Here is a 72,089-nt window from a genome sequence, read left to right as displayed (position 1 = left end):
GTGGAGGATTATTGCCCCACTTGGAAGCATCATTCGATTGGACATCGACTCATTGAGTACAGAAAAAGATGAGACCGGCTGCCAGGACGTCCTACACGTTTATCGAGGGCTTGGTGAAAATAAAGTTCTACTAGGTGAGATATTTAGCACATAAAACTGACTGTCGAAACCTTTTCTAAGAATAATATCGAATACTGGTGGTGGACTGAGTGGGTGGGTGGGTTGTGGCCGGGGTCCTGGCAGTTGAGGTATCTCGCAGCTTCTGTGAATATCATGGACTCCAGTGGTGGATCCCAACCTGACGCTACAATTGGAACTTGTCTCTCGATGGATAATTTTATTCTCAGCCGGTTGATAGTATGTTTGAATATGTTTTATTTCAGACTCTCTTTGTGGGAACATGTCGGACTATGCCGTAAAGATCAGTGGCCCGGAGATGTCTTTAGTGTTTATTTCAGACTCCAGAGTGTCCATGGAAGGGTTTTCTTCTAGATATTCCTTCTGGAAGCAGCAGACAGGTGCGAGAGCTGTTCTGATGGTAATTTCCACTTTCACCAATGTCGCATACTGAGTAAGGCCAAGCTCATTAGTTTACTTGTTTTTTGTTAAAATCCGGATGTGATTGATCAGGATGGCGTTTTGGCTTGATCGGCCAGTTGTAGGGTGGTGTTATAGGTACATATATATTCGCAAAGAGAAGTTTCCAAAGAAGCATTAAGTATCATGCAAGGTAAAAAAATGTTATATTAAAGTTTCAAAATTGGAAATTTTGGCAAATTCTATTAAACTCCTGGCCATATTTCCCGGTCCTTTCGATTTAAAATATAGAACATAACTCTCTTCTTACATTTTTGGTTGTTTATGAGGTAGTCAAGCTCTCCTGGGTAGTTACTGAAGCCATCATTTGAATTAAAAAAAAATATACAAAAGGATCCATAAACAGCAGCCAACCTACTTGATGGTGGTTTCCATGTGGCAGCCATTAATGTTTTCTTCACCACGTAAAAACAAATACATTTTGTGAAGTCAACAAAAAACGGTGCTAGAGATTTATATCAAAGATGTTAGTGACACCACAGACGGAACTTCAATAACTAGTAACCTAAGTTTTTAGTTTTTTTTTTTGGTTCCTTTCAGATTCTGTAAAAAGAGGAGAGGATTTGTCTATTTCCCGTAAGTATAATTTCAACAATTAAAATATGAATTTTTTGTCACAAAATTAATTCAACTCTTTGTGGTGGGGGTCTAAACCTTGGTAGGGCACACCTAATAGTGGAAAATCTAGGCAGAGTTTAGCCCTAGGCACAGTGTAGCGCCCGTGGCCACGGACCGTCGGGATTACTCACCCCCCCCCCCGGCGGCCGCGGCCATGGATCTGTGAGCGCTGGCCCACATCTCCTTCTGCTCCGGTCCGCTGTGTCCTGTAGGGTGCTTGCGCACGCTCGTGCACAGCCTTTAAGGACAAGCGCGTGCACCTGGGAATTATCATTTATTAGCCCATGATCATCCTGGACTACAAGGGTATGTTCACGCGCTTAGCAAAATACGTCTGAAAATCCAAAGCTGTTTTCAAGCGAAAATAGCTCCTGATTTTCAGACGTTTTTGTAACAACTCGCGTTTTTCACGGCGTATTTTACGGCCGTTATTGGAGCTGTTTTTCAATGGAGTCAATGAAAAACGCCTCCAAAAACGTCCCAAGAAGTGACATGCACTTCTTTTTCACAGGCGTCTTTTTACGCGCCGTAATTTAACAGCGACGCGTAAAATTATGCCTCGTGGGAACAGAACATCGTAAATCCCATTGCAAGCAATTGGCAGATGTTTGGAGGCGTAATGGTGCAGTTTTTTCAGGCGTAATTGGAGGCGTAAACTGCCCGAATTACGTCTGAAACCACTGCGTGTGAACATACCCTAAGAAGGGCCCTGCCCCTTTGCTCATTGCCTGAGCGTTGTTGTGTTTTCCTATGTTAGTCTTGCAAACGGTCTCTTAGTGTTATCCTCTTCCCGTGCCCTGCTACCTGTACCCTGTATCCCATGCTATTTGTTCCTGTGCCTTAAACCTGTTGGAGTCGTGTTATGCCACCAGTTCCGCCTGATGTGTTACACCATGCCTGGTGTCTGCTGTCAAGGTCCCATCTGTGCTGAGCCCCCATTACTGTCTGAACCACTACAGGTACCCTTGTGCTTGGACTATTTATATATTGATTCGGTACTCTGTTGGCCATCTGCTATCCCGCTACAGCGGTACAGCCCAGTGGGTCCACATACCCACAGATCGTGACACACACTACATCCAAGGACTGCCCTCGTCACTCCAGATACACACGATTACCGAAGAATACTACAACTTTTTTAGTAAAACCCCCAACTTCCCATTAGTGTCTGAGAATCGGGTCATTCCACTGACTTTGGGACAGTTTGAAGGGTAGGCTATTAAGTAGGATATTTTTTGCCTTTTCTTTCTTCCCAGGCTGCCCCATACTGATTTTTTTAAGAGGTGCTTCATCAGATTTAAAATCACCTGGCTATCCCGGCACTTACCTCAGTGGACTGGATTGTTGGTGGATCATTTCTTCAGAATCTGGAAACGAGCTTGAGTTAAACATTGTAGATTTAGATATGGAGGACTCTCCAAATTGCACATGGGACTTTTTGAATATTTACGATGGAGCCAGTAATGAGACCAAGTTGTTGGGTAAGTTCCTAAATCATATTTTTTTTTACATCTTTACCCTCTTTGTTTTATTTTTCATGTATTTTCAGGGGTTAAAACCTTTAACGTGAATGTCCATTTTTTAACACACTCATATTTAGGCCCACATGTCTTAACATATCTTTCCATTTTTGTGATTCAGAGCTCAAAATCCTCTGTATAGTTAGAGATAAATTATACAATTCTCGCTACCTCAAGGCACCACTAGGGGGAGTTATGGAGCTTACTGTATACTGGTTTGTTATTGAGTTCAATGTAAAAACAGTATGCAGCAAGCTCCCCCTAGTGGTGGCTGCAAGCAGACATCATTTTATATGTTATCTCCGACTATACAGAGGATTTGGTGCTCTGTATCAGAAAAACAGAGCTCTGACTGCTATAAAGATATAATAAAAAATTATTCAGCACCGAATTTTGAACCTTTTTAGAGTATAAAAAGAAAATAGCAAAAAGTATAACTATCATAGGATTAATTTTTGTGAACGATTAAAAAGCCTATGCCCTTACCTCTTGTGAGATCTCATCTGTCTTACTTTTATCTCCTAGTGACGCTTTGTGGAATCATGTCCAATCGTATGTTCAGCTCCAACACCGGTTTTTTAACACTTCACTTCCACACCGATGTCACTGTGGGCAGCCATGGTTTCCATATTCGCTACAGTGAAAAAAACAGTTCTTCAATAATGACCTGGAAGTCTGTGGAGGATTATGGTAATTCGAAATATTGTACATCGTCCCATATTTCAGGGACCTTTGTAATGTTGGCAGCTGTGGCGGTGCACGGGACACGCTATTAATAAGGTTATTTGTGAATCAACCCATAAGAAATATACCGCAGTGGCAAGTGATTGACTCCATAGTCGGCACCATATGGGGGTTGTCATCTGCCAGACATTTTGGGCCCTGTTGTATAAGGGGTCTGTTATTGAGTCCGAGTCTGGGCACACTGGAGGCTTCTCTGGTGGATCAGTCCAATCGTGATTATGTGACATGAAGGGGGTCCAGGGTACTCCGAGATGTTTAGAAAATGGCAACTACCAACTGGGGTTGAGGGGGCAGTTGGCCGTGCTCAAGGGCCTGGCATCTAACCCCCCTTTCTTATGACTAATATGACCGGCACCGTTGTTAACCCACCACTTGAAGCGATCAGAGGAGTAGATCACTTTCCTCTCTAATGGTGGTTGACATGTTAGTTAACTTTGTTGCGGTAGGCATGGTGCCATACATGGGTTCCAACCGAGGTTTCTAGGCGGTCTCATTCTGCCACCGCTACTAACGTTGCTTAACACCAATCTAGGTAAAATGCCAACGATGCCCCCTAGTCTATGGTCACATTTTCAGTAAGATAATCCCACCTTCCAATAAACCGAAGAACTTTATTTGTGTGTTTGTAATAGATTTTTTATTTTTTTCAGAAAACTGTGGGAACTCTTATGTAGATCCCATGCCACAAACAAAGTCCACCTTCATGGCAGGAATTGTTATAGATGAAAAAGGGACCCCTCGAGTTGTGGGGGGTCAAGCTGCAGCATTAAAGTCCTGGCCTTGGATTGTCAACCTTCAGGACCAGTTGGGAAAATCTTTCTGTGGGGCGGCAATCATCCATAAGAAGTGGCTACTGACCGCAGCGCACTGCAACTTTGTGTAAACGTTCTTATCTTAATTGTGTCGCTTTATTGTAAAGAAATAGAATGTCAAGTACGATGTATGTTCTGTCCCACACCGCACCATTTAGGTGAATTGGGTCTATATGTGTGCCAAAAATTTAGCTTTGGAAAGGATCTCTAAAAAATCCCCCCCCCCCCTTAGTATCGCACTATAGAAAATATATTGTATTGTGATGGAAGCGCAGTCAGTGCTGTATGGCAATGGGGGCCCGCAGTCTTGGGGGTGCGGTCACAACTGCGACTGTTGCGACCCCTATAGCTACACCACTGCAGAGATGTGTACCAACAATATGCAAACCTTTATGGGGACGAGCAATCATATTGATGATCATTTGTCACATGCCCCAAATCACTGCTCCATGTAAATGGAGCAAACAAGCACCGAAACAAAACGTGCTGTAATTGTCAATTGGTGCTCGATACTAGGCAGAAAATCTGTCCGTGTAAAACCACCCAAACTTCTCTATATGTATGAAAAATCCAATGAGACTACAAGTTAATTTTTTAAATTGTCAACGTAACCCGGATCCCACGCTCGGCATCCGAAACTATGGAGAGGCAGCTGCACAGGATGATTGGGCAGTTTTGTTTAGGAAACGGATTGGCGTTGTTAATTGGGCGCAGTATGGTATGGTTATATGTAGACTGTATAATAGTATCTTTTCAGCATTTATATAGTACATGGGGAGGCATCAGTAGAAGGTTCTCTTCACGGCACCATTCATCCTAAGGCTTGCCCTGAATAATATCCCTGTATTTGCAGTGTTGGGTCGGACAGAGTGATCATTGGACACACAGACCGGTCTCTTGCCAACAGAACAGAAGCCGTAGTTAGGAACTCGTATGTTCATGAACTGTACAGCGACGATCTGGTTCCTCCGGATTACGACATCTGCCTCCTAGAGCTTGAGCTTCCTGTCCTCCTAGGTAAGAGTATTTCCTACAGAAGAGATCAAGTCCTAGTCTACCATACTCAATACACCGATTATCATTAGAGACCCTAAATATTTACGTTTTGTGTACAGTACCCCATTCTATATGTCAGTGGTGGGCAAATATGAGTCATTGGGTCCCCACAGAGAGAGCCGGGGGTAGCCGACTGCCGCTGTATGTAAAGGCCATCGATTAGGGGCACAAAGTGGTGGGACCCAGGGATTATTTTACGTCCGACCTACCGGAAGTAACATGGAAAATATTCTTTACAAGTCATTCCAATCACCATCCACATCAATATGTACATCTTCTTTGGCTTGACTAGTAGCTGTAATGAATATGTGTGAACACTGATGTAAATGGTGATTTGGATAAACACCGAGTTTCTCTGACAACGCAACCAAAAAAAAATTCCCAGTAAATATAATCTCCTTTCCTATTAAAGCTAAGAAACTGTTGAATGGCACGTGGAAAAATGATCTGGTTTAGGAAATGTTGGATGAGCACCAATGTGGCCACCATTACATCCCCCAGAGGAGTTGTCCGTTTGCAGATTTTGTAATGCAGGAATATGGGAGCTCAAGATGTATCGTTGCATTGCTGGGTATCCCTATAAACTGGATGACGGACATATTTGTGGTTGCCCAACTATCCCAGAATTCGATACAACTAAGTAATGACTGAATGGAATCTCAAGTAAGACTTGTCCTCGGACTGTAGAAGGTCTGAAGACGTCTTGTGAAATTGTATCCTTGTCTCTTTTAGGTGATTCTATTGCTGTAATATGTTTACCACAAGAAACCGAAGAGTTTGAACGTGACGGCTGTCTGGCGGCAGGATGGGGGGCTACCAAAGGAAGAAGTAAGACCTCTAATTTTACCACTTATCCTCACATTCTGCTTTCTGTGAAACATATTAAGACTTTGTATTATCAGAAATTCCCTAAAATATAGAAATCACTCCCTGAGGCATTCCCTACCACTGCTTGCTTGAAGGTTGCTATCCGCTGAATACAGCGCTATTTATGGTGGCCTGTAGTCCGTTGTTGGACTGCTCACATAGACTATTGCATTCCATGCCCGTACCAGATGTGCCCCGTAGCAAATTCAGGAAAGTGTGCCACTTCGATCCCGGCCGTTTAACACCTTAGATGCCATGGTCAGTAGAGATAACAGAACCAGTGGTTTGACCAGGGGAAGGGGCTCAGTCTGTCACGCCATCGACCCCTCTGACACTTGTTTGTGTAACACTGATTAACAGGCATAACACATTAGTATTCCTAGTATATGGGATCACTTTCTGATTGGTGGGGATCCGAATGCCGGGACCCACGCCAATAATGAGAACGGAAGGGCCGCAGCTTGCTTCAAAGTTTGTCTGCACAGCGACACCCCGGCCACCCGCTGCGCAGGGAAATTATTCCGATCAGTCATAGGAATAAACCTTTAAGGGGTTAAAGTGGTTCCAAAATGACGATTCAGTTTTAAAGTTTGGCGCGTATATATTTTCTGTTTTCTATTGAATGTCCCACCATCTCACTGTAGTTAAAAATTACGCTCGTCTCTTTCATGTTTTAGTGAAAGTTGGATGATAATAAATGTAACCACCAATTACACCCCCCCCCCCCACCCCTACAGCTGTCTCCGAGCTTTCCCAGAGTCTTGAATGGTTAATCTACCTAGCCATCTTATATATATTTTCGAAAGTTTGTTTGTTTGAAGCCCGATTTTTCATTGGTTTAAAATGAAGTGACGTCACGCCCCATCCTCCACAGCGTAGCCACGCCTTGTCGTCAGAAGAACGCCACACACAAAATGGCGCTCCTTGATTTGAGCAGGCGGCTGCGCAGCGCGGTGCACGCTGGGAGGGAGGTCAGAGGATACTCGGAGCGCAGTGTCGGGCGCTGGCTTTGTCTGCTCACAGCCTCCCCGGGACGGACGGGCAGACACAGCCGTTATGGTGAGTATCGTTGGCGGAGGGAGCTAGATCTGTGCTTTGAGGGCGCGGTGGAGAGCGAGCTCCGTGAGGTTACGTGTGCTGTATGGCAGGCCTAGGCCACACCGCTCCCATACTGACCTTCCCAACATGGCGGAATGTTCCCAACCACAAGACACCAAGCTGGTGGGCTTCTCCGCCGTCCGGTGTGAGACCCCCGGGCCCGACCGACAACTGTCACCCACAACAGCCTCCCCGTGACGGACGGGCAGACAAACTCTCTCTATACCGTAAGTCAACCTCCCGAGCAACGCCGGGTATAAAAGCTAGTGCCGCAATAAAGCAGAGGTGGCAATACAGCATAACCAGGGTGCTTTACCATACAGGAATCTGGGAAAGTTGGGTGACCAGTCTTTGTGGGTTCTGTAATAACGACCACATTGATTAACAACCAGCTTTCCCAGGAGCAGATATAGGGGAATCTTTTAACGACTTTAAATGACCGAAACCCCTCCAATGGCCGATCCATGAGGCGTCCTCAATGCTTATTTTTCCATGTTTACCTTGTCCTGGTGAATCGAGGCGTTTCCCATACTGCTCCTGTACTGAACTGTGACCAACCTCTATAGACTCTGTCGACCCCACGTTAAGTTGTGAGAAATTGTTCTCTCTTTTAGGCCTCTATTTTCCTACATTACTTCGGCAAGCAAAGATCCCGCTCCTGAGCAGAGAAGCCTGCAAGAGCTACTGGGGAGCAGATATAACTGAGAGAAACCTGTGTGCGGGGGCTGCGGGGGCTTCTTCTTGTCTGGTATGTAAGATTCTTACTGACAGTTACATAGTAGGGTTCAAAAAGACGTACACCATATGGACAAAAGTATTGGGACACGTACACTTTACACTTACCGCAGCTTTTATGATGTCACATTCTAAATCCATCAATATGGCATTTGTCTCTTAGTTGCTGTAAAACGTCTCCCACTCTTCTGGGGGTTTCTACAAGATTTTGGAGGGTTTGTGGGAATTTTTCCCATTCATCCAGAAGATCCTGTGTGAGGTCAGACACTGATATTGGGGGAGGGGGTCGGCCTCGTAATCTCTGTTCTAGTTCATCCCAAAGGTGTTGGATGGGTTTGAGGTCGGGGCTCTGTGTGGGCCAGTCTAATTCTTCCAGACGAAACTCACCCGACCTTGTGCACTGGGGTACAGTCATGCTGGAACAGAAAAGGGACGAACCCCCCCCCCCAAACTGTTTCCACAAAGTTGGAAACGGCAATTGTCCAAAATGTCTTGGTATACTGAAGAATTAACCCGTCACTGGTACGAAGAGACCGACCTTTGAACAACAACCTCATAGTATTACCCCTCCTCCACCAAACTTTACAGCGGCACAATGTAGTCAGGCGGGTAACGATCTCCTGGCATTCACCAAACCCAGACTCGTACATCAGACCGCCAGATAGAGAAGCGTCACTCCACAGAACACGTCACATAGAGAAGCGTCACTCCGCAGAACACGTCACATAGAGAAGCGTCACATAGAGAAGCGTCACTCCACAGAACACGCCAGATAGAGAAGCGTCACTCCACAGAACACGTTACATAGAGAAGCGTCACTCCACAGAACACGTTACATAGAGAAGCGTCACTCCACAGAACACGTCACATAGAGAAGCGTCACTCCACAGATCACGTCATATAGAGAAGCGTCACTCCACAGAACACGTCATATAGAGAAGCGTCACTCCACAGAACACGTCATATAGAGAAGCGTCACTCCACAGAACACGTCATATAGAGAAGCGTCACTCCACAGAACACGTCATATAGAGAAGCGTCACTCCACAGAACACGTCATATAGAGAAGCGTCACTCCGCAGAACACGTCATATAGAGAAGCGTCACTCCGCAGAACACGTCATATAGAGAAGCGTCACTCCACAGAACACGTCATATAGAGAAGCGTCACTCCACAGAACACGTCACATAGAGAAGCGTCACTCCACAGAACACGTCACATAGAGAAGCGTCACTCCACAGAACACGTCATAGAGAAGCGTCACTCCACAGAACACGTCATAGAGAAGCGTCACTCCACAGAACACGTCATATAGAGAAGCGTCACTCCACAGAACACGTCACCTAGAGAAGCGTCACTCCACAGAACACGTCACATAGAGAAGCGTCACTCCACAGAACACGCCAGATAGAGAAGCGTCACTCCACAGAACACGTTACATAGAGAAGCGTCACTCCACAGAACACGTCACATAGAGAAGCGTCACTCCACAGAACACGTTACATAGAGAAGCGTCACTCCACAGAACACGTCACATAGAGAAGCGTCACTCCACAGAACACGTCATATAGAGAAGCGTCACTCCACAGAACACGTCACATAGAGAAGCGTCACTCCACAGAACACGTCACATAGAGAAGCGTCACTCCACAGAACACGTCATAGAGAAGCGTCACTCCACAGAACACGTCATAGAGAAGCGTCACTCCACAGAACACGTCATAGAGAAGCGTCACTCCACAGAACACGTCATAGAGAAGCGTCACTCCACAGAACACGTCATATAGAGAAGCGTCACTCCACAGAACACGTCATATAGAGAAGCGTCACTCCACAGAACACGTCACCTAGAGAAGCGTCACTCCACAGAACACGCCTGATAGAGAAGCGTCACTCCACAGAACACGTTACATAGAGAAGCGTCACTCCACAGAACACGTTACATAGAGAAGCGTCACTCCACAGAACACGTCACATAGAGAAGCGTCACTCCACAGAACACGTTACATAGAGAAGCGTCACTCCACAGAACACGTCACATAGAGAAGCGTCACTCCACAGAACATGTCACATAGAGAAGCGTCACTCCACAGAACACGTCACATAGAGAAGCGTCATTCCACAGAACACGTCACATAGAGAAGCGTCACTCCACAGAACACGACATATAGAGAAGCGTCACTCCACAGAACACGTCACATAGAGAAGCGTCACTCCACAGAACACGCCATATAGAGAAGCGTCACTCCACAGAACACGTCATATAGAGAAGCGTCACTCCACAGAACACGTCATAGAGAAGCGTCACTCCACAGAACACGTCACATAGAGAAGCGTCACTCCACAGAACACGTTTCCCCTGCTCCAGAGTCCGGTGGCGGCGTGCTTCACCTCTCCATCCGACGCTTGGCATTGTGCTTGGTGATGTTCGGCTGGCATGCAGCTGCTCGGCCTGGATGTCCCGGGCTAGTTTTTGTGCGGATGTTAATACCAGAGGCGGTTTATACTCTGCAGTTATGGAGTCAGCGGAGCGTTGGTGACTTTTCTGCACTTGCTCCTCAGCACTTGGGGCCCCCCCCCTCTGTAACTTTACGTGGTCTGCACTTCGTGGCTGAGTTGCTGCAGTTCCTTCCACTTTACAATAATATCAGTCACCGGTGATGGGGGAATATCGAGGAGGGAGGACATTTCCGGAACTGACGTGTTACACCGGTGGCGTCCTATTACAGGACCGGGCTGGAGGTCACTGATCTCTTTACCACTAATGTCTGTAAAGTGACTGCAGGGCGAGTGCCTGATGTTATACACCGGGGGGGGGGGGGGGGGGGGGACTGAAAGAAATACCAGAACTCAATTAATAAGAGGTGTGTCCCAAAATTTTCCTCCGTATATTATATGTCCATCAAGTCCAACCAAGGCATGGGAGAAAGGGAAGGAATTCGGGTAAACTATAGAACCTATAGATCTGGATTCTATTCTTTGGTCTTAGAGTCAAAAGAACTGAAGTTCAATGACTTATTCAAAAACATATTGGTTAAGATGAACATTTACCTTGATCTCCATCCACGTTAGAGTTTGCTGGGAACTGGTAACCTTCGAGGTTCTCCCCCTAAGCACATTCACCACCTATCCTAGCCACATGTGGTCAGTCCGGTAAGCCATAAGGGGCTGGGAACGTTATACGCAGGTGCCATTTTGAATAGAGCCTCATGTATAATTAGCTTTTCTGCAATCTTACATCTGAATTATATTGAAAAGTTGAATTCGGGCTCTGACCATCACTTGTTCGGTTGGGACTGACACTCTTGTTTTTGCAGGGGGATTCAGGGGGTCCACTGATCTGCCGGTCAAACAACAAGTACAAGTTGGTTGGTATTGTCAGCTGGGGAAGTGAGACGTGTAACCCCAATGCACCAGCTGTTTATGCCGCAGTATCTCATTACAGAGCCTGGATAGAGCGACACACTGGATTTTAAGAACAAAAATAATAAAATAAAATCGACTTTATTCACACGGGTTGTTTTTTTTAAATCCTTTGATATAGTAAAAATACCGTCCAAGAAGCTTTATTTCATTGTTTTGCTACCAACTACCACGGCAATGCTTTGCTTCGCTGTCAATCTCCATCATCTAATTCGCCTCCTATATAACACCCCGGGTGTTGGACCTCTTTGCTAGAGATTGTCTTTACTTGCTCTTGGGCTTCTGTGAGATCTGTTTGTTGTTACCTTGCTGTCTGACCCCGGCTCTCCTGACCATTGTCTTGTCTTCTGATTTTGTACCGCATTTGATTTGTAGTGTTTAGACCTCGGACTGCCTGACATCTTGTGTTTCACTGCGTCGTTCTACGTTACCTCTCTGGTATTACCTCGGCTTGTCTGACTACTCTACCTGTCCACTCTACCTACCGGCAGCTGCCAGGTGAAAGCAAGTTTCCCTTTCACCTGTAGGATCACTCGGGGTCTGTTAGCAGGTTCCAGTTAGCGGAATATCCCCTGCAGGCAGGGCCTTAGTCTGCAGAGACGTTGCAGGGTGACTTCACCATCACTTGCCTAGTCTGACAGCTTGCGCCCAGTCTGGTTGTGGGTGCGCTTCTTGCTGGACTGGTATTCTGTCCATATCATTAGTTTGTCTCCGTTCCGTAAGGTTTTTCGCGAAAACCGTAGCGTAGTCGACTACCATATTTCCTGATTGAACGTACAGATGAAGAGTTGCAGTTTGAGGAGTCCCTGCAATTGCCTTTAGCACCACTGTTGGTTTGTCTAGAAGTAAAACTGCATTCTCAGCATGTATGTTTATGCCCCTTATGATGCATCCAGCGGTGGTGTGGTACAAAACCCCCCCCAGCGACAATTCTCACCTCTCCTGCTGTAGTGTAACATCAGCACTCCACCTCTAGAGGCGGACCGGTGCACTACAGCAGGTAAGTCCTATATGTTTATACTCTGGAGATGTATTTTATCCTACGACATCCCATGATGAAGATGGTTTTGTTGTCATAATGACGTAATGTCCACCAGCTTACATGCTTGCTAATATGATAACCCATTTACCGACAAGGTGATAGGTCTCCCTACTAGTATAATGGATTTCTATTCATTTAATAGCATATAGGATTCATTGATAAACCTGCTGCTTATATCCTGGTCTAACGTCCACTTGCCAATATCGTAGATTTCTACCCGGGTAATAGCGTATACGAATCCAAGTTGCGCTGGTCGGGAAAGACTGTTCTAAGACCTATTTCACACAGCGCAGATTTGGTCAGTATTTAACATCTGTTTTTTGTTTTTTTTAAAGCCAAAAGCAAGAGCTGATGCTAGATACTGAAAAGTCTGCAGGAAACATTTTTGCCGCCTCTTTGCATACACTCCAAAATAAAATCCGCACTGTGTGAAATAGGCCTTAGGACTTGCGTCTCTATGTTTGTACAGTCTTAAGCAATCGCTATAGAGCATCTATAGAAGTGCACGTCGTCTTCTTTTTGCCTTTTTTTTTTTTTTAGGCCTTTTTTATTGTTTAAATGGGTTATCAGAGTTGTTAACCCTTTAGTGACCAGCATATTTTAAGCCTTTTATGATGATGCAATTTTAGTTTACTTTTTCCATAGGCTATGCCTGAGACATGTTGGGGAGTGGGACCGGCAACGTCACATCCTGCCAGAAAAAAACAAACGCGTGAGGAAGCCGGTCTGTAGGGCGAAACACGCGTCAAGGCGCTTGTTTTTTCTGGCAGGACCTGACGTTGCCGGTCCCACTCCCCACCATGTCTCAGGGTATGTGTTAATTTCGGCTTTGCTATATTTTTTCAGTACACCATCGTGTCTGTTTAGCTTGTACTTCTAGTTCATCTATATTCTTTTATGCTACTGTAATGGATTTGCCTGACACAGCTTCTTTGTCGACGCCCGTGGTTAATCAGCCTACATCTGTGCCTAGATCTGTTAGAGTGACTCGATCTGCTACCACTCAGGTTCTCCCACTCCTCAGCCTCCCACAGCCTGGCCAGACAGAGCTAGTTCCCGCCCTCTGTCTATTTATACCTTCATTTCCTGCTCCTCCTTTGCCTGTGATTCTGTCTGTTTCCTGGCTCTGCTGCTCCTGCTTGTACTATTTGTCCTCTGCTTCAAATTGACCCTGGCTTTACTGACTACTCTCCTGCTCTGTGTTTGGTACCTCGTACACTCCTGGTTTGACTCGGCTCGTTCACTACTCTTATTGCTCACGGTGTTGCCGTGGGCAACTGCCCCATTTCCCTTAGCTTCTGTGTACCCTTGTCTGTTTGTCTGTCGTACACATATTGAGCGTAGGGATTGTCACCCAGTTGTACGCCATCACCTAGGACGGGCCGTGCAAGTAGGCAGGGACTGAGTGGCGGGTAGATTAGGGCTCACCTGTCTGTCTCCCTACCCAGTCATTACAGCTACCCATTCTATTTAATATTTACTATGCCCTCAGTCAGCATTACCATACATATATATTTCTATATGTGGGCATCTCGTTACTGTTATTGCTCACTTAATATGTTCTGTTTGTTGTTGGTCATTTGAGTGGTTCTTGGCTACTAAGGGTTGGTTGTTTCTGTAGGCCACTAGATTTTTTCCACATCTGACCTTACTCTGTTCCTATCTCCTTGTATGATCCATCGTTTTACTCTGTATTATGTCATTGTATTTAATAAAAATTTTCTATTTTTTGCATATTTCCTTTTGGGTGCTATGTTCCCTTATGGTTCACGTTTAGGTTGCCTCTCCGTGACAAGCCTGACCTCGCCCTATGTGATAATCATATTAATCACACCTGCAGGTCTCTGAGCATTACACACTTTGACTTTTTCCTTCTGCTGTAGTGATGGTGTCTGCTGGTCTGAGAGAGGAGCTGGAATGTTCCGTCTGTCTGAGCCTTTATACAGATCCTGTAACCCTGAGATGTGGACACAACTTCTGCCAGGTCTGTATTGATCAGGTCCTGAATACACAGGACGGGTCCGGAGTTTATTCCTGTCCTGATTGTAGAGCAAAGTTTCTGGAGCGACCTGCACTGCACAAGAACATAACTCTGTGTAACGTGGTGGAGAATATCCAGTCTACTCGGCAACATCAGGACGAAACCAAGATCTTCTGCACTTACTGTATTCATTCTCCTGTACCTGCTGTTAAATCCTGTCTGCTGTGTGAAGCTTCTCTCTGCGATAATCATCTGAGAGTTCACAGCAAGGCAGCAGAACACGTCCTAACCGAACCCGGCACTTCCCTGGAGAACAAGAAATGCTCCATCCATAAGAAGATCGTGGAATATTACTGCACTGAGGACGCTGCTTGTATCTGTGTGTCCTGTAGTTTGGCCGGAGAACATCGGGGTCATCAGGTAGAGATGCTGGATGAGGCCTCTGAGAAGAAGAAGAAGAAACTGAAAGATGTTCTGCAGAAGCTGAGCACAAAGAGAGAGAAGACGGAGGAAAGAGTCCAGAGTCTGGAGGAGCGCAGGAGAAAAACTCAAGAAAAAGCAGCTGCAGAAGAAGATAGTGACTGCCCTGTTTATAGACATCAGGAGACGGGTGTACGACCTGGAGAAGAGGGTCCGGAGTGAGATCTCCAGGCAAGAAGAGCAGGTGTCACTATCAGTCTCAGATCTGATCCAGAAGCTGGAAATAAAGAAGGACGAGCTGTCCAGGAAGATGAGGGACATTGAGGAACTGTGTAACATAACTGATCCACTGACTGTCCTACAGGGACCAGACACAGGTGACTTGTATGGTCCTGAGGAGGGGGGAGGGGATGAGGACACGGGGGGACATGATGGGGGTGATCGGGGTGTGGAGTGGATCTCGCACATATCACACACATTATCCGATATAATACGAGATATAAATGTAATCTTCTCTGTGGAGGATCCTGTAGACATATCACTGGATGTAAACACAGCTCATAATAATATCTTTATATCAGACGACCTGAAAACAGCAACCTGGACAAATATAATCCAGAATCATCCAGAAACAGCAGAGAGATTCCAGGATTATAATCAGGTGATAAGCGGCAGGAGATTTTCCTCAGGGCGACATTACTGGAATGTGGAGATCGGGGGATCAGGTTGGTGGAGGGTCGGGATGTGTTACCCCAGTATAGACAGGAGGGGGAGTCAGTCATACATTGGAGATAATAACAAGTCCTGGTGTTTGGGTGGAGAGCTGTTGTATAATTATCAGTGTTCAGCGAGACATGACAGTAAAGAGATCCCGTTACCTCACCAGATCTTCAGTAATAGATTCAGGATATATCTGGATTATGAGGCCGGGCAATTGTCCTTTTATGAGCTGTGTGACCCCATCAGACACTTACACACCTTCACTGCCACCTTCACCGAGCCCCTTCATGCCGCATTATGTGTATATGATGGTTGTATAAAGATATCGGGGGAGTAGCTGTGAGGAACCATCATCGAAGGACAAATCTGCCCAGAGACAGGTGACATCACAGGAAGTAGTGGATCATTCAGCCAGTAATAATATTAATAATAATCTTTATTTGTATAGCGCCAACATATTCTGCGGCACTTTTCGGTTCAGTAGTTTGCAGCAGTGGGTGGGGCTACAGATGGGCACCTTGTTTTGTACAGAAAGCTGTGATTGGTTGTTATCTGCCCTATACTTCGTGGCTACAGAGTCCGGGCTTCACTTGTTGGCTGTGATGACGCGCTAAGGACATGCAGACGGCGGTAATATCGCCACGTGTTTGCGGCCTTATTACCATCAGAAGTCCAAACCCGCCTGTGGCTCTTTTATCTTACGTCCTGGGGTTCTAATGCTGGCATTTTCATTAAACCCACGGACGTAATACGGGCGCAGAAATGTGGCCACATTACGGCTGTCTGAATGAGCAATGATTCCATAGTGAACCGCTATCCCAATTCTTACAACCAATCAACCGCTCATATAACACTATAGTAAAATATTAGAGGCCAGGACACAATATAAAGTGTGGGGCCCATATATCTGACAAAATGCACCAATATCTACCTCCTGCCTGGGTTGAACATGTGTGGACATTGATGTTGTGAGATTAATACGTATATAATGTATATTCATTAAGAAAAAAGCTGCAATTAACCATTTAAGAGATATGTACGTTTTTTTAAAATTATAATACATCCCCCCCATCGTCAAAATTCTGTATGAAAGATTGTATTGAAAAGCATAACATCCCCCGACACATGGATGTAGATAACATCATGAGATAGTAGTAAACCTATATGAAGAACACCACAAAGGTTATCCCCGGATACATTTATTCAAGTCACAACTATGACCCAGTACATATTAGTTTATGGGGAATAAGGCATGGTAATAACGGTGAACCCGCTGAATAAATGACAAACCTAAACTTCGGAGTCTGACACACCAAAATATTTAAAACAAAATATCTTTATTAAATACATATTAAAAAATATAACATGAATTAAAAACAGAGATGAATTCCACAGTACAGAAAAGACAACCAGATCACACGTATATATTATATCCAAAAATATGGGTAATGGGCGACACTGTTAAGCTACAGAAATGCAAAGGTACATCAGTAGTATATTACATTTATATGATGTGCATATTCTATTACATAGCCAGCATGAAAGAACAAAAATTATTATTTTAGCAGCAGAAAAGAGAGGTGCTATTCAACAGCAGAACAGCTCAGTATAACTCTCTACACAACCGGTAGAATCAGAATAAATGTGAATTACAGCGTGTATACCAATGTCAGGGCCCCTGATAAGAGCCAGACAAAGGAAACAATGTCCATACTATGCACACAAAATACGCACATAACTGAATGGCTCAGCTGGACCCCATAGGTAAAGGGCACAATAACAAAATCAAAGCTGTGGCTGTGTTATCAGCCATAGATGCAAACAACCTCTACCCATGGTGATAGTCTAAATACAAGACTCATATTGCTGAAGGTGAACACATGCTGGGAACGGAGCTCATACCCATTTGGAACAGGTCACCCTCACTGGCGTCACCCCGACGCGCGTTTCGGCCCGGAAGCCTTCGTCTGGGGGTCTTTTCTGTACTGTGGAATTCATCTCTGTTTTTAATTCATGTTATATTTTTTAATATGTATTTAATAAAGATATTTTGTTTTAAATATTTTGGTGTGTCAGACTCCGAAGTTTAGGTTTGTCAAGATCATGAGATATTCCAGATGTATTTGTAGCTGGGAAGGAAAGAGTTACCAAATGTAGAAGTAACATTGGACGTATGTAATCTACAGTTGTCATTATCTGATTGGTTGTTGTGTATTAATTGAAAGTGTGAAGGTATAAATAAAGGCTCCGTTTGCAGCCTCGCAGATTTCTTGTACTCCTACTTGTGTGGCGTGCAGTTTTCTCCCGGCCGGCGGTGAACTTGTTGGTCCTCTGAATGGTCAATGATGATTACTTCATTTACAGCTTCATTTGTTATTGCTAGTTTTACTGCTATCATTTTTGAGGAATTGTGTCTGTGACTCCGCTGCCATTCTTTGTTCCCCACTAGGGTCCCGTGTAGCTGTGTCGCGGTCGGAAGGTATTTCCTTCTGAGGGCGACACAGCCCACGACCAGTTGTTGAGGGGTTTTGTACTCCGCAAGTAGAGGGGTAGTGCGGTCCCATTGCTCCGGAACTTTGTGTCCCCGTGAAGGGGTCTTTTTCTTTTCCTTTCTCTCCTTCTTCCCTTTTCCCCTCTGTCTTCCTCTACCTCTCCTAATATGTCTGCCATAACCATTGTCTCCCTGAATGCGCAGGGTCTGAATATCCCAGAAAAGAGGTCCTCCAGTCTCCGTCTCCTCTGGAAGAAAAAAGCGCAAGTAGCATTTCTACAGGAGACCCACTTGCGGGCCGACAACATACCGAAACTTACCGACTCCAACTTCACGGAGGGTTATCATAGTACATCCCCGGATTCCAAGACTAAGGGGGTCTCCATCCTGATTTCACGCTCCCTTCCCTGGGAGCATCTGGAGACACGCACTGATGGAGCAGGCATGTATCTCTTCGTGAAAGGTGGACTGGCTAACACCTTGTTCACACTGGCCTCGTACTATATCCCTAACACTGGTCGTGTTGCATTTCTAGAGAGGGTTTTGGTAGCGTTGGATGACTTTCTGGAAGGCACTCTGATATTGGGGGAGATCTGAATGCCCCTTTGGATCCCACGTTAGACTCCTCAAGAGGGCACTCGTCCTTACCCAGAGCGGCTCACCGTCGTTTGCGTTGGCTGTTGCATGAGCACCAATTGGTCGACATATGGCGGCTCATGCATCCCTCAACCAGGGAATACACTTTCTTCTCGGCTCCTCACAACTCATACTCCAGATTAGATTACTTATTTTTACGTCACTCCCACCTTCCTGACCTCGCATCTGCCTCCATAGATAACATCACATTCTCTGACCATGCTCTTATCACTCTCTCCCTTACCTTGCCAACGAACCGCCCTCGCTCCTGGCAGTGGCGTTTCAATGAATCGCTCCTGCAGGACTCGACGGTGGTCTCGGACATCCAAAGAGATCTCGCAGAGTATTTTACTACTAACGCCTCCCCGGCGGTTGACCCGCTTTGCATTTGGGAGGCACATAAATGTGTGGTGCGCGGTTCCTTCATTCGTATTGGTGCCAAATTAAAGAGGGAACGGACGGCTCACCTCAGGGACCTCCTGAACTGCATACACAGGTTGGAACAGTCACATAAGGTTTCCCAGGATCGGGTGGTAGGGGCGGAACTGGGGCAGCTGAGAGAGAAGGTTCGCTCTCTCTGTCTTTCCAAGGATAGGGCCTCCTTAGTTAAATGCAGATGGCACTTCTACGAGTTCAGAAATAAACCTGGTAAGACTCTGGCAAGGGCATTAAGGAAAACACGTATGCGCGCACCTATGTCCCTCAGGTACAAGCCCCACACAATCGGCGTCTGCAGCTTCCAGATGACATCTCGGAGGCCTTCCGTGCCTATTATCATTCTCTTTATAATCTTCCTGGGCCCCCCCCTTCCTCGGGTGGAGGAGGCCACTTGGAGAGGATTGATTCGTATCTCCGGTCCTCAGGGATGAAATGTATTCCCCAGGAGGCTATTGCTGTACTGGAGGCTCCTATTTCCCCGGAGGAGTGGTCCTGGGCACTGAAGGACTCGCCAATGGGGAAGGCACCTGGCCCGGACGGGTTACCGTTACATTATTATAAGGCCTGTTCGGAACTGCTCTCCCCTAATTTCCTACACGCATTCAAGGATCCATCCATGTGCCAGAATTATCGTCCCATATCGTTGTTAAATGTAGATCTGAAGCCGTTTGCTAAGATTCTGGCCCATAGGATGACCCCACTACTACATAATGTGATACATAACGACCAGGTGGGCTTCATGCTGTTAAGGGAAGCTCGAGATAACACTATGCGGGCAATTAACCTGATGTATCAGGCGGCCACCACGGCCCTGCCCACTTGCTTCTTCTCTACGGATGCGGAGAAGGCCTTCGACAGAGTCAACTGGGATTTTATGTTGGCTACATTGCGGCATGTGGGGCTGGGCTCACATATGATGCAGTGGATTTCGAGTCTCTACTCCTCCCCCACGGCACAGGTTAAGGTGAACGGCCACTTCTCCTCCTCGCTCGCTATCTCGAACGGCACGAGGCAAGGTTGTCCCTTGTCCCCCTTAATTTTCATCATGTGTTTGGAGCCCTTTTTGTGCCATATTCGCTCCAACCCAGACATAGCGGGTGTATCTTTGGGAGGACAGTCCCACAAGGTCGCCGCTTATGCGGATGACCTGCTCTTTTTTCTCACCGCCCCTAGAGTCTCCTTGCCCAACCTGATGGCGGAGCTGAGTAGATACTCGAAACTTTCTAACTTCAAGATCAATTACCAGAAATCGGAGGCTCTCAACATCTTGTTGCCACAGTCCCTGGTGGATGACCTGTCGGATTCCTTCTCCTTTAAGTGGGCTAGGGATTCCCTTAAAAACCTAGGGGTCCGGCTGACCGGAGATCTATCTCGCCTTTACGCGGTGAATTACCCTCCGCTTCTTCAATGTGTGAAGAGCGACTTGGATTCCTGGACAACAGGAACAGTCACTTGGTTTGGTAGATGTGCCATATTTAAGATGAACATTCTGCCACGGATTCTGTATCTCTTTCAGGCCTTGCCGGTACACGTCCCACGCCCTTTCTTCCAAGCCCTGTTGTGTCTACTCCACAGATTCATATGGGTGGGGAAACCAGCACTCATTGCTCGGTCCATGCTTTTTCATGCCAAGTGTGACGGTGGCATTGGTCTCCCGGATTTTGTCTCCTATCACCAGGCCTCACATTTGGCACGAATATTGGACTGGTTTAGACACACTGAGGTCAAACAGTGGGTGTCCATGGAACAGACCTTTTTTAAGGTTCTGTTGCAGTCATTGCCCTGGTTGGGCACACACGTCCCCCTCTCGGCACGAACGCATCCGACAATAGGGCCCACGCTGGCAGTCGCGTCCCGGCTCTTCCCTCGGAAAGAGATCTTTCCGTTCCCCTCACCCTTGTTTCCTATCTTGGGCAATCCTGCATTTCCACCGGGACAGGAGGGGGGCCCTTCCGACACTGGCTGAGGGCGGGTAAGGGCTACGCCGCCAATTTTATACAGGATTCGGCATGGATGACCGGCTCACAGCTGGCATCTTTGTCAGAACCCATCTCCTTTACTTCTTGGCAGGTCACCCAGTTAAGACACTTAATTACATCCCTACCTAACCCACAGGCATACTCACAAGATAGCTCCCCTTTCGAACTCTTATGCAGGGGCACGGCCACAGTGCGTTACTCATTGTCCAGACTTTATGCGCTGCTGATCTCTCCATCTACTCTTACCACACCTTTATACTTGAGTAGCTGGGAGAGGGACTTAGGTCTCACATTTACTGCGGAGCAGACGGACCGTCTGTTTACTATGACACATAAATCCTCCATGGCTAGCAGATTTCAGGAAGCGGGATTTAAGGTCCTGTCGCGATGGTATAGGGTGCCTTCCAGAATGCATGCAATGATCCCTGCGGTCTCTCCGTTGTGTTGGAGATGTGGGGGCCAGGTGGGCACAATTTTACACATCTTTTGGGACTGCCCGCAGCTGTCAGATTTCTGGTCTGAGGTGTGGCGCATTTCTTCCAAATTCACGGACTTCTCCCTCCCGCGTTCTCCGGCTCTGTTCCTGCTCCACCTGTGCGATGTCCCCCTGTCTACATACCGACGCTCGGGGGTTCGCCATTTGGTGTTCCCGGGTTGTGGAGGCAAACTGATCCGCCAATAGTGGGCATGTGGTTCGGCAAGATCCAGGAGATTATGAGAATGGAGGACCTCACGGCATCAATGAGAGGGGCCCATGCTAAATTTCTCAAAACATGCCGTAAGTGGATTCGATTTTAATCGTCAGTGGAGTATAGGACCATTATGGCCTCTTGAGCACAATTTCTAGACTTAAGTAAGGGAGGTCAGCTTCCTCCGCTCCCCCTTTCTCTTCCTGCTCCCTCTTCTTTCCTGCTTTTCTATACTTCTATTTGGTTCTCATTTGGGTTTTATACAGGATTGGTTTCAGCTGAATGTTATGGTTTTCTATTGTATCTCTTGCACTGCTTGTACCTACAAATGCTGGCCTGTGAGCCGATGTCAGTGCTGATTATGTCTGCATTTTCTTTTTTGTGTTTGAAAAATGGAAAATAAAAGAATTTATAAAAAAAATAAACATTTTTTAATTTGGATAGATGGCTACAATCTCCTGCTACTGTCTGCTCCCCCAACACTGAATCTCGGACTCGCCCCCGAGCCCTTGATCTGTTGGCGGTCACGAATGTGGCTTATGCTTGACTCATGTCTAGTTGGCCCCTCTTACATTTCATCTATACATTACACATAACACACTTTGGACCTCTACTTTCAACATGGTAGAGCGGTGGGACCTGATTTTCTGTTGAATATTACCTGTCTTACATGTCTATGTTTTTTTTTATGCATCTCTTCACGTGGAAACGGTTTGAGTTTTAGTTAACCGGTTACCCTTTATGTTATACATTGGCAGTGATTGACTCTACATGCTGGGTCTTAAAGGACGGGTGTCGCGAAAAAAAAATTTTTTATATCAATTTGCTTTTACTGTTTTATTAAAAAAAAATTTATTTGTGTGTTTGTGTTTTACTTTTTTTTATTTTTGAACTTTTTCTTGTCTATGGGGGCTGCCATTTTTTTTTTTCATCTTTGTATGTGTCGATTAACGGCACATACAGACATGGAATACGGCACATACAGCCCAATAGTGAATGCGAACGGGAGCCGTTCCATTCACCATGCTGTACGCCGTGTGTGTGGGAACGGTGCATGCGCCGCTCCCATACAGTCCAAATGGAAGGTCTTCGGCCGAGCGACGTCCGGCGCCATTTTCTTGTGGACCGGAAGCCGCGGCCGGACAGTAAGATTACTACTTCCGGTTGCGGCTTCCGGACTTGTGTTCTAATGCAAGCACTTGGAGCGGACAGACCGGAGGGAGCGGCGGCGGCAGGAGCAGGTAAGTTAGGTCTGTGTATGTACGTGTTTTACTGTGTGATTACCACTGTATGTAAACTTACTACACTGTGTGTTAGCTCAAAAAATGGCGACACACCGTGTAGGAGGTTTGACCGTTCAATCCCCTCCTTTCTCCTGGCACTAGCCAGGATAAGGGAAGGGGGATTCTGTGAGCTCACTAGAGCGAGTGTGTTTTCTCAAATTTTGCAGCATAAAGCAATGAGGTTGCTTTACCACATGCCAATGCTGCAATTTTGGGAATTGCTCCATCTAGTGACCAGCACTGGGAAATGTTATAAATTAGAATCTAATTTATAATATTTCCTGACTCGTGAAAAAAATTAAAAAAATTAGAACAATGTTTAATCACCTATACACTAACTGTTTAACTAAAAAAAAATTAAAAAAATTCTAGCGACACATTACCTTTAAATATTAAAGGAGCGCAACTTAGCAGATACCCGGCTCGCTTTACATAGCTTTGTATGCCATAGTTCTGTGTGACATTTCTATACTCAATAACTTTCATTGCCCTAATTGATTGAACGTATATTTTCTGTCACATCGCTGTATTGCACTACGGAGTTCTTCGTACTTGCAGTAGACATGTTGTCTGCACATCAATGTATTTAATTCAGATTTTTTATAATAAACTTTATTTGTGAATTAAAAATAAATAAATAGGTCCGCACCGTGCTTATATCTGAAGGCTGGAGAGATCTGTTAGATTGGGAGAAGTTTTGATAGTTAGATGAATTTAAGCTAGTGTGATATGCGTTCATGTGCCTGTATTTAAAGGGGTTTTCCAGGTCCTGACAACTGATGACCTATCCAGCGGAAGCAGTTAGCTCCGGCGACGGAATAGCGGCCGAGCTGAAGTACTGTATTCAAGTGAATAGGAGCGGACCCGCAGTTCTGCAGAGCGGCCGCTAGGCAATGGTCGGAGCCAACTGCTTCCGGGCTCCGTCCATAGCATTATGCACCACAACATCTGGTGCCCGCAGGCCACCGGAGCGGCTTATTGGTGCGAGGTCCGGGTGTCGGACCCGCACCGATGAGATACTGATGACCCATCTCGTGGATAGGTCATCAGTTGTCAGAAGCTGGACAACCCCTTTAATATATTTATTTTGTATATGGAGACGGTGAATTTATAGGAAAGTGAAAACCAAAAGGATCTTTATCTAATGATGTAAATTGACCTTTTTGTGCTTTCTAATTAGGTAATGCGGGTAATATTCTCTGTGAAAGTTGTATGGTATACAGAATATATGGAAGGTGCGCGGTGTATATGTTTACGCGGAGTGTTTATGGGTAGACTTATTTCTGCTCGTGCTGTGGTTATAGTATACGTGAAATATGGGCTGTATCCTCTTCAAATTGATTAATAGTAAAAGAAAAATCTAATGTTCTAATTTTATTTTCCATTCTACAGTTATTATAGTAGCAAGAAAATGGACATCGAGACGATCTCCTAGTAATTTAACTTTTTCCCAAGTGATTAGTGGGGTATGGAGCCAACAATGTTTATCCCATCCTTGATCCAATTTCATTGTCAACTGTTAGGGTATGTTCACACGCAGTGTTTTCAGACATAATTTGGGCGTTTTACGCCTCGAATTACGCCTGAAAAAACGCCCCTAATACGCCTACAAACATCTGCCTAATGGGTTTTACGATGTTCTGTTCGCACGAGCCTTTATTTTACGCGTCACTGTCAAAATACGGCGCTTTTAAATGTCGGCTCGTCAAAAGAAGTGCAAGACATTTCTTGGGATGTTTTTGGAAGCGTTTTTCATTCACTCCATTGAAAAACAGCTCCAAAAACAGCCGTAAAAAACTCTGCGAAAAACGCGAGTTCCTTAAAAAAAAGTCTGAAAATCAGGAGCCGTTTTCGCTTGAAAACAGCTCCATATTTTCAGACGTTTTTGACTTTGTGTATGAACATACCCTTAAAAGAACTGTTCATCATTCACCTCATGTTCTGTCCATTTACAGAACCGTTTAGTTCAAACGCAGCTTCATCCGAAACACGGGTCCAGTTGAAAATCTGATGATTATCATCAAATCGTGTCCTCATTGTATTGCAAAATTCCACTCTCTGTCATAATCATCTGCGGATCGCTCCTGAACTAGACGGGTGTTATAAGGATGATAATGAGGCCTCGGACTGATGTGGCGCTGATATCATTTTGTTGTGCTCCACTCCAGACAGATGTATGAGGATCGTCATGTATGGTGAGCAGAACATCTGAAGCTTTTTCATCGTTACTCGCATGTTTGGCTCTTCTGGATATTGCTGCGTCTTTAATTGAACCGGTTATTTGGAAACTATGAACGGTTCTGTTAACAGTTGACAATGAAATTTTGATCACGGATGGGATAAGAGGCATTGAATAAAGCCGCTACTTCTACATAGGATCTTATTATTTCTTCGCCGTACCCTCTCATCAATAAAGCCATCCCTTCCGTTTCGGTCAAATGCATTTTGTGATACGACAATAGAAATGTACAAAAATGACAATTACTCTCTGAATTAGCGCTCTCCGAATTTCACAAGAGACGACGACCGAAATGTGTCCATATTAAATTATGTTACAATCGTAGACAAGGTCCATTTGGGCAATGCGAACACCGGCGGTAGCCGATAATGAAGATAGCTTTAAAGTTAACTATCTCAAAATCGTTTGCAGAATTGTTTCCGTATTGAAACAAGCTTTCAAATGAGCCCCTGTAATGTCCGTGGCTGCGGGCTGTCAGCTCCAACCTCCCCCTGACAGCCGCAGCCACGAGTCGGCAAGCGCTGGCCCCAGCCCCCACCTCAGGAGATGCCAGCGCTCGCGTCCACTCACCTCTGCCGGATCCCGTAGGGTGCACGCTCGTGCCCGCTCTTAAAGGGACAGCACAAGCACCGGACCTCATGGATGAACTTTGACCCGTGAGTACCCTGGACTATAAGAGGGGTCCAGCCCCCTAGTTCTATGCCTGAGCGTTGTTGTGTTCCCTAGTTTGTCTATGTGATGGCCTCCTAGTGTGTTTCCTGTTCCAGCCCCTGTCCCTATACCTGTTTCCAGTTCCTGTTCCTAGCAATCCAGACCTTCCTGGTCTAGCACTGAGCTGTGCCACAGTCGTGCCGTGCTGCATCCACGTCTGACCTGCTTCACCTCGCCTGACGTCCGCCTGCTACCGAAGTCCCAGCCGAGCCTGCCCTGCTGCTGTCTGAGCTGCCACAGGTACCTATAGAACTATAGACATTCTCCTGCTCCCTGTTGGCCAGCTGCCTTACCGCCAAGGCGGTACGGCCCAGTGGGTCCACAGACCCTTCGTGACAGCCCCCACTCGACCCCCCCTCGTGCCTTTTAAGATTTTGCTGGCCCGAAACCACCCCACCCCACCTCCGGAACTTTTGGTGGGCACTGTGTGTGTGTATATATATGTGTGTGTGTGTGTGATATATATATATATATAATGTATTGCGACTCCTTCCATTCTGAATGCTATTCTTAATTTTACGCGTAGCAGAAATCGCAAACTTTCAAAGTCAAACACAAGATGATCTATAGTTTTTTGAAGATTTGCAGAAATAACACTCATGTACCAGAATTGTCTCTATGTGGGGTATAAATACGACCCCTATACTGTAGCCATTCTGAGTTCAGCCACAACCTGCCTGGTGTGTAGACAGTTTTTCTATTCCTCTCTGTTCTTGGACCTGTAAGGACTCCCCAGGACGAAATTGGAAGATCACAATCAGCAAAATTAATTCTGTCTGTTGTGCGGACTAGTTGTTTAGCGATTTGATAACCCCTTTTGCTAATCAGCAGTGTGTGTGCATCCTATTGTTCCTTACAATCCAAAATAATCTCATGGTACAACAGGCCTGCTTGGCAAATGAGAAAGTTACGGTCCTCTCACACCGGCCAATTTTGGTTGGCGCAACGAGCGCTGATCAAGAAGACAGCTCGCTGATCGGCGCTCGTTTGTTCCAGTCACAAGGAGCTATTTCTAGGGACGAGTGCTCGTTACTCCGATCGCTCGTCCACATACATTATCATCATGTCGGCAGCGCATCTCTGTTTACACACCAAGACGTGCTGCCGACAACCAGAATATTTTTGTTTTTTCAAAGTCAGCAGATGATCGAGCGTTTGCTCGTTTATCTACTGATCGCTGCCCTGTTTACACAAGGCAATTATTGGGAATGAGCATCCTATGAACGCTTGTTTTCCTGATGATTGGCCCGTGTAAAAAGGCCTTTACCCTCAACAGTCTGTGGTGACGTCATCCTCCTGCTTGCTCACAGGCACGTAGGCCATGTTCTTCTATCAGCACAGCCCGGGCAGCCCCAGTAGGCCATCATGAGACTAGCTTAACAGGAGCAGTACTGACTCATCAGCGATAATCCTTGTATTTATAGGATCAAAAACGATTGGTTACGCGTTTCGTTCCTGCTTCAAAAAAGTTCTCAGTTGTTCGAGAGAAGCTTCTATGTTTGTAGCATTTAACACTATCATCCTAGAAAAATATATGTGAAGCAATGTGAGGATATACGCCACCATATGGGTGTATTCACACGGTGCGGTTTTGGCACGTGGCCAAATACCGCATGGAAAAAATGTGTGCATCTTTACTGCGATTTGAATAATCATGGCAAAAACGCAAGCGTTGTTTTGTTGCAGTTTTTGGATGAGTGGCCAAAAAAATTTACCAAACCGCAAATGATTTACTCCCTACAAATGATTTTCCTAGGAATTTTTTTTTCGAGTGTGCCTCCTGACGAACGTCCTGTTGTATTATGACCACGTCTTTGGCCGACCTCACACCGGAGACGGAGGGGCTGCCGGCTGCTTATTCAGTCTCTCTCTCCTCCCCGGTCACTGTCAGTCTATGACTGAGCATCTTCTGAGCCGCAAGGTTCCTTGGATCCTACGGGTGTTTTGTTCATTATTTTTAGATTGCATTTTCTCCCCACTTCTTCCTCCGACCCCTTTCTGCGTTTCCGTATCGAATGGTCCCTGCCAGCCACGACCACGCTACTGACTTACGATCACGCTTCAGAATATGCCTGCTAACTGCTGCTATTGGAGGCTACTCAGCAATGTTCCCTCTAAGCCTTGGCAGCTCCCGAGCAGGGCAGTCAGGGAGCAGGACGAGTCTCCATCTGATGACCAAAAGTAATACCCCCAACCCCCAGTAAACGATAATATAGCGACTAAATAAGAAAACTTATTTTAAATTCGTTTTAATTACTTTTTGAAATGCTATAATATTACAAGTCCAGCAGTAAAATAGACGACACCAATTATAGGCATCAATGAAAGAATCCCCCATTACACCTATAGATAGCGCCACACAACCCCCCAGTAGATAGCGCCACACAGACCCCCTGTAGATAGCGCCACACAGACCCCCCCGTAGATAGCGCCACACAGACCCCCTGTAGATAGCGCCACACAGACCCCCTGTAGATAGCTCCACACACAGCTCCCTGTAGATAGCACCACACACAGACCCCCTGTAGAGAGCACCACACACAGCTCCCTGTAGGTAGCGCCACACAGACCCCCTTTAGATAGCGCCACACAGACCCCCTTTAGATAGCGCCACACAGACCCCCTGTAGATAGCACCACACACAGCTCCCTGTAGATAGCGCCACACAGACCCCCTGTAGAGAGCACCACACACAGCTCCCTGTAGGTAGCGCCACAGACCCCCTTTAGATAGCGCCACACAGACCCCCTTTAGATAGCGCCACACAGACCCCCTGTAGATAGCGCCACACAGACCCCCTGTAGATAGCGCCACACAGACCCCCTGTAGATAGCGCCACACAGACCCCTGTACATAGCGTCACACAGACCCCTGTACATAGCGTCACACAGACCCCTGTACATAGCGTCACACAGACCCCTGTACATAGCGCTAGATACAGCCCCCCGAAGATAGCGCCACACCGACCCCTGTACATAGCGCCAGATACAGCCCCCCTGTAGATAGCACCACACACAGCCCCCCCTGTACATAGCGCCAGATACAGCCCCCCTGTAGATAGCACCACACACAGCTCCCTGTAGATAGTGCCAGATACAGCCCCCCTGTAGATAGCACCACACACAGCCCCCTGTAGTTAGCACCACACACAGCTCCCTGTAGATAGTGCCAGATACAGCCCCCCTGTAGATAGCGCCACACACCGCCCCCTGTAGATAGCTCCACACACCGCTCCCTGTAGATAGCACCACACACAGACCCCCTGTAAATAGTATCACACACAGCCCTACCTATAGACGGCGCCACATGGCCCCCCCTGTGGGCAGCGCCACAAACAGCCCACCTGTCGAGAGCGCCACAACCCCCTCTGGATAGCGCCACACACAGCCCCCTTGTGTATAGTGCTTGACATCCCCCTTAGGATAGCGCCACACACAGCCCTCTGTAGATAGTGCCACACAGCCCCAGTGTATATAGTGCTACACAGCCGCCCATGTATATAGTGCTACACAGCCCCCCTCCCCTGTATATAATGCTACACAGCAATCCCCCCGAGTATATAGCCACATAGCCCCCCCGCCCCCCCAAAAATAAAATATTGTACTTACCTTGCCCCGTTCCCACGACGTATGGCGCGCTGCACTGCCTTTCGGGCGGGACGCATGCACAGACCAGTGTGATGCAGTGACGTCATCACGCCGGCCTGCACAGCGAGTCTTCCCAGCGCCTTATAGGCCTAACGTGGCCTGCAGCCTATAGTATTCATTTGTACGCAGATTAGGACGCAGCTACGAGTGAATGTGGCTCTCGATAGCATCGGGGCCCCCTCCGGTCCTAGTGACGCCACCGCATCCGCCCGCGACAGACTTTAAACCTTAGTGAGCGGGGAAGGTGCGGGGCCGCGCACCTTATAGGGAACGCTGCTCATTAGACGCCACTGTGATCATCACTTCAAGGTGAAGATTAGTTTATTCAGACGGTTGAGGTGCCATTCTCACCACGTGGTCGGGAACTAAACACAGTGGTGAGAATGACGCTAATTACCGTGAGTTTGCAGTTTAAGTGAATTTAGATTGTGCTGCTGCGACTTGTGGTAAACCCGCTTTCGGTTCTTGGCCGCACCTCAACCGCACCGTCTGAATAAACCCTTAATCTCTTAGACTACAACCCCTTAGCTTTGCCATAAGGACGCAGTGAACGCACGCTCTGCCCGTGGTAACAGACATACGATGGACCTGTTTAGGTTGAACAGGAAAACTGCCTTGCTGTCTATAGCAACCAATCAGAGAGCAGCTTTCACTTTACCAGATAAGTTAATAAAATGAAAGCTGAACTCTGGTTGCTATGGGCAACACGGCCAGTTTTCATCTTAGACAATTTTCATAAATCTCCCTCAAACCACTACATTTTTTTAACTCGTGGAAACCTGGATAGTATTTTTTGGTGAGGAAGGTGACAACGCTTCTGTAAACAGGAGAACCACCGATATACAATATACCTCTGCACCTATATACATATGGAGAACAGCGACAAACATCCTGTACTGCAGCTTACCTTATGGGAAACACGATGTACAAAAACCATGTTACATACGACCACTTGCCCTTATCAATCATGGCGTCCAAAGCACATCACGTGAGTAACGTTTTATAATTATGGCCACGTGACGTGCAAATTTCGCTCACCATGCTAACCTGGCCGCCATTTTCTTGTAGACCCGGCCGCTGTTATTATGCTGTCGGCTGTTGTAAAATGGCTCCTGGGAACGGACAATAATAAAGCTGTCGAAAAGCAGCGCTGACGAGGCCGGAACTGACGACTATTCATTCGTTCAAGTGATGATCCAGGACACAAGTGCAGGAACCTCTGTCACCTAGAGCCGGGGTGGGGGCCCCTGGAGACGGTGAGTGGTGTCTCTATCTATCTGCATGAGAATCACTGTGCACCGTGCAGACTGCAGGAAGCGAGAGAAAACACATGATGGTCTGTATACACTGCAACATCTACACTGCAACGACACAACATCTACACTGTGCAACCCCCGACACTGCAACATCTACACTGCAACATCTACACTGCAACATCTACACTGCAACGACACAACATCTACACTGCAACATCTACACTGCAACATCTACACTGCAACGACACAACATCTACACTGTGCAACCCCCGACACTGCAACATCTACACTGCAACGACACAACATCTACACTGTGCAACCCCCGACACTGCAACATCTACACTGCAACGACACTACATCTACAAACTACACTGTGCAACCCCCGACACTACAACATCTACACTGTGCAACCCAGACACTACAACATCTACACTGTGCAACCCCCGACACTACAACATCTACACTGTGCAACCCCCGACACTACAACATGTACACTGTGCAACCCCCGACACTACAACATGTACACTGTGCAACCCCCGACACTACAACATCTACACTGTGCAACCCCGACACTGCAACATCTACACTGTGCAACCCCCGACACTACAACATCTACACTGTGCAACCCCGACACTGCAACATCTACACTGTGCAACCCCGACACTACAACATCTACACTGTGCAACCCCGACACTGCAACATCTACACTGTGCAACCCCGACACTGCAACATCTACACTGTGCAACCCCGACACTGCAACATCTACACTGTGCAACCCCGACACTACAACCTCTACACTGTGCAACCCCGACACTGCAACATCTACACTGTGCAACCCCGACACTACAACTTCTACACTGTGCAACCCCGACACTACAACCTCTACACTGTGCAACCCCGACACTGCAACATCTACACTGTGCAACCCCGACACTGCAACATCTACACTGTGCAACCCCCGACACTACAACATCTACACTGTGCAACCCCTACACTACAACATCTACACTGCAACCCCCGACACTCCAACATCTACACTGTGCAACCCCCGACACTACAACATCTACACCGTGCAACCCCGACACTACAACATCTACACTGTGCAACCCCGACACTCCAACATCTACACTGTGCAACCCCGACACTGCAACATCTACACTGTGCAACCCCGACACTGCAACATCTACACTGTGCAACCCCGACACTGCAACCTCTACACTGTGCAACCCCGACACTACAACATCTACACTGTGCAACCCCGACACTGCAACATCTACACTGTGCAACCCCGACACTGCAACATCTACACTGTGCAACCCCGACACTGCAACATCTACACTGTGCAACCCCCGACACTACAACATCTACACTGTGCAACCCCGACACTGCAACATCTACACTGTGCAACCCCGACACTGCAACATCTACACTGTGCAACCCCGACACTGCAACATCTACACTGCAACCGACACTGCAACCCCGACACTACAACATCTACACTGTGCAACCCCGACACTACAACCTCTACACTGTGCAACCCCGACACTGCAACATCTACACTGCAACCGACACTGCAACCCCGACACTGCAACATCTACACTGTGCAACCCCGACACTACAACCTCTACACTGTGCAACCCCGACACTGCAACATCTACACTGTGCAACCCCGACACTACAACTTCTACACTGTGCAACCCCGACACTACAACCTCTACACTGTGCAACCCCGACACTGCAACATCTACACTGTGCAACCCCGACACTACAACTTCTACACTGTGCAACCCCGACACTACAACCTCTACACTGTGCAACCCCGACACTGCAACATCTACACTGTGCAACCCCGACACTGCAACATCTACACTGTGCAACCCCCGACACTACAACATCTACACTGTGCAACCCCGACACTGCAACATCTACACTGTGCAACCCCGACACTACAACCTCTACACTGTGCAACCCCGACACTGCAACATCTACACTGTGCAACCCCGACACTACAACATCTACACTGTGCAACCCCGACACTGCAACATCTACACTGTGCAACCCCCGACACTACAACATCTACACTGTGCAACCCCGACACTGCAACATCTACACTGTGCAACCCCGACACTACAACCTCTACACTGTGCAACCCCGACACTGCAACATCTACACTGTGCAACCCCGACACTACAACATCTACACTGTGCAACCCCGACACTGCAACATCTACACTGTGCAACCCCCGACACTACAACATCTACACTGTGCAACCCCCGACACTACAACATCTACACTGTGCAACCCCCGACACTACAACATGTACACTGTGCAACCCCTACACTACAACCTCTACACTGTGCAACCCCGACACTACAACCTCTACACTGTGCAACCCCGACACTACAACATCTACACTGTGCAACCCCGACACTGCAACATCTACACTGTGCAACCCCCGACACTACAACATCTACACTGTGCAACCCCGACACTGCAACATCTACACTGTGCAACCCCGACACTACAACCTCTACACTGTGCAACCCCGACACTGCAACATCTACACTGTGCAACCCCGACACTACAACATCTACACTGTGCAACCCCGACACTGCAACATCTACACTGTGCAACCCCCGACACTACAACATCTACACTGTGCAACCCCGACACTACAACATCTACACTGTGCAACCCCGACACTACAACATCTACACTGTGCAACCCCCGACACTACAACATCTACACTGTGCAACCCCGACACTACAACATCTACACTGTGCAACCCCCGACACTACAACATCTACACTGTGCAACCCCCGACACTACAACATGTAGACTGTGCAACCCCGACACTACAACATCTACACTGTGCAACCCCCGACACTACAACATCTACACTGTGCAACCCCGACACTACAACATCTACACTGTGCAACCCCGACACTACAACATCTACACTGTGCAACCCCCGACACTACAACATGTACACTGTGCAACCCCCGACACTACAACATCTACACTGTGCAACCCCGACACTACAACATCTACACTGTGCAACCCCGACACTGCAACATCTACACTGTGCAACCCCGACACTACAACATGTAGACTGTGCAACCCCGACACTACAACATCTACACTGTGCAACCCCCGACACTACAACATCTACACTGTGCAACCCCGACACTACAACATCTACACTGTGCAACCCCCGACACTACAACATCTACACTGTGCAACCCCGACACTACAACCTCTACACTGTGCAACCCCGACACTACAACCTCTACACTGTGCAACCCCGACACTACAACCTCTACACTGTGCAACCCCGACACTACAACATCTACACTGTGCAACCCCGACACTACAACATCTACACTGTGCAACCCCCGACACTACAACATCTACACTGTGCAACCCCGACACTACAACATCTACACTGTGCAACCCCCGACACTACAACATCTACACTGTGCAACCCCCGACACTAAAACATCTACACTGTGCAACCCCCGACACTACAACATCTACACTGTGCAACCCCGACACTACAACATCTACACTGTGCAACCCCGACACTGCAACATCTACACTGTGCAACCCCCGACACTACAACCTCTACACTGTGCAACCCCCGACACTACAACATCTACACTGTGCAACCCCGACACTACAACATCTACACTGTGCAACCCCGACACTACAACATCTACACTGTGCAACCCCCGACACTACAACATCTACACTGTGCAACCCCGACACTACAACATCTACACTGTGCAACCCCGACACTGCAACATCTACACTGTGCAACCCCGACACTACAACATGTAGACTGTGCAACCCCGACACTACAACATCTACACTGTGCAACCCCCGACACTACAACATCTACACTGTGCAACCCCGACACTACAACATCTACACTGTGCAACCCCCGACACTACAACATCTACACTGTGCAACCCCGACACTACAACCTCTACACTGTGCAACCCCGACACTACAACCTCTACACTGTGCAACCCCGACACTACAACCTCTACACTGTGCAACCCCGACACTACAACATCTACACTGTGCAACCCCGACACTACAACATCTACACTGTGCAACCCCCGACACTACAACATCTACACTGTGCAACCCCGACACTACAACATCTACACTGTGCAACCCCCGACACTACAACATCTACACTGTGCAACCCCCGACACTAAAACATCTACACTGTGCAACCCCCGACACTACAACATCTACACTGTGCAACCCCGACACTACAACATCTACACTGTGCAACCCCGACACTGCAACATCTACACTGTGCAACCCCCGACACTGCAACCTCTACACTGTGCAACCCCCGACACTACAACATCTACACTGTGCAACCCCGACACTACAACATCTACACTGTGCAACCCCGACACTACAACATCTACACTGTGCAACCCCCGACACTACAACATCTACACTGTGCAACCCCCGACACTACAACATCTACACTGTGCAACCCCGACACTACAACATCTACACTGTGCAACCCCGACACTACAACTTCTACACTGTGCAACCCCCGACACTACAACATCTACACTGTGCAACCCCCGACACTACAACATCTACACTGTGCAACCCCGACACTGCAACATCTACACTGTGCAACCCCGACACTGCAACATCTACACTGTGCAACCCCGACACTACAACATCTACACTGTGCAACCCCGACACTACAACATCTACACTGTGCAACCCCGACACTACAACATCTACACTGTGCAACCCCGACACTACAACATCTACACCGTGCAACCCCGACACTACAACATCTACACTGTGCAACCCCCGACACTGCAACATCTACACTGTGCAACCCCCGACACTACAACATCTACACTGCAACCCCGACACTACAACATCTACACTGTGCAACCCCGACACTACAACATCTACACCGTGCAACCCCGACACTACAACATCTACACTGTGCAACCCCGACACTACAACATCTACACTGTGCAACCCCGACACTACAACATCTACACTGTGCAACCCCCGACACTACAACATCTACACTGTGCAACCCCGACACTACAACATCTACACTGTGCAACCCCCGACACTACAACATCTACACTGTGCAACCCCGACACTACAACATCTACACTGTGCAACCCCGACACTGCAACATCTACACTGTGCAACCCCCGACACTACAACATCTACACTGTGCAACCCCCGACACTACAACATCTACACTGCAACCCCGACACTACAACATCTACACTGTGCAACCCCGACACTACAACATCTACACTGTGCAACCCCGACACTACAACATCTACACTGTGCAACCCCGACACTACAACATCTACACTGTGCAACCCCGACACAACATCTGCACTGTGCAACCCCGACACTTCAACATCTACACTGTGCAACCCCCGACACTACAACATCTACACTGTGCAACCCCGACACTACAACATCTACACTGTGCAACCCCCGACACTACAACATCTACACTGTGCAACCCCCGACACTACAACATCTACACTGTGCAACCCCCGACACTACAACATCTACACTGTGCAACCCCCGACACTACAACATCTACACTGTGCAACCCCCGACACTACAACATCTACACTGTGCAACCCCGACACTCCAACATCTACACTGTGCAACCCCGACACTACAACATCTACACTGTGCAACCCCGACACTACAACATCTACACTGTGCAACCCCGACACTACAACATCTACACTGTGCAACCCCGACACTACAACATCTACACTGTGCAACCCCCGACACTACAACATCTACACTGTGCAACCCCCGACACTACAACATCTACACTGTGCAACCCCGACACTACAACATCTACACTGTGCAACCCCCGACACTACAACATCTACACTGTGCAACCCCCGACACTACAACATCTACACTGCAACGACACTACAACATCTACACTGTGCAACCCCCGACACTACAACATCTACACTGTGCAACCCCCGACACTACAACATCTACACTGTGCAACCCCCGACACTACAACATCTACACTGCAACGACACTACAACATCTACACTGTGCAACCCCCGACACTACAACATCTACACTGTGCAACCCCCGACACTACAACATCTACACTGTGCAACCCCCGACACTACAACATCTACACTGTGCAACCCCCGACACTACAACATCTACACTGTGCAACCCCCGACACTACAACATCTACACTGTGCAACCCCGACACTCCAACATCTACACTGTGCAACCCCGACACTACAACATCTACACTGTGCAACCCCGACACTACAACATCTACACTGTGCAACCCCGACACTACAACATCTACACTGTGCAACCCCGACACTACAACATCTACACTGTGCAACCCCCGACACTACAACATCTACACTGTGCAACCCCCGACACTACAACATCTACACTGTGCAACCCCGACACTACAACATCTACACTGTGCAACCCCCGACACTACAACATCTACACTGTGCAACCCCCGACACTACAACATCTACACTGCAACGACACTACAACATCTACACTGTGCAACCCCCGACACTACAACATCTACACTGTGCAACCCCCGACACTACAACATCTACACTGTGCAACCCCCGACACTACAACATCTACACTGCAACGACACTACAACATCTACACTGTGCAACCCCCGACACTACAACATCTACACTGTGCAACCCCCGACACTACAACATCTACACTGTGCAACCCCCGACACTACAACATCTACACTGTGCAACCCCGACACTACAACATCTACACTGTGCAACCCCCGACACTACAACATCTACACTGTGCAACCCCGACACTACAACATCTACACTGTGCAACCCCGACACTACAACATCTACACTGTGCAACCCCCGACACTACAACATCTACACTGTGCAACCCCCGACACTACAACATCTACACTGTGCAACCCCGACACTACAACATCTACACTGTGCAACCCCGACACTACAACATCTACACTGTGCAACCCCGACACTACAACATCTACACTGTGCAACCCCCGACACTACAACATCTACACTGTGCAACCCCCGACACTACAACATCTACACTGTGCAACCCCCGACACTACAACATCTACACTGTGCAACCCCCGACACTACAACATCTACACTGTGCAACCCCCGACACTACAACATCTACACTGTGCAACCCCCGACACTACAACCTCTACACTGTGCAACCCCGACACTACAACATCTACACTGTGCAACCCCCGACACTACAACATCTGCACTGTGCAACCCCGACACTACAACCTCTACACTGTGCAACCCCCGACACTACAACATCTACACCGTGCAGCCCCGACACTACAACATCTACACTGTGCAACCCCGACACTACAACATGTACACTGTGCAACCCCCGACACTACAACATGTACACTGTGCAACCCCCGACACTACAACATGTACACTGTGCAACCCCCGACACTACAACATCTACACCGTGCAGCACCGACACTACAACATCTACACTGTGCAACCCCGACACTACAACATCTACACTGTGCAACCCCCGACACTACAACATCTGCACTGTGCAACCCCCGACACTACAACATGTACACTGTGCAACCCCGACACTACAACATCTACACTGTGCAACCCCCGACACTACAACATCTACACCGTGCAGCACCGACACTACAACATCTACACTGTGCAACCCCGACACTACAACATGTACACTGTGCAACCCCCGACACTACAACATCTGCACTGTGCAACCCCCGACACTACAACATGTACACTGTGCAACCCCCGACACTACATCTACACTGTGCAACCCCGACACTACAACATCTACACTGTGCAACCCCGACACTACAACATCTACACTGTGCAACCCCGACACTACAACATCTACACTGTGCAACCCCGACACTACAACATCTACACTGTGCAACCCCGACACTGCAACATCTACACTGTGCAACCCCCGACACTACAACCTCTACACTGTGCAACCCCGACACTACAACCTCTACACTGTGCAACCCCCGACACTACAACCTCTACACTGTGCAACCCCCGACACTACAATATCTACACTGTGCAACCCCCGACACTACAACATCTACACTGTGCAACCCCCGACACTACAACATCTACACTGTGCAACCCCCGACACTACAACATCTACACTGTGCAACCCCCGACACTACAACATCTACACTGTGCAACCCCGACACTACAACATCTACACTGTGCAACCCCGACACTACAACATCTACACTGTGCAACCCCGACACTACAACATCTACACTGTGCAACCCCGACACTACAACATCCACACTGTGCAACCCCGACACTACAACATCCACACTGTGCAACCCCGACACTGCAACATCTACACTGTGCAACCCCGACACTGCAACATCTACACTGTGCAACCCCGACACTGCAACATCTACACTGTGCAACCCCGACACTGCAACATCTACACTGTGCAACCCCGACACTGCAACCTCTACACTGTGCAACCCCGACACTGCAACATCTACACTGTGCAACCCCGACACTACAACATCTACACTGTGCAACCCCGACACTACAACATCTACACTGTGCAACCCCGACACTACAACATCTACACTGTGCAACCCCGACACTACAACATCTACACTGTGCAACCCCGACACTACAACATCTACACTGTGCAACCCCGACACTACAACATCTACACTGTGCAACCCCGACACTACAACTTCTACACTGTGCAACCCCCGACACTACAACATCTACACTGTGCAACCCCGACACTACAACATCTACACTGTGCAACCCCGACACTACAACATCTACACTGTGCAACCCCGACACTACAACATCTACACTGTGCAACCCCGACACTCCAACATCTACACTGTGCAACCCCGACACTCCAACATCTACACTGTGCAACCCCGACACTCCAACATCTACACTGTGCGACCCCCGACACTCCAACATCTACACTGTGCGACCCCCGACACTACAACATGTACACTGTGCAACCCCCGACACTACAACATCTACACTGTGCAACCCCCGACACTACAACATCTACACTGTGCAACCCCGACACTACAACATCTACACTGTGCAACCCCGACACTACAACATCTACACTGTGCAACCCCGACACTACAACATCTACACTGTGCAACCCCCGACACTACAACATCTACACTGTGCAACCCCCGACACTACAACATCTACACTGTGCAACCCCCGACACTACAACATCTACACTGTGCAACCCCCGACACTACAACATCTACACTGCAACGACACTACAACATCTACACTGTGCAACCCCGACACTACAACATCTACACTGTGCAACCCCGACACTACAACATGTACACTGTGCAACCCCCGACACTACAACATCTACACTGCAACGACACTACAACATCTACACTGTGCAACCCCGACACTACAACATCTACACTGTGCAACCCCGACACTCCAACATCTACACTGTGCAACCCCGACACTACAACCTCTACACTGTGCAACCCCGACACTCCAACATCTACACTGTGCAACCCCGACACTCCAACATCTACACTGTGCAACCCCGACACTCCAACATCTACACTGTGCGACCCCCGACACTACAACATGTACACTGTGCAACCCCCGACACTACAACATCTACACTGTGCAACCCCCGACACTACAACATCTACACTGTGCAACCCCGACACTACAACATCTACACTGTGCAACCCCGACACTACAACATCTACACTGTGCAACCCCGACACTACAACATCTACACTGTGCAACCCCCGACACTACAACATCTACACTGTGCAACCCCCGACACTACAACATCTACACTGTGCAACCCCCGACACTACAACATCTACACTGTGCAACCCCCGACACTACAACATCTACACTGCAACGACACTACAACATCTACACTGTGCAACCCCGACACTACAACATCTACACTGTGCAACCCCGACACTACAACATGTACACTGTGCAACCCCCGACACTACAACATCTACACTGCAACGACACTACAACATCTACACTGTGCAACCCCGACACTACAACATCTACACTGCAACGACACTACAACATCTACACTGTGCAACCCCGACACTACAACATCTACACTGTGCAACCCCGACACTACAACATGTACACTGTGCAACCCCCGACACTACAACATCTACACTGCAACGACACTACAACATCTACACTGTGCAACCCCGACACTACAACATCTACACTGTGCAACCCCGACACTACAACATGTACACTGTGCAACCCCCGACACTACAACATCTACACTGCAACGACACTACAACATCTACACTGTGCAACCCCGACACTACAACATCTACACTGTGCAACCCCGACACTACAACATGTACACTGTGCAACCCCCGACACTACAACCTCTACACTGTGCAACCCCGACACTACAACATCTACACTGTGCAACCCCCGACACTACAACATCTGCACGGTGCAACCCCCGACACTACAACATCTGCACGGTGCAACCCCGACACTACAACATCTGCACGGTGCAACCCCGACACTACAACATCTGCACGGTGCAACCCCGACACTACAACATCTGCACGGTGCAACCCCGACACTACAACATCTGCACGGTGCAACCCCGACACTACAACATCTGCACGGTGCAACCCCCGACACTACAACCTCTACACTGTGCAACCCCGACACTACAACATCTGCACCGTGCAGCACCGACACTACAACATCTGCACCGTGCAACCCCCGACACTACAACATCTACACCGTGCAACCCCGACACTACAACATCTACACCGTGCAACCCCGACACTACAACATCTACACCGTGCAACCCCGACACTACAACATCTACACTGTGCAACCCCGACACTACAACATCTGCACTGTGCAACCCCGACACTACAACATCTGCACTGTGCAACCCCGACACTACAACATCTACACTGTGCAACCCCGACACTACAACATCTGCACTGTGCAACCCCCACACTACAACATCTGCACCGTGCAACCCCGACACTATGCCTATTGGCGTTGTAATATGGATTTCACTGTGTTTGGCCCTGCAGGTTCATCATCGCTTGGCGTCAGTTTTCTGGGTTGAGTCTTAAAGATGAGGCGACTGAACCGCAGGAAGACCCTGAACCTGGTGAAGGAGCTCGATGCTTTCCCAAAAGTGCCAGACAGCTACGTGGAAACATCAGCAAGTAGGGGAACTGGTATGTGAGGAACTGGAGTGATATAAGAGGAGCGGCTGATATCAGTCACATATGATGTAATGTCTCTGGAGGATATAATAGTGCTGGAGTGATATAAGAGGAGCGGCTGATATCAGTCACATATGATGTAATGTCTGGAGGATATAATAGTACTGGAGTGATATAAGAGGGGTGGCTGATATCAGTCACATATGATGTAATGTCTCTGGAGGATATAATAGTACTGGAGTGATATAAGAGGAGCGGCTGATATCAGTCACACATATGATGTAATGTCTCTGGAGGATATAATAGTACTGGAGTGATATAAGAGGAGCGGCTGATATCAGTCACACATATGATGTAATGTCTCTGGAGGATATAATAGCACTGGAGTGATATAAGAGGAGCGGCTGATATCAGTCACATATGATGTAATGTCTGGGGGATATAATAGTGCTGGAGTGATATAAGAGGAGCGGCTGATATCAGTCACACATATGATGTAATGTCTGGAGGATATAATAGTACTGGAGTGATATAAGAGGAGCGGCTGATATCAGTCACACATATGATGTAATGTCTCTGGAGGATATAATAGCACTGGAGTGATATAAGAGGAGCGGCTGATATCAGTCACACATATGATGTAATGTCTCTGGAGGATATAATAGTGCTGGAGTGATATAAGAGGAGCAGCTGATATCAGTCACATATGATGTAATGTCTCTGGAGGATATAATAGTACTGGAGTGATATAAGAGGAGCGGCTGATATCAGTCACACATATGATGTAATGTCTCTGGAGGATATAATAGTACTGGAGTGATATAAGAGGAGCGGCTGATATCAGTCACACATATGATGTAATGTCTCTGGAGGATATAATAGTGCTGGAGTGATATAAGAGGAGCGGCTGATATCAGTCACATATGATGTAATGTCTCTGGAGGATATAATAGTGCTGGAGTGATATAAGAGGAGCGGCTGATATCAGTCACACATATGATGTAATGTCTCTGGGGGATATAATAGTACTGGAGTGATATAAGAGGAGCGGCTGAGATCAGTCACACATATGATGTAATGTCTCTGGAGGATATAATAGTACTGGAGTGATATAAGAGGAGCGGCTGATATCAGTCACACATATGATGTAATGTCTCTGGGGGATATAATAGTACTGGAGTGATATAAGAGGAGCGGCTGATATCAGTCACACATATGATGTAATGTCTCTGGGGGATATAATAGTGCTGGAGTGATATAAGAGGAGCGGCTGATATCAGTCACACATATGATGTAATGTCTCTGGAGGATATAATAGTGCTGGAGTGTTATAAGAGGAGCGGCTGATATCAGTCACATATGATGTAATGTCTCTGGAGGATATAATAGTACTGGAGTGATATAAGAGGAGCAGCTGATATCAGTCACACATATGATGTAATGTCTCTGGAGGATATAATAATACTGGAGTGTTATAAGAGGAGCGGCTGATATTAGTCACATATGATGTAATGTCTCTGGAGGATATAATAGTGCTGGAGTGATATAAGAGGAGCGGCTGATATCAGTCACATATGATGTAATGTCTCTGGAGGATATAATAGTACTGGAGTGATATAAGAGGAGCGGCTGATATCAGTCACATATGATGTAATGTCTCTGGAGGATATAATAGTACTGGAGTGATATAAGAGGAGCGGCTGATATCAGTCACATATGATGTAATGTCTCTGGAGGATATAATAGTACTGGAGTGATATAAGAGGAGCGGCTGATATCAGTCACATATGATGTAATGTCTCTGGAGGATATAATCGTACTGGAGTGATATAAGAGGAGCGGCTGATATCAGTCACATATGATGTAATGTCTCTGGAGGATATAATAGTACTGGAGTGATATAAGAGGAGCGGCTGATATCAGTCACACATATGATGTAATGTCTCTGGAGGATATAATAGTACTGGAGTGTTATAAGAGGAGCGGCTGATATCAGTCACACATATGATGTAATGTCTCTGGAGGATATAATAGTACTGGAGTGTTATAAGAGGAGCGGCTGATATCAGTCACACATATGATGTAATGTCTCTGGAGGATATAATAGTACTGGAGTGATATAAGAGGAGCGGCTGATATCAGTCACATATATGATGTAATGTCTCTGGAGGATATAATAGTACTGGAGTGATATAAGAGGAGAGGCTGATATCAGTCACATATGATGTAATGTCTGGAGGATATAATAGTACTGGAGTGATATAAGAGGAGCGGCTGATATCAGTCACACATATGATGTAATGTCTCTGGAGGATATAATAGTACTGGAGTGATATAAGAGGAGCGGCTGATATCAGTCACACATATGATGTAATGTCTCTGGAGGATATAATAGTACTGGAGTGTTATAAGAGGAGCGGCTGATATCAGTCACATATGATGTAATGTCTCTGGGGGATATAATAGTGCTGGAGTGATATAAGAGGAGCGGCTGATATCAGTCACATATGATGTAATGTCTCTGGAGGATATAATAGTGCTGGAGTGATATAAGAGGAGCGGCTGATATCAGTCACACATATGATGTAATGTCTCTGGAGGATATAATAGTGCTGGAGTGATATAAGAGGAGCGGCTGATATCAGTCACACATATGATGTAATGTCTCTGGAGGATATAATAGTGCTGGAGTGTTATAAGAGGAGCGGCTTATATCAGTCACACATATGATGTAATGTCTCTCGAGGATATAATAGTGCTGGAGTGATATAAGAGGAGCGGCTGATATCAGTCACACATATGATGTAATGTCTCTGGAGGATATAATAGTGCTGGAGTGATATAAGAGGAGCGGCTGATATCAGTCATATATGATGTAATGTCTCTGGAGGATATAATAGTGCTGGAGTGTTATAAGAGGAGCTGCTGATATCAGTCACATATGATGTAATGTCTCTGGAGGATATAATAGTACTGGAGTGATATAAGAGGAGCGGCTGATATCAGTCACATATGATGTAATGTCTCTGGGGGATATAATAGTACTGGAGTGTTATAAGAGGAGCGGCTGATATCAGTCACACATATGATGTAATGTCTCTAGGTTCTCAGTGCTGGAGATATGTGATATGAAGTAGGGATCATTGGGGAGGGGGTTTTCTTCAATAGGCTGAGTGTCCGCCTCAGGGGCACGAAGAAATGCACTGCAGGCTTCACAGCTGAAATCTCCCAGTACTTCTTGCTTGTTAAGTATCTGCAGAGTTTTCTCTGGTGATTTGCATTCTGGGAAATGTCATCCTTACACCAGACTCTATACAATTATTTGATGTAGGGAAAACTACATCTTCCCCATTACTACAGGAGACTTCTCTACCAGCCAGTGAGCGCCCCCCTTATACTCATGTATATATTCTGTCTCCCCAGTGTCTCTGCTGGCGTTCTCCGTCATGGCCGTCCTCACAGTCCTGGAGTTCCTGGTGTATCGTGACACGTGGATGAGATACGATTATCAAGTGGACAAAGACTTCACCAGGTTATTATCCGGCCGCTGCGCAGGGTTCACTGGATGATGAGGACCAAACCAGAGACCGGGTCTTCATCCTGCGTGGGGGACCCCGGGGTAACAAGCCGTGCCCATAGCCCCCGCTCTCCTCCTCGCCTGGCGGCCCCCCGCTCTCCTCCTCGCCTGGCGGCCCCCCGCTCTCCTCCTCGCCTGGCGGCCCCCCGCTCTCCTCCTCGCCTGGCGGCCCCCCGCTCTCCTCCTCGCCTGGCGGCCCCCTGCTCTCCCTCTCTCGCATCTATCCATAGTAGTTTCCATTTAAACCTCTGTTCATGAAATAGACTGGTCATCGGAGGTTTTATGTCCGGAGCATTTCCCGCTGTATTCCTCCACCAGAAGGCTCTGATATATGGCGTTGTATGGGCACATCGCGGCATTTATCGGCCATTGTAACTTATTGTAAATGGTCATATTCCCCGCGGTGTGTGTGTGTATGTATATATATATATATATATATATTTTTTTTTTTTATTGGTCCGGCCTATACCAAAAGAACGCTCTAGGGATACGCCAGATCAATAGGGGCCTATGATATGTTCTCGGCGTAGACGCCAAACGTAATGTGCATACTCCCTCTGATTGTGACCCGTATACCTTGTCACCTTACGGTGGGGTGCAGTGACTTGTATATGGGTCCCTCTGTGTTGGGGGGGGAGGGAGTTTTTTGTTATTAAATACTTTTTTTTTTTTTCATATTTCAGTAAATTACGCCTGAACGTCGACATCACGGTGGCCATGAGATGTCAGTGTAAGTATGTCCTTGGCCAGCAGGTGGCAGCGTTGTTTTCTCTCCGCTCTCTTCTTACATACTGTGTGCTCTCCAGATGTTGGCGCCGATGTCCTGGACCTGGCGGAGACCATGGTGACATCCGCAGAAGGACTGCAATACGAGCCGGTGAGCAGGACCCCCGTCTCTTGTAACCATGACCTTATATCATCTCTATGGCCAGCGCCATTCTAATGACCCGTGATGAGGTCGGACCGCGCGGCGCTGGGTGATTCTCATGACTCATGTCTTCCAGGTTGTGTTTGAGTTGTCTCCTCAGCAGAGGCAGTGGCAGAGGTGAGATTCCGGATGTCGGAGGGCAGCAGCCGGCGCGGGGTCGCCACGTTGCGTCTCATTAACCTTTCATTGTGGTTTAGAATGTTGCAGCAGATTCAGAACAGACTTCAGGAGGAGGCGTCTCTGCAGGACCTGCTGTTCAAGAGCGCAATGAGGAGTTCAGTCACCGCCCTGCCCCCCAGGTAAGACGGCTCCGTCCCCCTCATAGCGCCAGGGGCTACTGCAGGGCGTCTGAGGGCCGCTGTGGATGTCATTTGTCACAATAGACGGCACTGGCTCATCCTCTGTGTAGAGACGTGATTCCCCCTCCCCCACATAACCCATTCTCCACCGTAAGTAGTCTAACCATTCTGGCGCTGTGTCCCGAGCTTTACGGGGCACTATATGGACTAGTATATGATTACAGTATGGCAGCGTTGTGAGCACTATATGGACCGCTGTATAATGGGATGATTAATGTAACTTGACCACATTTTATATAGACGTGGACTGTAGAGCGGTTACAAATGCACATGATGAGGGGCCTGACGTGTTCTCTGCTTCCCAGGGAAGATTCCCCTTCTGAACCACCCACCGCGTGTCGGATCCACGGTCACCTGGATATCAACAAAGTGGCTGGAAACTTCCACATCACTGTGGGCAAGTATGTTCTGTAAACTGTGTGTGACCCACGAGGAACGAATCACATAGATGTTATAGTGTCGTGTCCTCTGCGCTCCATATAATGATGGTTTATAGAGCGGCCAAACTGATTGGGCAGAAGAAGTTATATGGTGCTTCATTCTATTCAAGCCTTCAGAGTTATAAAGCAGCTAGAAGATGTCCTCTCTGTTTAATTACACTTTAAAGTTTGTCTAGAATTAATCTACTTAATATTACTCATCTTGTATTGATCTGGAGTTATATCCTGTATTATACTCCAGAGCTGCACTCACTATTCTGCTGGTGGAGTCACTGTGTACATACATTACATTACTTATCCTGTACTGATCCTGAGTTACATCCTGTATTATACTCCAGAGCTGCACTCACTATTCTGCTGGTGGAGTCACTGTGTACATACATTACATTACTCATCCTGTACTGATCCTGAGTTACATCCTGTATTATACTCCAGAGCTGCACTCACTATTCTGCTGGTGGAGTCACTGTGTACATACATTACATTACTTATCCTGTACTGATCCTGAGTTATATCCTGTATTATACTCCAGAGCTGCACTCACTATTCTGCTGGTGGAGTCACTGTGTACATACATTACATTACTTATCCTGTACTGATCCTGAGTTACATCCTGTATTATACTCCAGAGCTGCACTCACTATTCTGCTGGTGGAGTCACTGTGTACATACATTACATTACTCATCCTGTACTGATCCTGAGTTACATCCTGTATTATACTCCAGAGCTGCACTCACTATTCTGCTGGTGGAGTCACTGTGTACATACATTACATTACTTATCCTGTACTGATCCTGAGTTATATCCTGTATTATACTCCAGAGCTGCACTCACTATTCTGCTGGTGGAGTCACTGTGTACATACATTACATTACTTATCCTGTACTGATCCTGAGTTACATCCTGTATTATACTCCAGCGCTGCACTCACTATTCTGCTGGTGGAGTCACTGTGTACATACATTACATTACTTATCCTGTACTGATCCTGAGTTACATCCTGTATTATACTCCAGAGCTGCACTCACTATTCTGCTGGTGGAGTCACTGTGTACATACATTACATTACTTATCCTGTACTGATCCTGAGTTACATCCTGTATTATACTCCGGAGCTGCACTCACTATTCTGCTGGTGGAGTCACTGTGTACATACATTACATTACTTATCCTGTACTGATTCTGAGTTACATCCTGTATTATACTCCAGAGCTGCACTCACTATTCTGCTGGTGGAGTCACTGTGTACATACATTACATTACTCATCCTGTACTGATCCTGAGTTACATCCTGTATTATACTCCAGAGCTGCACTCACTATTCTGCTGGTGGAGTCACTGTGTACATACATTACATTACTTATCCTGTACTGATCCTGAGTTATATCCTGTATTATACTCCAGAGCTGCACTCACTATTCTGCTGGTGGAGTCACTGTGTACATACATTACATTACTTATCCTGTACTGATCCTGAGTTACATCCTGTATTATACTCCAGAGCTGCACTCACTATTCTGCTGGTGGAGTCACTGTGTACATACATTACATTACTCATCTTGTATTGATCTGGAGTTATATCCTGTATTATACTCCAGAGCTGCACTCACTATTCTGCTGGTGGAGTCACTGTGTACATACATTACATTACTTATCCTGTACTGATCCTGAGTTATATCCTGTATTCTACTCCAGAGCTGCGCTCACTATTCTGCTGGTGGAATCACTGTGTACATACATTACATTACTTATCCTGTACTGATTCTGAGTTACATCCTGTATTCTACTCCAGAGCTGCACTCACTATTCTGCTGGTGGAGTCACTGTGTACATACATTACTTATCCTGTACTGATCCTGAGTTACATCCTGTATTATACTCCAGAGCTGCACTCACTATTCTGCTGGTGGAGTCACTGTGTACATACATTACATTACTTATCCTGTACTGATCCTGAGTTATATCCTGTATTATACTCCAGAGCTGCACTCACTATTCTGCTGGTGGAGTCACTGTGTACATACATTACATTACTTATCCTGTACTGATCCTGAGTTACATCCTGTATTATACTCCAGCGCTGCACTCACTATTCTGCTGGTGGAGTCACTGTGTACATACATTACATTACTTATCCTGTACTGATCCTGAGTTATATCCTGTATTATACTCCAGAGCTGGACTCACTATTCTGCTGGTGGAGTCACTGTGTACATACATTACATTACTTATCCTGTACTGATCCTGAGTTAATTCCTGTATTATACTCCAGAGCTGCACTCACTATTCTGCTGGTGGAGTCACTGTGTACATACATTACATTACTTATCCTGTACTGATCCTGAGTTACAGCCTGTATTATACTCCAGAGCTGCACTTACTATTCTGCTGGTGGAGTCACTGTGTACATACATTACTTATCCTGTACTGATCCTGAGTTACATCCTGTATTATACTCCAGAGCTGCACTCACTATTCTGCTGGTGGAGTCACTGTGTACATACATTACTGATCCTGAGTTATATCCTGTATTATACTCCAGAACTGCACTCACTATTCTGCTGGTGGAGTCACTGTGTACATACATTACATTACTTATCCTGTACTGATCCTGAGTTATATCCTGTATTATACTCCAGAGCTGCACTCACTATTCTGCTGGTGGAGTCACTGTGTACATACATTACATTACTTATCCTGTACTGATCCTGAGTTACATCCTGTATTATACTCCAGAGCTGCACTCACTATTCTGCTGGTGGAGTCACTGTGTACATACATTACATTACTTATCCTGTACTGATCCTGAGTTATATCCTGTATTATACTCCAGAGCTGCACTCACTATTCTGCTATATATTGTATGTGAATATTCCGTTCACATGTTTTATACTTAGTCATATACTATACTTTTCTTTATCATTTAGAGCTATTCCACATCCCAGAGGTCACGCACATTTGGCCGCTCTTGTGAGCCACGACAGTGAGTATATTTATTAAAAGCAATCTATCAACGGAAACAAAACAAATTTCCTGTTCAGTAATCTAGGAAAGTTCATGTTCGATGTGGTGGCGGCCAAATAGGCTGTCACCCAACTTTCCAGGAACGGATAATTTAACATTTTTGGCATCTTCACGTAAGACAACAAGACGGTGGTGGGTCGGGGTAGGATTGCATTTTAAAGTAGTTTTCTGGGACTCCCAGCTCTGCCCCCCCCCCCCCTGGAGACCAGCAGAATGAAGAGGCCGCCTCATTGTTTAGACAGGCACAGCGCCATATATACAGTTGTGGCTGCGCCTGGTACTGCAGCTCGGTCCCATTCACAAGCCACTGTGCCCGTGTAAACCATGTAGGGGACGTGTCGCTCCGGTCACTTCACTCTGCTGATCGGTGGGTGTCCTGGAGGTCAGACCCCCCACCGACGAAATATTGATGGCCCATTTTAAGGTTAGAACATCAATGTGAAAGTAGCAAACCGAGCAATGCCCCAAATTGTGCCGATGGTCACAGTGACTAATATAATAAAGAAGAAAAGTCACGACCAAGTATTTGCAAAATTACAAACAATCTTTATTTCAGTCAAAAATACACAGAAAAAACACATTACAACTATACACAGTAAAAAGAATGAACCCTCATAAAGAGATGGAATCCGAACATGAAAGCAGCCTGGTCCCCCTGATGTTAAAATGGTCAAAAGATCCCACAAAAAGCATAAATCAATATTTTTAGGCAGGTGCTAAGCATAGTACATTTGCACAGATAGATACCTAAAAAAATATACATGCAAAGTGCAGTCATAGGCAAACTAATGAGCAGTATACCTACACCTACATAGTGGAAAATGAGCAGGAGATCAGGACCGGGAGGGGAGACCGCTGCCAGACCCGACGCGCGTTTCGCTGGTGCTTCGTCAGGGGTGAAAACGCGCGTCGGGTCTGGCAGCGGTCTCCCCTCCCGGTCCTGATCTCCTGCTCATTTTCCACTACGTAGGTGTAGGTATACTGCTCATTAGTTTGCCTATGACTGCACTTTGCATGTATATTTTTTTAGGTATCTATCTGTGCAAATGTACTATGCTTAGCACCTGCCTAAAAATATTGATTTATGCTTTTTGTGGGATCTTTTGACCATTTTAACATCAGGGGGACCAGGCTGCTTTCATGTTCGGATTCCATCTCTTTATGAGGGTTCATTCTTTTTACTGTGTATAGTTGTAATGTGTTTTTTCTGTGTATTTTTGACTGAAATAAAGATTGTTTGTAATTTTGCAAATACTTGGTCGTGACTTTTCTTCTCTTTCTGGTTTATCAATGTGAAAGTGTCTGAGAATTCTTTAACTGTTTCATCGCCAGCATATAATTATAATCTGATGTTCGTTTGTTCTTTCGTAAGGTTATAACTTCTCTCATCGCGTCGATCACTTGTCTTTCGGAGAACTCCTCCCAGGGATCATCAACCCCTTAGATGGAACCGAAAAAATAGCAGAGGAAAGTAAGTGCCCTACCTCTGCTGGACACCGTGTATCCCAATATGTGGCTCTCCAGCCGTTTCAAAATGGCAACTCCCATCATGCACTGCGACATTCGCAGTATATTACACACGTGTTGGAATTTCTGCGATTGTCATTGTTGCGATTTAAAATGCTTCTATCCCCTCTCGGCAACTTTTTTTTTTTTTCTTGTATGCCATGTTAGGGACTAGAGAGCACACTCCTTTAGGACTTCAGTCTCAGGGGTACACCGGTCTTAAAGGGGTTCTGTACTATTAGGGATTGAAGGCGTATCACTAGGATACAAGATCCATGCAGGATCGGAGCGCCCCTTTTCCTTTGGTTATAGTCCCTGCGCTCAGACCTACATTGATCACACTATTAGTACTGGACCCCCAAATATATGTTCCCCTCGGTGATCAGCCATAGGCGACTGTAATGTCTGGAATCACGTGATGTGACCTTTGCGCCATTTTATCCAGCGCTACTTTTTCTTTTTGAGTTTCCTACAATAGAAGAAAATGGCAAAAGCGCCAATCGTGGTCACGCAGCTGTGGCGGTTCACGTCTACTGTGCCACATCCCTCTGGGTCCCTGTTACATTAAAGACTTTCTCTCCTTTGCAACGATTTTATGGTTCCAATATTCTTCAAATGAAAATACTTTGCAAATCGTCTTAATTAAACACTTCCTACCGTTTTGTGTATACAGCTCCTTAGAAGAACTGTATCGCCATGGTGACAGACTACAAATAAACCCTGTGTAGTCTGATCCTGCAGACCTACTCCCTTTTATGTCCGTAATTCTTAATGACCTACATTTGGTAGTTGAGTAAGAAGTAGAGGACAAATAGAAAGGAGTGTGACTGCAGGCTCCAACTACACAGGGTTTGTTTGTAGTCTGTTACCATGGAGACACATAGGTTTACATGGGAGCTATATCCATATGACGGTACTTTTTTAATCCAGACTATTTACAAAGTTGCTTCAATTTTTATGATGGAAATATTAGAACAATATCAACAATTATTTGCAATGGTGAACATGGCATTTAAAGGGAATTTCCTGGGTATAACCGTGATAGGCCATACCCTGTGCCAGCCCAACAGAGGGCTGAGCTGCAGTACCAGACATGGCCACACAGACACTTTGTTGTTTCTGCCTTTACATTGAATATAATGTTATCCTGTGGGTGTAATTACTGTAGATGCGTTTGGTCTGAAGTTGTCCCGGCCTTGGCATCCTCTGTATACTGCAGCTTCTTATCCCTACATTGTCCTCCTGCCTCCATTATTTATCCAGCCTCTCCCTGTAACGTTTCACCTCTATTTGAAGGTAACCAGATGTACCAATATTTTATCACCATCGTCCCGACCAAGCTGAACACATACAAGGTCTACGGGGACACGCACCAGTTCTCGGTGACGGAGAGGGTGAGATCCTTTACTGATGACATCACGCGTAGCTTATAATAAACCCTCCACTCACTCTCCGATTTCCCATTATAGGAGCGTGTGATAAACCACGCAACCGGCAGTCACGGAGTGTCTGGGATATTTATGAAGTATGACATCAGTTCGCTAATGGTCACGGTGACGGAGGACCACATGCCCCTGTGGAAGTTTCTTGTGAGACTCTGCGGCATTATTGGGGGGATATTCACCACCACCGGTACGTCTCTACTCTGGGAGGGTTCACTCTTGGATGCTGTTGGGATCTTTTTGTTTTGCATTTTTTACTGGTTGTGTTTTCTTTTCCCTTCAGGGATGATTCACGGACTGGCAGAGTTTTTTGTAGATGTTATTTGCTGCCGTTTCAAGCTCGGAGTTTACAGACAACTTGAAGTGAGTGCGTTCTGTGATGCTTTGTGCATCCATCTGTACCACCTTCCCTCAGCCGGCTGGGAGACGACACTGTATCCAGGTCCCCCTCCTCCCCTCTCACAGCAGGCTCGGACACGACACTGTATCCAGGTCCTCCCCCCCCCCCTCTCACAGCCGGCTGTGAGACGACACTGTATCCAGGTGTCTCCCCCCTGGCTGTGAGTTGACACTGTATCATGACCCCCTCCTATCTCACAGAATGAGTCTCATGCATACACTGAGGATGAGTTACTGCAGCTGCATCTCCCACCTCCCTGAATTCTTGCATTTAGGGAAAGGGAAACTTCATGCAGCTTGAATGTGAAACTAATATAGAAAAATAACAAACACTTTTTACTATACTTAGTCAGATTTTGTTCTATGCCCCCTGCTGCTGCTACTATCCCTGTGTGTGATGACTGGGCTGCAGTGATGCTTCATCCATAGTGACTCTGGACGGCACGATCACATGACACAACATTATATTCCACAGAAGAGTTCTCCGACCTGTGACTCTCCTACTGTTGCAGATTTACAGGTCTTTGGCTTGCAGGGCATGCTGAGAGTTGTAGTTTTGCAACCGCTGAATAGCCGCAGTTTCCCAAAACCAGTAAAACCCCTTTTTAATAACATGGGTAGAGGATCAGCTTGGAATCGGCAGTGATTTAAATGGCGCTGTGTCGGCTCTGCTCATCAAGGTGCCATTAAAATCCAATGACGGAAACGCAATGTTCTGAAACTGTTTGTGTTCTAAAAAATTTGGCTAAAAGTGGAATTGTCCTTTTCAAAAATCTCACATTTTCCAGCCTGGATAGTAATAGGTTAAATATTGTCGTGTGGTTTTTTTTGTTTTTTTTTTATGTAGGAGAACCACGTACAGAACCGCCTCTCATCCAATCACAGCGCAGAGACCTCTCCCCCAGACCCTCTATGAGCGAATAAGACTTTTATGATCAGAATAAACCCATCATCTGTTGTTTTACACGCGCCCGGTTCTGCCGGTTTACTTGTTCCCGACAGTCCAGGTAACGTTTCCGTGTAGACAGGTGGCTGTTCTGGCGTTGCAGAAAGCTGGGTGACAACCAATATGTCCGCCATTACAACTCCCACACAGGCTGTCCTACAGTTTTTTTCCTGAACAGCGAATTGACCTTTTTACACAGCGATAGAAGACTGGCAAATTTACCGTTCAGGAGCCTGGGAAAGCTGGGAGATCATGGAAATCTATGTGTAACTCACCTGGACTGGTGTTCCATGGGTCTAATACGAAGTAAAATATAATGTGCTGCTCTGTACCTCCTCATCGTATGTCTGACGTTTTTGTGCACCAGATGGCGCTGTTTACCCTCCGAATCCTCGATCGCGATGAAGTCCCAGGACTGAGGTTTATAATATATTAACACATTGTAATAAACTTCATGTTGAAATTCTCCTTCTGTCCTCTGCGATGCTCCTCTACCACATAGTGACATCCCGCAGCCACCCATTGGAGGACGCGGTGGCCTCACTGAACGCAGCGCAACCTGGTAAATATACTGGCGGCAGAGGACGGAGGATTTCAGCGGAAAGTATGTGACCCCTTTTGTTTTTACTTTCTTATTTATTGACATGCTCGTCTCCTGAAGATAAAACCATTAACGTAAAGCCGGCGCAGTGATCATCTGATCGCCACGTGTCTGCCCCCTCTCACCCCGCCGATCATCTGTAAATACCAGCGGAAGCCGTCCATGCAGTGGCTACTATAGTATCGCATGGCGTCCGTGTAATGTATGGACGCGCCAGAGCGACTCTCCGTCCTGGCACATAGACGGGGTCCCCTTTTAATAGGGCATCTAGACAGGGTTGTCATCCCGAGATGTCAGTACCTGGGTTACTCTTACCCACTCCATTAGGGCACAGCTGTGATCAGTGACGCCAGCTTAGCTGCATTGTCTATTGGGATCGGAGGTTGTCTAAAATCCACTTCCTCTGTTCCTCCATGCCTTACACTGCAGCTCTGCTTCACCTTGGCTGCTCTGTATAAGCACACGAGCCGCAGAATGTCAGTGCAGGGGGAGCTGGTTTCTACTACAGCAAGAACAGAACAATTATAAACCACAATAAATGAAAAAATATATATTGGTCATTGTGGTCGGATCTTCTGAACTGTGTGCGGCCGTTTTAGGGGGTTACTGTAAAGCGCTGAGGAGTGCGGCCGGTTTCCAACTCTGCACGTTGTGAAAAATCTGTCGCTTCCTCCTACATTTAGCTGAAGGTGAACTAAATGGTCCAGCTGCACCAACTGAATGTTCCCAAAGTGCCAGTCAAGCCCCGCCCCTCTGACTCTTCCTGTTTTGAAGCAGTCCGGGCTGGGGAAAGTGAGGAGAGAATAAGATGTTCAAACCCCTGATCAGAACTTTGTTTCAGCCGGGAGCAGTAACGACCTCTAATTCAGTGTTCTTATAAGCTGATCACATGGTGTCCCTCTGCTCGGAGCCCTAGCAATCAGCTGTAATCTGAGGGAACCTGTCAACAAGTGTTCAATTTGCTGGCAGCGCCAACACAGGTAAGATGAAGCATTACACGCTCTCTGAAATCAATGCGCTGTACGTGTAATACGAGGACAAGGTGGGGTCCTCCACAGAGAGACGCTATGTGTAACCAGTCTCTGCCCTGCCTAATACATGAGGGGCTTGAATTGCTAACCCCCCCCATTCATATTTTACTTCATAATTCTAAACCAGGAAACCCGAGTGCTAAGTTAGGGCATTTCCACTGCTTTTTGTGTCCTGTAGCTGTGAATTAATATGTCCTGACCTCTGTGCTTTCCCCTGCAGCACCTCTCTTCCTGTATTAAAGGGGGTTTACAACAATCAGAAGACGCCCAAATGAATATATATATATATATATATATATATATATATATATAATGTTGCAATATACTAACTAGCCTTTACTGCTCTGGGGGCTTCCAGACAATCGGAAAACACCTTTAATTGATTGGTTCAGTAGAGCTGAGCAGTGTCCAGGGCATAGCCATAGACTTACATGATATAATTCTGTCTTCCTGCAGTCACCACTAGAGGGAGCTGACTGCATACAGTGTTATTATCAAGTTCAATGTATAAACAGTATGCACTAAGCTCCCTCTAGTGGCGGCTGCCGGTAGACAGAATTTTATCTATGTTGGTGTAGGAGAATTGGAACTCATCTGGGAAACTGACTGCTGACCGCTATAAAGATGGTGGTAAAGGGTGGAAATTCCCTCCGCTGAATGAATCTGGATTTTTAGTTTGCTCATAACTTGTACTGCTTGTCATCCCCTCCTGTCGTTAGATGTACAGCTGTGGTATATGAGATGTATATGTAGTATATACAGCGCTGTGAACAGGGACCGAGCATCATACGGAAACGACAGCAAGAAACGACATGCCACTTATATTTTCCGTGAGCGGTCAAAAGCCGCCCCGGGAAGAAAAACACCTCTGCCTACCGTTGAAATCAATGGGGGGTGATTGTGGCCATTTTTTTAGTGCCGATTCTCATGCGGTTTCTGTGTCAAAATCAGCGCCACAGAACTCCTGTATGAACGGATCCTCAGGGTTCTGGTGGGGGCAGTAGTAGTTATGGCGGTGAGCGGACCGCCAAAGACTGAAAACGTTGTTTTGCCTGGAAGTATTCTTGAAGTCGTAGGTGGCTATGGGGGTCTTGTTTACTTTATAAATCAAAGGTTTAACTCTAACTGGAGGAATATGCGGAGATCTGGCAGCTCCATGGCATAGCTGGGGCCGGCGCGCTGTGGATCCTCTGTGGCTTTTCCTGCAGGCTGGATGTTTGATTTTCTCCATCTAAGACGCTATTTTTACAGACATAAATATTCTCTCTCGATGTGACAAGATGTGGATTATATTAAATGTATCCGGTGCCAGTGCGTGATCCTCGTCCGCTACGTGCCGCCTGCTCCGGCAGAAACAAATATAGTGAGATTTACAAGGGCAAGAGTGGTTTAAAAGGCCTTTTAAAATGACATTCACATCCTGCTCATCATTACCGGGAGCCAAGTGAGAAGACGTTAGATTATAATGAGCCTTTATTTCTGCAGCGGTAGCCGAGAGAATGGGGCACAGGGTGGCCTTTTCCACCATAGAGATAAATGAGATGACGGGATGCTAGTGAGGGTATAGGACTTCATTCTTGTGACAACTGCGTGGAGGGAACTCGGCACCACCACACGCGAGAGGGCACAATTATACCCATTGAACAAACTCCAGTACCTGGAAAATAGTGCCACCCCATTGGTAAAATAAAAGTGCAAGGGTCATGTAGCATAAGTTGCCATAACCACACCCCTTCTCTGACATCACTCAGTGCTCTACAGCTATTGGCTGAAGCTACACCACACTGACTTCCTGCTCTGCCCATAATACTAGTAATACTGAGAGCTCTGTTTTCTGGTCCAAATATAGGAACAAGCATCTAAACTGGAGGACAGAGCTTTCAATATTAGGAGGGTAGAGCAGGGGGCGGGCAGAGCAGGAAGTCTTTGTGGTGCAGCTTCAGCCAATAGCTGCAGAGCACTGAGTGATGTCAGAGAAGGGGTGTGGTTATGGCAACTTCTGCTGTACAGCCCAGTAACTTGCAGCAGTAGTTATTTCCTGGGGCATTAAGGGTTTATAGTGTACAGGGCACCTTGGAAACTTGCATTAGGGGGACCAGAGTGACAGAATTACCGGCCCTGGTGTGTTTCATGAGCCTAGGGCGTCCATTTTACTAGTTTTCCATTAAGCAGTTCCCTAATATTTTCTCAAGATTTAGTCCATGGTCTGTTTGGAGGAGTCTAGTGCTTGGGGCCAGTCTCTTGATGAATGTGTGACCCGTCACGCAGCAATGGCATGAGAGATCCCCGCACCCCCTGCTAGTGATGCTGCCACCGCCGGGCCCGGCAGGACTTGCACTGGATCAGCCTGTCTCCCTTGCTCACACACTTAGTGAGTGGCGCTTGCTGCGGTCGCTGTGTGTTTGGGTTTCTCAGGCTCTGGTGAGCAGAGCAGATACTTGTGGATTTTTTCCTCTCTCCTTCGTAACCACTTGTGGTACGTGGTCAGCAGCTGCCTCCACCTCAGATACCCGGGGGACTTGGCCAGGGACAGGCCAGCGGTGCCCTGTGCACATAGGTGTGTTTATCTACCACGTGCTCGCCCGTCGCTGCCTTCACTGTATAATCTGCTGCCTGGAACCAGTCCTAAGATGAAGGAGCGACAGTTACTAACTCGAAATGTGGAGGAGCTGCCCACAGCAACCAATCACATCGCCCCTTCTATTTTCAAAAAGGCCTTTGAAAAATGAGAGCTGGAACCTGATTGGCTGCTATGAGGATAAAATATATCGGGGGCAACCCCTGTTCATTGATCTGGTCTTGCAGGAAGTACTCGAATGCTGGAAAAAAGGGGGTTTCCTGCTGCTACATCCACTTTTTTGGCTAAGGAATGGGGTATAAGGCACCCAATTAAGTCTATGGTCCTCCAGTGGTTGCAGGAGTTGCTCCACGCAGAAGTTCTCTCCGGCTTGAGTTGCTAACTAAGCCCCCCCCCCCTTATCATCTAAGGACATTTTATGCAAGGTTGTCGAAAGGGTCTCCCTTCATTTAGGAATTCTCGAAGCACAACAGAAATCCCATGACCGTCTTCTAAGTGCTCCTTTTGTTCGCCCTGTACCTTAATATCCTAGTACCTGGCATGTAGCTATGGATTTTTCAATTATTTTAGGCCCTTATCCCTGGTGTCTAGTGGTCACTTACCTTTCCGTGCTGCTTTTGTCCTCTTTCTGCCACCACAAAGCTTCATGCACCTCAATAATCTGCCCACTAGGCAGGGGAGACAAATGAAGCTGCCTCCCCTGCCTAGATCCTTGTGGTGTCCTTGATGAGGCAGCTAGACCCAAGTTTCACAGATATCCACGTAAACTAAAGATCGTGTAATGTAGAGACCATTATTACCAAAAGGAGCAATGCATCATGGTATCTCGGAATGAGGCAGTGAGTAAACTGATAGACCCCTTGTCATCACCAGGGACCCCTGAAAGGAAGCATTGGCTTTACCAGTAGAGAATGTCAAGCCGCGGCCCACCATGCTGCTTCTCAATGTGATGGTTGAAGATGATGGGAGAGGAAACACCCCCAGTGATGCTGATTGGCTAAGAGTATTTAACAGACCGAGCTCACCATACCAAGCTCCACCCACATGTCCTCTTCAGCTGGATACCAAGGCCCAGTATAGTTCTGTATGGTGGGAGCTCTTATGACTGTGGCCACGTCTCCTGCCAGAGGTGACAATGGGCGAGTGGGCTTCACAACCACAATAAGGGTCCTGGAGTCCCTAGCAACCAGTATGTCTGTCTGAATATTCATAAATCGGCAGAATTGAGTGCAGAGAAGGGGCCGATAGTTAAACTATCCTTAAAATACATTAGTCTGGACCTCCCCTTTAAGGACACATTCAGCTCTGCTACATGATTACCGTTACTGTAGTTAAATATAGAAATGTCAGCGTCTGGCCACTTGGAGATGTAGCCGCTCTCGTCAGGCGCTGTGCGACCACATGAAGAGAGAATGGAAATCTGTTTATTATGATTTCACATGTGATAAGCGGCGCTTCCTTCCTCCCAGACACCACACACATCCATCCTATAAGTGCGCCCCAACCAGTGTCCCATAAATCTTACAATGTAAACTTTCCTTCCATTGCCCCATAACACCCGTCCTGCTCCATCTTGTACTACCCCCCCCCCCCACCTGACTTGGTGCCAGCAGATTCATGTCGGCACCCGGCCCTTTGGCTCGGGGCACACAGGCCTCTTTGTCCCGGCTGATGGTCGCGGAGACACTTACTCCGCACCACGAGATAGGCTCTAAGTGGAAGTGTAATTTATAATAAACCTGTTCTGCACAATATCAGCCGACCACAAGCCTCCGCGGCTGATGTTCCTGGCGGCAGGTAACGGGACGCTGTGTTTTATATAAACTTCTGACCTCCAATCTGTGGGTGCAATTTTCCATGACTCCTAAATCCTCGCAGACATCCCTGGCAGATGGGGGATTTAACCCTTGGATGGACATTCAGCTCACGTCTCTACTTCATCGGGGAGGTTAGGAGAAGTCGGATGATAAGCGGCACGCTTTGTGGGCCTCACGGAATTCTGTAACGTAAGGTGTGCCCGTTCCCCCAAAACGCTCCAACCATATGCCCCTTTCATCACACCCCAAAATCAGTTCAGACCAGACCCTAAAATAAATACAGACCCTACACAAAAACCCAAATTAAGCACTGACCCTAGATCCGACCTCCTAGACTAATGCAGATCCCAAAATAATGAGACCCCCCCCCCCCCCCCGGATTCAGTTACATAGGTTTCGTCTTCACTTCTGGGCGCCGCCACACACAACGTCCTAATACAAGATCCAGACATCAGAACCCGGCGCCAGGGAGACTCATCCAATATTCGGACACCGCTGCTTTTATTTTTTTCCGCCATATTTGGCAATAGTTTGTGCGTGGCTTAATCTGTCGCAAGCATGCGTGCATGTAAATGGCCGACATGCGGTAAAAATTGCGCTATTTTGCTGTTGTTGCTGATGGAAATTGACACCCAACTTTTTTTAAATTCTTATTGCGCCCAAAACCCGTTTTTTAGGCCTGATTTACACGAGCGTGTGCGTTTTGCGCACGCAAAAAATTTGGTGTTTTGCGAGCGCAAAATGCACTTAACAGCTACATGTGTTATCAGTGTATGATGCGCGGCTGCGTGCTTTTCGCGCAGCCGCCATCATTATGACACTCCAATTGGATGTTTGTAAACAGAAAAGCACGAGGTGCTTTTCTGTTTACATTCACAGTTTGACAGCTGTTGCGCGAATCACGCAGTTCGCACGGAAGAGCTTCCGTGCGACCTGCTTGGTTTTCACGCACCCATTGACTTCAATGGGTGCGTGATGCGCGAAAAACGGCGAAATATAGAACATGTCGTGAGTTTTACGCAGCGGACTCTAGCTGCGCAATACTCACGGACGGTCTGCACGGCCCCATAGAGTAATATAGGTGCGCACGACACGCGTGAAAAGCATGCGCGTATATTATGCTCGTGTAAATGATTCCTTACATTGTAAAGGTCTCCTGTAAAATAACCGCTCTGTAAACACCCGCAGGTCGGTGACACGGGCAAAGAGCCAGATCCTCTGGGCACCAGCTGGCACCTCTGCCACCTATCATGAGGGGTAAGAAGCACAATCGCTCTTGGAACGTAGGTTTATCTCTCTATGGGGCGACTCCAGAGCCACTTCATGGGGGATCCTTAAATCAGGGATAATCTGCAGGTAACGAGACTGAAGATCCCGAGGTCACAGCGCAGACGTCTGAATATAGAGAAGACACAAACTGAACCGTAATAACAATAGTAAGAAAAAATAATAGGAGGGTGGTTCATATACATATATATCATTGGAATAGCTTCTGTCTCTTTTCATAGTTTTGTATTTCTGCAGGTCAAAGATGAGGAATATGATTTCCTCCAGGTGTAGGCAATGTGTGAAATCTTGAAGGTTATGCTCACCGTTGAATATCATTTTTTTTTCAGTATACCTATAGAATTATTCTACACGAGCAGTTAAGTCCCTGTGTACATACATTACATTACTTATCCTGTACTGATCCTGAGTTACATCCTGTATTATACTCCAGAGCTGCACTCACTATTCTGCTGGTGGAGTCACTGTGTACATACATTACATTACTTATCCTGTACTGATCCTGAGTTACATCCTGTATTATACTCCAGAGCTGCACTCATTATTCTGCTGGTGGAGTCACTGTGTACATACATTACATTACTCATCCTGTACTAATCCTGAGTTATATCCTGTATTATACTCCAGAGCTGCACTCACTATTCTGCTGGTGGAGTCACTGTGTACATACATTACTGATCCTGAGTTACATCCTGTATTATACTCCAGAGCTGCACTCACTATTCTGCTGGTGGAGTCACTGTGTACATACATTACATTACTTATCCTGTACTGACCCTGAGTTACATCCTGTATTATACTCCAGAGCTGCACTCACTATTCTGCTGGTGGAGTCACTGTGTACATACATTACTTATCCTGTACTGATCCTGAGTTACATCCTGTATTATACTCCAGAGCTGCACTCACTATTCTGCTGGTGGAGTCACTGTGTACATACATTACATTACTTATCCTGTACTGATCCTGAGTTACATCCTGTATTATACTCCAGAGCTGCACTCACTATTCTGCTGGTGGAGTCACTGTGTACATACATTACTTATCCTGTACTGATCCTGAGTTATATCCTGTATTATACTCCAAAACTGCACTCACTATTCTGCTGGTGGAGTCACTGTGTACATACATTACATTACTTATCCTGTACTGATCCTGAGTTACATCTGTATTATACTCCAGAGCTGCACTCACTATTCTGCTGGTGGAGTCACTGTGTACATACATTACTTATCCTGTACTGATCCTGAGTTACATCCTGTATTATACTCCAGAGCTGCACTCACTATTCTGCTGGTGGAGTCACTGTGTACATACATTACATTACTTATCCTGTACTGATCCTGAGTTACATCCTGTATTATACTCCAGAGCTGCACTCACTATTCTGCTGGTGGAGTCACTGTGTACATACATTACATTACTTATCCTGTACTGATCCTGAGTTACATCCTGTATTATACTCCAGAGCTGCACTCACTCTTTTGCTCATTGTCATCAGACACATCCCTAATACCTTAGCTGAGCTCCTATATGGCATGCGCTATATGAAAAAAGCGTAAGTTTCATTTCACTTAGAACTTACAGTCAATGAGAAGCACTGAGACGACTCATGTGACACCCAGTGGACTTAACCAAAGGACTTTCGCCTTTGAATGACTGAGCCCCCGAATGCTGCTGACTTGTCAAGACGACTTATTTTGGGGGGTTAATTTCCCCTCCTATTCTACAGATGAGATATCTTGACGATTGTTCGCCTCTAGCGCTGTGACTTTTTACCTTTACCTCATTTGCACGCACTCCCACGGAGGATGCAGCATAAGAAGCGCATTTTATTTCTGGGATCCCTTTATTTGCCGTAAATGTTTAAGAGCTGAAATGTTTTCGTCTGTTTGTTCACTTGAATGTTTGAGTCCCGGGTTAATAGCAATATTTCATTCCGAGCCGTGTGCCTGGAAATCACATGATTGAGGCTGGTCGAGAAACGCAAGGGAGGCAGGACTAGGCCGTCGGGGCAGGTGAGCGCAGTGAAGAAGAAAGAGCCATGTTTCTGCTGGGGGCCCCCCACACATTCGGCTCTGCTGCCCTTAAATTACGTTTTTTTTTTATCAATGACCGCTTTTCAGCAGAGGAGAAAAAAAAAAGAAAACCCTGAGCAGGACTTGGATGAAAAGAATCATTTCACACATATATAGAATTTATGTATCAGGACTTTGAGCTCCCACGGTGGCTTCAGAGAGAGGCCTGAATCTCGGACTCCCAAAGGAGCACAGGGAGAGCTGATCTGCAGAGCTGGATTTGCAGGAGACGTCTTGCCAAGTCTCACTCATTCGTCTTCTTGGGAGGGCGTCAGGTCCTGAAGGAGTGGCCCCAAGCACTGGATTTATGAGCAGGACTGGCCGAACTCTGCCCAAGGTTAGAAAAACCATGCCAAGGAGCAATAAGTAAACCCATTCTGCGCAAAAAAGGGGGAGCAGCCTCCGTGCACCCCAGGATAAACCTGAGGGGGACGTGCCCCGGGACACGGGAGTAATGGAACTTGTGTTTGTGCAGAGCCCGAGGCCCAGAACGTTCCGATGTTGCAGATCATGATTGTTAAAATAAACTTGGAAAAGAGAAGTTCTACAAATCCCGGATCCTAAGCCAAAAAGTGCCAGAGAGTGGCCGCAGCTTAGTCAGTCAGGTCCATACCTTGCCAAAGAACAACTGGTGGCGTGCCAGAGAGCATGCTGTCAGTGCGGGTCGTGCCATGGCAAAATGAATCACAGATTGCACGCGTCTGTCATGGAGATCAATGCTAGAGGTGGTGAATGCCTGACACAGCTTGATCGGTCAGAGACCATTTCTGATAGGACACATGGGTGCAGATGTCCTATGGTCATTTTTATTTATAAGACTGGAGAGAGAACCTTGAGGAACTTCTACTACCCCATCTTCAAAGAAATTTTGTGTTATAGAGGGCGAAGCTTTCCGGGGGTAGGTTGTGGAGACGTCTAGTGGTAGGTTGTGGAGACGTCTAGTGGTAGGTTGTGGAGACATCTGGTGACTGCATTGCCTTTCCCCATGCCAAGCCTCTTAGGACGGGTAGAGGTCAGTTTGACAGTTCTTGCCCATTCTGATTTCCACCCCTGAGAAGGTTCCAAGGATCAGTGTGGATCTAGAGATGGTGAAATGTGCAGAGCACTGTATGTATCCAACATGGACTCCAAAGCTAAGTCTCCAGCAGTCTGTTGTCTGCAGAATACCTAGTGAGTACTGCTCCGGAGGATCCAGGGCTGACAGCATTATCTGTATTTATCTTCAGGAAAGACCAGAATCTCTAAAAAAGAGAGGAAGCAAAATGCGATCAGCCCATCACAGACGGCAAGGACGACGCTGGAGCCTGGAACAGTAAGTAGCTCATCCTGCCATGGATCCATGCTTAACTACTCTAGACCACCAGGGATGATGGCATTAACCACTTCACTACACTAGACCTCCCGGGGTCATATCATTAACAACTTTACTACTCTAGACCACCAGGGATGATGGCATTTAACCCTTCACCACTGTTGACCACCTCGGTTGATGGCATTTACCCCTTCATCACTGTAGACCACCTCGGTTGATGGCATTTACCCCTTCACCACTGTAAACCACCTCGGTTGATGGCATTTACCCCTTCACCACTGTAGACCACCTCGGTTGATGGCATTTACCCTTTCACCACTGTAGACCACCTCGGTTGATGGTATTTACCCCTTCACCACTGTAGACCACCAGGGACGCTGGCATTAAATCCATCACTACTCTAGACCAAGTGGGATGATGGCATTAACCGCTTTACTACTGTAGATTACCATGAATTTAGGTACTAACCCCTTCACTACTCTACATCAGCATATGAGCGCTTATGTCCCCACACATATTAAATTCCTAGGAGCACCTCTGTCTATGGCAAGTCCTACCCATCTGCTCCAAAGGCATAATTAGTCAGTAGAGTAGAGAGCGGCTACAAAGAGTTTCTCTGGAGGACCCACCATTTACGAACATTACACACGCAGCCCATTGATTCAGAAGGGAACTGTGTAATACTTTATTTCCCCCGGTGGTAGCGCTGCAGGGAAATTGAACACTTGCTGCCGGTTCCAGCTAATCGTTGGGGTCCTAGCAGCAGGACCATAGGGGTAGATACTGGCAAGGCTGGATGTGTTGGAGATAATGGGATATAATGTGGGCACGGAGCACGCGGCTGGGACTGGATTTGATCTTCTTGCCGGGTGTCGGAGCCCACAGGACGTGACTGGTTTATATTAGTGTTTTCCCCAGGAAGGATTGCAGAACATCAGTGGATTGATCACCGGTGAAATAAACTATGTGCCCACAGCTCGCGCATAAATAGCCGACCGGAAAAATCTTAATCACTGGGGCAGCTGCCAGGTCAAAATTAATAATTTATATTGACAGCTCTGGCGGCCGCTTCAGCAATGGGTCCAAAGCGGAAGAAGGAGCCGTGCGAAAACATTGCTGTTTCTGTATGAAAATGGGCGATAAACAATTCGCACTGTCAGAACTGCAACACTAATCCAGGAGAAATTAGCAGAGCTCAACTGTACAAGATGAGGCATCACAGGAGGCACAGAGGAATACAGCGACAACCTCCTCACCACTCATGCTTAAAGGGGTTTTCCAGTTTTATGTAAATGAGGCGTTATTAATAATCATACGCCGGTCTTCGCTTTCTGCCACAAATTTATTAAGATGCGCACATCTCTTACCACATTTGTTGCATTTCAGCTGTCCGTGCGCCACCGTGAAATATATTTCCGCTATAGTTTACGCCAGCTACTGGCGTAAATTGTAATAAATGCGTTAGGCTGCTGTGGTTCTGCCCTCCAGCTAAGCTCCACCCACTAAGCCACGCCCACGGCTCAAAAGGCAATTTTTTTTTATCCATTTGCAATTGTCGGAGAAAAATTAGTAATTCCCCCTTTCACCGTTTTCAAGTTCTCTGCTTGCTGTCAGTGGCGGAAAACCTGTACAGACCTTATACTACTGACAACTGAAGGGTTGTTAGAATTGTATCCAGCGTAGACAATCCTCTATGAGCTGAACACATCAGCGGCACAAATCTCTCTCCTGCCCTGATAGTTTGTTACAATGTATCAGCGCAGGTACAAGGATACCAGGTTGTAAAGTTTACATAGCATTGTCTACACAGGAGAAAATGGCAACAAACCTTCAGCAGTGGGAAGTATTAGGCCTGCACAGGTCTTGAACAGCCGTAACCTTATTTCTCTTAAAGTGACAGAGGCGGACTTGTTGGTAAGTGAGCCACAAACTTGGCGGATGTAGATGCTGAGAAAGACGCATTCATGCAGTAGGACGGCCGGGGAAGGTGCGCTGTTGACTGCGCCAACCACTAACTCAACAAGTAAAATTGCTGTGGCCGCACACATTGAACCCTATACAGTGTTTATCATCCCCGAGTGCCCCTATTGCTGAATCAGAGCGACAAGATACCAACGCGAGAACAAATAGTTTTTGCCGAGGAGCCAGGGGTATGAATTCTGCCCACTGCTGAGCTCGGTACTGACAGATTGTACCCACGGCCGTGCCAGAAAGTACCTGCTGCCGAGCCAGAGTGCCCACTTCTGCCGGCATCTTGTGTGTGCTTTGGCCTTTTCAACCTCAATTTTTCAATTAGCGATCAAAAAACGGCTCCAGGTAAAATTGCAGCCGGACAATAAGGTCTATGCAGTGGAGATGGACAGGGGCCAAACCTTGTGAGTGGGGGCCCTGGGGCCGTGGAAAAGGGATTTGGGAGCAAATCACGGGCAGGGGAGATGAGATGTGTGGAGCTGCCAACACGCTCGCTTAAGTGTGTGTATATAGAGACTCTCGTTACAGATAATCACCCGACCCTTGATTGAAGCCGAGCTTCGACAGCAGAGGTGGAATCATTGCCATTTTTATAAAAAAAACTTTTTGTGATTTTTTTTTTTTCCCTATTTTTAAACCCTGAATGTCGCCTCTCGGGAGGCAAAAAGTTGCAGTTTTGACAAACGCACTTTACTCATTCTTTGAATATTTGAGACATCTGGGAGATGCAGCTCGTGCAACAGGATAGACAGTTTGTATTCTAGGGATATGAACGGGAGAAAGAGAGTGCATACGTTTAAAGGGGTTGTCTCTTACAGACAACTCCTGTCCATATGTCTTATTAGGGCATATGGACGTTATAGAGGGGGTTCTCGCTTGGGACCCCCCTCTATAAGCCACAGCAGAGTGTAGTGCAAGTGGCTCCCGCTCTGGAGGACCCATCTGATTCATGTATTACACAGTCGGTCATTTATTTGAATAGCTGCCATGTAATACTACATTTCACCAGAAGTGGCCGCTGGAGCTTCCCCTTGAAATAGCTGATCGCCGGCGGCTCCAGGAGCCAGACCCGCAGCAATCAGCTGATCGCCAGGGTGGCTCTCTTTAAACAACCCCTTATAAAGGGCAATTTACCCCTTAAATTAAAATACCCGGTAAATATTAAGGCCATGAGTCAATCGCTTCTATCAAGTTTTTAAAAGTTTTACTTTTTACATTGGTTCTTGTTTTTAGTCCTGCTAACAAGAACCATTACAAAGTGGTTGTCACGCAGCTTTCAACTTTCTAATAGACTTTGCGTTTCAATTCCTCACCGTTTTCAATATCTCTTCTTGCTGTCAGTGACTGAGGACATTCGTGTTTATTTCCAGAGGCTGAAAACCCACCCTGATTCATGCGCAGGTGACACCGGTACAGAGTTCGTTACAGTGTGTCAGACCTCTCACTTGTAAGAAGCAGCACACATCTCTCTCCTGTCCTGAGAATTTCCTAAACCTTTTCCTTCCCTGCCCTATAGATGTGGTGCGCCTTCTGCTCATCTGGTCACATATACATGTAGGGATCTTTGCATTGAGACACAAGCACTGCTCAAAATCAGTCACTCCGCCTCTGGCCTGCAGGGAATTCACATCTGTCAGCAGAGATTTTGACACTAAGAATACATTTTAAGGGTGTCTATCATATAGAATACCCCTGCCCATACTATTCGGGCATATAGACGTCAAAGGGGAGAGCCCCACCCAGGACCCCCATCTATGAGTCAAAAAGGAGAGCCGCACATTTGAATGGCTGCCATGTAATACTACATTTCCCCAGTAGTGGCCACTGCAGAGCTAGTGTACGGCCAGTGGCTACTTCTCCAGAGATCTCGTGAATAGACCACCCCTTTAAGGAATTATTACTGATGCGATTTCTATATAATAATTAGAGATCTGCATACATAATTTCTTAAAGGGGCAGTCTCATCTCGAGAATCCCTTTTTCACGTATGTTCGTTAAGGTGAAGCTATGCTGGCGCCGGGAGGACGCACATTGCCCCTTATTTTTAGGGGCCCCAGTACAGAGAGGAGATTCTCTGTTGTTTCAGCCTCCAGTTGAGTTCCACGAATGCACCGCTCAGCTCTGCTATTTCCAGGTTGTGTTCCACGACTACTACATGAATGTGATGGCTCAGGACTGAGCTCTGTAACAAGTACAGCCTTGTTGTGCCCCCCTGGCAGGCTTTGTAAAGCGCAGAGCGCTGTCAGCGGTGCCGTGGGGGCTCCCTCTCCACTGACGCTCGCTCCTCTCTGATGTGGGCACTCTCCCGTACTCTCTTGTTTCGCTCTCGGGTTTCTCATTTATTTTTCCACAAATTCTCTCATGAAACAGAATAGTTCTTGACGTGGTCGTCCCCATATCCCGAGCCCCCGAAATGTGCTGATAAAACACTCGCAACACACAAGGCCTTCACTTGAAGTATCCACAAAGAGACGTCTTCCAGCCCCCCCCCACACTGTCCCGCCCCCCCCCCTCCGATTTTTCTCATCATCTTTCCTGCTCGTGTGAATTGAGGCTTTATAAATAAATGGCCGTAATCTCCAAACATCCAACAGAAGCCGCAGCGGTCTCTATGGGATTTTGCTTCTCAGTTTTGATGAAAGAAGTTGAGGAGGCTTGCGTGTAGCTCTTCGCAGTCAGTTATGGTGGGATTTAAAGGGAATGTCCACCTTTTAACACCAGGTCCAACAGTCTGTGCTGATTTCATTTCATAATAAATTTTTATAATGGTCGGAGCTCCAAATCCCATGCATAGTTATAGAAATCCTGTCTGCTGCAGCCACCACTAGGGGGAGCTCACTGAATACCTTATTATTGAGTTTAATGTATAACCTGTATGCAGTAAGCTCCTCAGCTCCCTCTAGTGGTGGCTGCAGCAGACAGGATTTTATCATGTAACTCTATTCTATGCAGGAAAAAAAATGGAGCTCTGATAATTATAAAGGGGTTTTTGGACTTAAGACTAAAAAAAACTAAATGTTTTCAAGGTTGCAGAAACATTTAAAGAAATTGTCCTTCTTAGGTATCACTTCTCTAAAAGTCCTATTGTACAGTTAAAGGCTATGTAAAAAGTTTTTTTCATATACATTATGTTAGTGATTACCTGGAGTTTAAAAAGTTGCACTAAGTTCCAGGCTTCAATCTTCATTCCTTCTTTCATTCTCAGACCCCTTAATATTCAGTTTACAACCTGCTCCTAGTATCAGATTTTTCTCCTGTGGCTGTGTCCCTCCCAGTAATGCATGCTGGAAGTGAGGTCTGTGTGTCCAGGATGCTGCTGCCTTCCCTAGCTCTCATGTATCTGCACAGCTTCATCCCTGTACTGTTTTCTCTTTCTACGTCCCATGAAGGATTCCTTATCCCCTGTGTTGACGGACATTGGTGCTGAGGAGTCTGTGATTTCCCCCTCCCTCCCCTGCAGAGTGTCCATGGTTCTTTCCTTTCTCTCTACACCCATACACAGCCTGTGTGGTCCGTCTCCCCTCCCCCTACAGACTGCCGTGTGTGCTCTTCTTCCTAACTTCACTCCGATACTCATACTGACAGCCTGTGTGATCTGCTCCCCTAAACACTTGGATGCTTTCTCCCCTCTCCACACTCTGATCTGGTGTACAACCTTCTCCCCCTCTCTGATTCTATCTCTAAGGGTATGTTCACACGGCTTATTTTCAGCCATTTTTCGGGCTGTAAACGCCCCGACAAACGGCTGAAAAAGTGGAAGCTGAACTCCTCCAAACATCTGCCCATTGATTTCAATGGGAAAAACGTAATTTTGTTCCAACGGGGCGGTTTTTTACGCGGGCGTTTGAAAAAAACGGCGCGAAAAAATAGTGCATGTCACTTCTTGAGCCGTTTTTCATTGGGTCAATAGAAAAGCAGCTCCGAAAATGTCCGTAAAAAAATGCATCAAAAAACGCTTGATGCTTTAAAAACGGCTGAAAATCGGAGGCTGCTTTCATTTGAAAACAGCTCCGTATTTTACAGCCATTTTTAGTTTGCCGTGTGAACATACCCTAAGGGTATGTCCACAAGGCCTATTTCAGCCGTTTTTCGGCCCGTAAACGCCTTGAAAAACGTCTGAAAATACGGCGCTGAACGCCTCCAAACATCTGCCCATTGGAAAAACGGCGTTCTGTTCCCACGGGCCATTTTTAAAAACAGCGTAAAAAAACGCCCCGTAAAAAAGAAAAGCATGACACTTCTTGAACCGTTTTTGGAATAGAAAAACAGCTCCAAAAAGGGCCATAAAAAACGCAGCAAAAAACGCCTGATGCATAAAAAACAGCTGAAAATGAGAGCCTGTTTTTCCCTTGAAAACAGCTCCGTATTTTACAGCCTTTTTTCGTTTGCCGTGTGAACATACCCTTACACAGAGAGAAGGAAGCAGGGAGAGCAGAGAAAGCCAACACAGCCAGGAGCAGTGCTCTGTCAGATCTTTGTCA

At 46.8% G+C, this 72,089-nt stretch overlaps 2 protein-coding genes and 1 pseudogene across 2 annotated transcripts in view; all 3 read left to right on the top strand.

Moving 5' to 3' along the window:
* OVCH1 (ovochymase 1) overlaps positions 1–11,524 on the top strand; it is a 26,673-nt gene extending 15,149 nt beyond the window's left edge. Inside the window, exons 25-34 of the mRNA XM_075855603.1 lie at positions 1–134; positions 384–518; positions 1,138–1,173; positions 2,472–2,696; positions 3,261–3,425; positions 4,130–4,358; positions 5,145–5,308; positions 6,080–6,175; positions 7,927–8,060; positions 11,366–11,524. The exon at positions 1–134 is cut by the window's left edge and continues 6 nt beyond it. Of these exons, the coding sequence (XP_075711718.1) occupies positions 1–134; positions 384–518; positions 1,138–1,173; positions 2,472–2,696; positions 3,261–3,425; positions 4,130–4,358; positions 5,145–5,308; positions 6,080–6,175; positions 7,927–8,060; positions 11,366–11,524 (1,477 nt within the window). The remainder of the gene's footprint in view (positions 135–383; positions 519–1,137; positions 1,174–2,471; positions 2,697–3,260; positions 3,426–4,129; positions 4,359–5,144; positions 5,309–6,079; positions 6,176–7,926; positions 8,061–11,365) is intronic.
* Positions 11,525–14,398: 2,874 nt separating this feature from the next.
* LOC142750817 (E3 ubiquitin-protein ligase TRIM21-like) lies at positions 14,399–16,943 on the top strand (annotated as a pseudogene).
* A 13,887-nt stretch (positions 16,944–30,830) lies between these two features.
* On the top strand, positions 30,831–55,399 carry ERGIC2 (ERGIC and golgi 2). Its single transcript, XM_075855753.1, has 14 exons — positions 30,831–31,003; positions 42,174–42,323; positions 45,735–45,843; positions 46,572–46,618; positions 46,695–46,765; positions 46,893–46,933; positions 47,014–47,115; positions 47,481–47,576; positions 50,544–50,599; positions 52,013–52,111; positions 53,443–53,540; positions 53,616–53,778; positions 53,872–53,951; positions 54,835–55,399. The coding sequence occupies exons 2-14, from the start codon at positions 42,218–42,220 to the stop codon at positions 54,901–54,903; spliced, it is 1,137 nt and encodes a 378-aa protein (XP_075711868.1). The 5' UTR covers positions 30,831–31,003; positions 42,174–42,217; the 3' UTR covers positions 54,904–55,399.
* The last annotated feature ends 16,690 nt before the right edge of the window (positions 55,400–72,089 follow it).

This window comes from Rhinoderma darwinii, chromosome 3, assembly GCF_050947455.1.
Source record: "Rhinoderma darwinii isolate aRhiDar2 chromosome 3, aRhiDar2.hap1, whole genome shotgun sequence".
Lineage (NCBI taxonomy): Eukaryota > Metazoa > Chordata > Amphibia > Anura > Rhinodermatidae > Rhinoderma > Rhinoderma darwinii.
This window is presented reverse-complemented; position numbering and strand designations above follow the sequence as displayed.

Coding starts and splice junctions, on each gene's coding strand:
- ERGIC2 (XM_075855753.1), top strand. CDS start 42,218: ATGAGGCGACTGAACCGCAGGAAGACCCTGAACCTGGTGAAGGAGCTC. Junction 46,934..47,013: donor CAGCAGAGGCAGTGGCAGAG/GTGAGATTCCGG, acceptor ATTGTGGTTTAG/AATGTTGCAGCAGATTCAGA. Junction 52,112..53,442: donor CGAAAAAATAGCAGAGGAAA/GTAAGTGCCCTA, acceptor CTCTATTTGAAG/GTAACCAGATGTACCAATAT.